The 72,089-nt window shown below is 41.0% G+C and overlaps 2 long non-coding RNA genes, 1 other non-coding gene and 1 pseudogene across 4 annotated transcripts; 2 read left to right on the top strand and 2 right to left on the bottom strand.

The window, feature by feature from the left end:
- Positions 1–1,370: 1,370 nt before the first annotated feature.
- LOC124905325 (uncharacterized) lies at positions 1,371–3,507 on the bottom strand. The gene is made up of 2 exons (XR_007068538.1): positions 2,979–3,507; positions 1,371–2,264 (listed from the first exon to the last, which is right to left on the bottom strand). It is a non-coding gene; the product is annotated as an uncharacterized LOC124905325 (long non-coding RNA).
- Positions 3,508–20,366: 16,859 nt separating this feature from the next.
- LOC102723461 (uncharacterized) lies at positions 20,367–47,825 on the top strand. Of its 2 annotated transcripts, none has more exons than XR_951316.4 (3): positions 20,367–20,622; positions 38,508–38,616; positions 45,596–47,825. It is a non-coding gene; the product is annotated as an uncharacterized LOC102723461 (long non-coding RNA). The 2 variants fall into 2 exon arrangements; XR_951317.2 differs by lacking the exon at positions 20,367–20,622 and adding an exon at positions 21,997–22,776 and having other exon boundaries at positions 45,596–45,635.
- On the bottom strand, positions 37,885–37,991 carry LOC124905326 (U6 spliceosomal RNA). Its single transcript, XR_007068541.1, has one exon. It is a non-coding gene; the product is annotated as a U6 spliceosomal RNA (small nuclear RNA).
- Positions 47,826–50,361: 2,536 nt separating the features above from the next.
- Positions 50,362–53,778, top strand: LOC102723432 (serine/threonine-protein kinase PAK 2-like; annotated as a pseudogene).
- The last annotated feature ends 18,311 nt before the right edge of the window (positions 53,779–72,089 follow it).

The following is a 72,089-nucleotide window of genomic DNA, read 5'->3' as shown; positions in this document are numbered from 1 at the left end:
AATACAGTAAAGTTTTAGAATACAAAATCAGCATAGAAAAATCAGATGCATTTCTATACCCAACAGCATACTATCTGAAAAAGGAATCCCCATTGAAAATAGCTATAAAAAAAATGCCTGGCAAAATAAAGACGTCTAAAATGAAAACTATAAAACATTGATAAAAATCAATTGAAAAGATACAAGTAAAGACAAGGTTATCCCATTTTTTGAATTAGAAGTGTTAATACTGTTAAAATGACCATCATACTCAAATCAATCTATAGGTCCAATACAATCTCTAACCAATTTCCAATGTAATTCTTCACGTTCTGCGGATGTTAAAAAGATTTTTAAAACCGTTTTTTTGGTTCTGCAGGCGAAGGCTGTGGCCGCGCTCCCGCCGGCCAGTTCCCAGCAGCAGCTCATCGCCCCTGCTCCGCGCCTTCGCTCCAGGCCCGCACGGTCGCAGCCCCGCGAGAATCAGCACTGAGCCGGTCCCGCCGCCGCCGCCCCAGTGTCGGGCTGCTGCTGCGGGAAGCCAATCGCCCACCGCCTGGAGGAGGGCGACGAGGCCTTCCGCGCGAGCAAGTACCAGAAAGCGCCGGGCTCTTCCGCTCCATGCTGGCCCTGCTGGCGCAGCCCGACCGCGGCCGGTGCCTGAGGCTGGGGGACGCGCTGGCCCGCGCCGGCCGCCTCCCGGTGGCCCTGGGCGCGTTCCATGTAGCCGGGAGGTTGGAGGCGCTGAGTCCGGAGGAGCTGGGGGAGCTGGCGGGCGGCCTGGTGTGTCCCGGCCTGCGCGAACGGCCACTGTTGGCGGGGAAGCCTGGCGGCGAGCTCAGGGCTAGGGAGGGCCGGCCCTGGCGCCCGGCGCGCCCCGCGACCTGCTTGGCTGCCCACGGCTGCTGCACAAGCCTGTGACGCTGCCCTGCGGGCTCACGGTCTGTGAGCGCTAAGTGGAGCTGGGGCCCGCGCGGCCACAGGCGCGGGCGCGTGAACGTGGTGCTGAGCCGCCTGCTGGAGAGGTGCTTCCCGGCCGAGTGCCTGCTGCGCAGGCTGGAGGGTCAGGCGCGGATCCTGCAGCGCCAGCAGCAGCCCGAGGCCGCGCTGCTCAGGTGCGACCAGGCCCTGGAGCTGTGACTTGGCTGTGGGGCTGGCCCGCCTCCCTGGCCCCTGTCAAGCCGAGCGGCTGGAGCTAACCCGCGGGCCTGGGCTTTTGAGCGCTTTGTCCAGGCGTAGGGGGTCACTTTGCTTACTAATGATGGGAAGGTGAAAGGTGGGGGAGGCCACTCCCTGCAGTCAGGGTGGCAGGTGTCAGAGGCCACATGCAACCCACTGGTTTTGTCTTTTCTAGGATGCTGATAAGTTTCCCGCGGCCCCCGGAGCAGCTCTGTAAGGCCCTGTAGTTGCCTTTCATTCCCTTCTGCTCTATTGAGGAGTGGGAGGATGACAAAGTGTTTTTGCTCAACCCGAAGGAAAATGCACATGGGAGGACACACCGGGTTACTATTTGAGTAGCCCAGGCAAGAGACCAGCGGCTGCTTCAGCCATGAGACCACCTCAGGCCAAAATAGCCTTGTGGTTGTTTTACTTCTTTTCACCAAATGGGTCTTTTTGGGGTTTGTGGCATGTCCCATGTAATGATGATCTCTTGGTTCCCCTTTCTCATTCACACCCGGGAGCTGAGGTGGGGTGGGGGAGTGGGGGGGGGAAGGGGAGTGGCCACCTGCGCCAGGTATGAGAGAAGCCACACCTGAGACCAGCCCCTCTGTCCTCCTGCCTCTGCATGCAGCGTCCCTGCAGGAGGCAGAAGGGGTGAAAAGTAGCCTCGATGTGAAAGTCCTTGTGTGTCCCTGAGGGGGGAAGTAAGTCACAGTCGGGACACTGGTTCCTGTCACTGGGTGCAGCACAAAGAAGGACCCCAGGACATGCGGTGCAGACGGGAGCACAGAGAGGGTGAGTGCTACTGGGGTGCACAGGCAGCTTGAGGAGGATGGAGATGGCAAACTTCCCTTTGTCACACCAGGTCCACGTTCAGGGCCGGAGGACCACCAGATCCCCAAAGCCTCCGGTGCTTCCGAGGCAGAGGAGAGGCAAAGCCGGTGGCCCCCGGCGTCCAGGGACCTGGCAGCCACCACTGAGGCCCACCTGCTTGTCCCTCAGCCGGGTGCCCACTGGCAGCCACACTCCAGGTCTCTGGGCTCTGCCCAGGACGTGTGTTTGGGCTTCTCTCCCCAGCAGAAGTCATCAGCGTACCCTCTGCATCCCACGGATTTGCTTTGTTTCTGAGGGAATAATTAAGGAATGTTAGTATGATATCAGAAAATAGCTAATTATGGTGAAGAGCTAACAGGGCAATCTGGGAAGCTGTGGAGCTCTAGTTAGTGATGACAGAAGAGGAACATATTTGACTGTTTTGTGCTACACCCAGGTTCTCAGGAGGTGGCCAGGGAGGAGACTTGGCACTGTGCCATGCTCAGAGCCCCTAGTCCCAGGGACTGTTTCCCTGTGGGAGTTTGGATGAGAGGCAGTTGGCTGGGAAGCTCAGGATGGAGTGAGGAAGGAGAACGACTTGAGGTGCTTGGGTTGGAAAGATCTAGTACCCCAGGAGGGACTGGCTGTGGCCTGCACACACCCCAAACTCACACACTCTGTCATGCTCACACAGACACGCACACACACTCATGGACCCAAGCTCACACACCACACTCACATGGCTTATTCACACACTTACACACATTAACACACATATGCACTCATATTTACACATCCGCACACAGTTATATTCCACATACACACTCATACTGCCAAGTTCAAACACCACTATCACACATTTCTTCACAAACATTCACACAACTCACATACACACTCTCACACACGTACACACTCACCTACCCACTCTCCATTACACACATTTACCTGTCCGTTCTCACACACATGCACAAACACAAAGCCAAATTAGAGCCATTTTCCTGGTCCCACACAAACAAAAATGATACCTCAGTTTCTTGATCTTGACCAGAATTGGGCACATGATTCCATCCAACCACAAGGTGGGGCGGGAATGAAATCCTATCACGTCCTCAGGCCGTGGAGAAAAAAAACTATGTCAGGCCTCTCTAATGCCTCCCACAAATGGGCAGGAGGGATTGAAACAGAAAAGGGGTTCCTCCTGACATGTGGCATTGATGGAGCCCGGTTCTGCCTCATGCCAAGCCCTGCCTTGCCCCTCGATGATGGAAAATGGTTGTGTGTCTTGTTTCCTGGCCTCCATCTCTGTCTTGGTACAGAGTAGAGACTTGAGTCTCAGTTCCAAAGACAGGAGTCCCGCTGAGCTGACCCGCCCACTGACAGATGAAGTCTTGCCATCTGCTGACCAAGTTCCCCAAGGCCCCTTGAGACTCAACTTCTGAAGAGGGTCTGCTCAGAATTCCCCGTCCCCATGATCTGCCCGGCTGTCGGGACACTGGTGAGCCTGCTCAGTGGGGAGTCCCTTTTCAGCTCAGTCAGCAAGTGGCTCTTCTCTATAAAGAGGCAGGGGATGAACCTCCTCTCTAGTTTTAGCAGAAGAGGCCATGAGACCCATGGCAGAGGCCAGAGCTGTGCAGGCTGTAGGAGGTACCACGTCAGGGATTTCAAATGGAGGAAGGTACTTTCCAGAGAGTACTGCAGGGAACCAAGCCATATCCACCGTAGCTGCAATAAAAACTCTGAGGCTCAGCTTAAACTCAATCCTAGAAATGATGTCCCAGCACAAACTTTGCAGGATAAGCAAAATCTAGAGAAGAGAAAATGCAGACCCAGGCAACGATAAACACAAGTCATCGGGACCACCACGGAGCAGATACAGTGCCTTCTCCACGTGCGGTGAATGAGGTTCTCACGTCTGTTAGTGTGTGGAATTGAACATCAATATCAGAATCATTCTGTGTTACCTACAACTGGTTTTATGTTGTTATGCCTGTCTCCTGATGACTGTGTATCTTTAGCCAACCTTTTCACCCCAAAGCTCCTGCCCCAACCCCTCCTCCTGGAAGTGCCCATCTCTGGTCTCGGCAGGAGGCTGTTCTTCCCAGCCTGTGGGGTGGCCACCTTGCAGGCTGTAACCCTCTACAAGAAATAAAGTCTTCTCTCCTTTTCTAAATTTCGATATTTGCTTAATCCTTAGCTTCTATTTTTTCAAGCTTTTAAACTGCTTTTAGGTCATGGCCTCTTCTCTGTAGGGTCTGGAGGCTGAGAGATGTCCAGCAGGAAAGAACTGCTAACTAATTCCAGTAGCACTGCTCTTCTGCCTAACGGAGGTGTTTAAATGTTGATTTTGGCAAAATCTATGAGCAGGTTGCTCCCCCTCTCCCGAGATCTCTCACAATACTTTGTAAAACCCAATTTAGCGCATTGTCTGGGAGGGCAGCTTTTACTGGTTCTGCAGCGATCTTCCTTACTCATAATCTATTGAAATATTGTAAAGCGATGCAGATTTGTGGCATGTGAGGAGAGCATGTAGACACACACTCCGCTGTGATTCAAAGTGCCCTAACACCTTCCTCTCCCCTACAGGCTGTGATAGGAGGGTGCTCTGGGTCACTGAGGAAGGGGAGTCATAAAGGAGCAGAGGCCCCCCGTCGTGAGTGCCATCTCTCCTTGAGTGTGGCCTCTTGTTCTAGCCCACAGGCCCACCATGCCCTGACTAAATGCTCGCACTGCTCATACATCCACTTTTAAAAATTGAGTTGAACATGAGAACATGATCATTCATATTTTATCCATTTGCATGTATTCAATACCATCCTTTCCTCATCTCTGCTTTACCGCCTTTTCCTTTAAAGAATGAATGTTTCCATGTTTTATATCCACAGAATTTCTGGTCTTTCCCTTTGGAGCCCAAGGAGCAAGGGCAGAATGAGGAACATGATGTTCCTTACAGACAGTTACTCATGAGGCCACAGCACAGAAACTGCAAGAAATGTCAGTCATGAAGTGTCCCAGTGCATTTTAAATTGATGGTTATTAAAATCCTTCTTTATCTATAGGGGATCTAAAAAAATTAAACAACTCATAATTTAAACACAGTTGCCAGGTAACCTGAGTCAAAAATCAGGAGAGGCTCCGTGGTCTGAAGTCTCCTAGTGCTCACCTTGGTGACGTTCTAGTTGCCTAACGGGTTGGTGTAATGACGTCATTCAACACAAGCAAAACACAACTCCCTTGGAGTTGTTCAAAAAATCAGGAAATAGAAAAAAAAATAAGGGAGAATAAAATATTGACAGGAGAGAAAAATGAAGAGTTACTTGGAGATTTGAAGGAGGTGAAATGGGCAAAAAGTAAATTTAGCAATTAGAATTTAAAGTCAGTGGATAATTAAGTCGAATAATTTATTCTTATGTCCATGTATTTTGGTTTTAAAGTTTTGATTAATACTCACTCAACACTAATTTCTAACAAATTAGAATATTCCCATATTGACTATTTTTACCAGTGAGCTTGTAATAAAGATCCACCAGTAATTTTAGTACACCATAACCTTTCAAAAGAAGCCCATAGAATAAACTAATTTTTAAAGAGCCACATTTTATTCAATGTCTATTTATACATGTTACTAGCAATAAACTCTTTTATCTTTAATTTTGAGAAGCTTTGCAAATACAGAAAAGTAGAATGACTAATAGAGCCGGTAGCCAGGACTCAGATCGGAAAAATAGGTCTAATCGGTTGTTACACTGTGTTTATGTCATACATTTCACTTATTTTTATCAAATAAAAATTAGAATTTATAAAATGTCGATTAAAAGGAAAACATTCTGACTAAAGTTTAGTCCTGTGTTTCTTCCTCCAAATCTCTTTGTTCTACACTAACAAGTCAGGATAAGTATGGATGGGGAGGCTGGAAAAGGGGCATCCTTCCCCATGAGGTCCCCAGAGCCACCTTCTCCAAGCAGAACTTGGGGAACATCCTTCTCCATCCAGGACCTAGGGGGCATCTTTTCTCCATCCAGGACCTGAGGGGTGTCCTTCTCCACCCAGGACTTGGGAGGTGTCTTATCCACCCAGGACTTGAAGGGGATCCTATTCCATTCAGGAGTGGGGGAAATTCTTCTTCATCTGGACTTTGGAGGCATCCTTCTCCATTTAGGACTTGGGGGGCATCCTTCTCTATCCAGGACTGGGGTTTGTCCTTCTCCATATAGGACTTGGGGGGCATCCTTCTCCATCCAGGACTGGGGTTTGTCCTTCTCCATATAGGACTTGGGGGGCATCCTTCTCTATCCAGGACTGGGGGGTTATCCTTCTCCATTCAGGACTGGGTTTGTCCTTCTCCATGTAGAACTAGGGGGCATCCTTCTCCATTCAGGAATTGGGGAGCATCCTTCTCCATCCAGGACTTGGGGGACATCTTTTTCCATCCAGTAACTAGGGGGCATCCTTCTCCATCCAGGACTGAGGGGGGCATCCTTCTCCATCCAGGACTTGGACGACCATCTTTCTCTATCGAGGACTTGGGGGACCATCCTTCTCCATCCAGGACTCAGGGGACATCATTCTCCATCTAGTAACTAGGGGGCATCCTTCTCCATCAAGGACTAGGGGGCATCCTTTTCCATCCAGGACTGGGGGGCATCCTTCTCCATCCCAGAATTGGAGGGCATCTTTCTCTATCCAGTATTGGGGGTCATCCTCCTCCATCCAGGACCTAAGGGGTGTCCTTTTCTGCGCTTCCATGGATGGCAGCCTTGCCTGTGCAGTCATTCAGAAAGTCAGGCTGACACATGTTGTCGTCTTGAACTCTGGCATCTCATCTCTATTCTAGGTGAATGCCTTCATGTTTATAGTGATTTACCATTAAATCACTGTGCTGTTTTTCCCTAAAATATATGGGGCGTGTTTTTTGTTCTGACTTCTTTTAGTCCTTTGGTCCCTATCTCCGGGTTTTTGTAATTTCTTTTGCAACCTAATATGGGTCCCATTTGGTAAGTATTACATATACTAGAAAGTGATGTACATTCAGCATTTGTTGTGATTTAAAACCTTTTATAAACACATAACATCTTTGTCTATTTCCCATTTAAATTCAGAAGTATGAGTTCCAGTGTCCCTCTCTAGACCTGCTCTATCCTGTTAGTTTCTTTGTATGTCCTGGAGGTGAGGCCAGCATTGGACTTGACGTTGGTTCACCTACCCGGTTCTATGGTCCCTCCATGTGCAGTGTCAATCTTGTTGTTTATTATTTCTTCCTTAAATTTTATTTAAACTAAAATTAATTTTGTGATAGCAGCTTGCTTTCTGTGAATATTTACTTAAAATTTTTATAAAATATTTAATTTTTAATTTCTTTAATTTGAAAGTGCTGCTTAGTTATTGATAATTTTGTATTTTAATATATGAGGTTAATCCCTCTATGTTTGGTAGGAAAAAGTGATATATTTGAACTTATTTCTATCATTTGATTTTTGGATTTTGTATTTGCAAAGCTTTATCCTCAATTCTCTTTTCCTTTTTTCAGATTTCTTTTCTTTTCTTCTTTTTTTTGGGGGACAGAGTTTCGCTCCTGTTGCCAAGGCTGGAGTGCAATGGGGAGATCTTGGCTCACGACAACCTCTGCCTCTCGGGTTCAAGCAATTCTTCTACGACAGCCTCCAAGTAGCTGGGGTTACAGGCATGCACCACCATACCCAGCTAATTTTGTATTTTTAGTACAGACAGAGTTTCTCCATGTTGGTCAGGCTGGTCTCGAACTCCCAACCTCAGGTGATCCACCCATCTTGGCCTCCCAAAGTGCTGGGATTACAGGCATGAGCCACTGCGCCCGGACTTCCAGATTTATTTTCAATCAATGTTTCATTTTCCACTTCCTTCCTATGCTGGCTTGTAGGTTTTCCAGGCTATTTACCTTTATTTGGTGTCAAAAATTCTTTTGGGAACTTTTGAGTTGTCAACCAATAGTTGTAAGCATATTGGATATTGCTGTTTTTCTCCCAGTGCTCTGGTTATAATCTCTCCTATTAATACCTTGTAGTCTTATTGTTGTAGTTTTTTTTCTATTAATTTCTGAGATATAAGAATTAGAATTGTCAAATTGTGGATTTATGCATTTATCATTTTAATTCAATAACTTTTGCTTCATGTATTTTGTTATTTTTCTTAGGTGTATGCATGCTTATGCTTATTAGGTTTTCTAAGCAAATGGACTTATTAGTATAAAACATCCTTCTTTATCCCTGGTGAAGCTTGTCTTTCTTGTAGTCTGTCTTATCTGCCATTAATACACTGGCTGCAGTTTTTGATAACAAAGATTTGCATAGTGTATATTTGTCCATCTTTTCAGTTCAAATCTATTTATATCTTTATCTCATAAGTGTATTTCGTTTTAAAAGTGGTTATTGAGGTTTCCTTTTTACTTATTTTGACAGTCTCTGTTCCGCCTTCCTCATCTTCTTCTGGATTATGGTAGTTTTGGTTTGTTTGTTTGTTTTATGGGGTTTTCTTTTTGTTTTTTTTTAGTATGGATTTTGTACCTTGTTTTTTTTTTAACTATGACTCTTTGTTTCATTTATTTATTTTTGGTGAGTTGTTCAGAAATTAAAATATAAATACTTAATGTATATTAAATATCATAACACTGTATATAAAATATAAAAACCTTACCTTACCATCCTCTCATCTTTTGTGCCATGTTGTCATAGATTTTTCTTTTGTACATGTTGTAATTCCTGGAGGATGTCATTAAAACAGTAATTTCCCCTCCACATATTTACTATTTTTGGCACACTTTCATCTTTTCTGTGAAGTAGAATTTCCAACTGTTATTTTTCTTCATCCTGAACAAGTTTATTTATTGGGGTTTGGGTGTGATGGCAACACGGTCTCTCAGACTTTCTTTAACTGAAAATACTGGGTATATACCCAAAGGACTATAAATCATGCTGCTATAAAGACACATGCACACGTATGTTTATTGCGGCACTATTCACGATAGCAAAGACTTGGAACCAACAATGTCCAACAATGATAGACTGAATTAAGAAAATGTGGCACATATACACCATGGAATGCTATGCAGCCATAAAAAATGATGAGTTCATGTCCTTTGTAGGGACATGGATGAAATTGGAAATCATCATTCTCAGCAAACTATCGCAAGAACAAAAAATCAAACACCGCATATTCTCACTCATAGGTGGGAATTGAACAATGAGAACACATGGACACAGGAAGGGGAACATCACACTCTGGGGACTGTTGTGGGGTGGGGGGAGGGTGGAGGGTTAGCATTGGGAGATATACCTAATGCTAGATGACGGGTTAGTGGGTGCAGCGCACCAGCATGGCACATGTATACATATGTAACTAACCTGCACATTGTGCACATGTACCCTAAAACTTAAAGTATAATAATAATAAAAAAAAAAAGAAAATGTACTTTTCTCAACTTCAGTTCTGAAGGCTGCTTCAGCAGGTTCAGAATTCTAGGGACACTTTCGACTTAGAATAGCATGAAGTCTCTGCTTAGCAATGATCTGGGCACCATCGAACATATTACTATATCCAGCTGTGTCAAATCTGTCATCGGCCATAGAACGCTTTGACAGGTGCTTCTTGTTGCTTAAGTTCTAAGTATTTCATAGTCTTCAGAGACATGGAGAAGTAGCAGTGCTAGTAACAGTACCAGTAAAACCAGGTTAAGCCCTAAAATAATTAAGAAGCCATTGCATGCACACACGTGAACGTTTGACTTCAGCTACAATGCTTTCAAATGTACTATTTTAACTTTATACAAGGTCATAACACAAATTAAAATTTTAAAAATACTTTCACTTTACATATGTGAAAACTGCAGCTCAAAGAATTTAAAAGACGTGACTGAAATCCCATAACTAGGTAAAGATGGTCTAATCTGGAGCCCGCATGTCTTGGTCCCCCCACGCCCTGTTACAGAGAGTGCGAGGCTTCACCAGGAAGCTCTTTTGGCTCAAGGATTAGCTCTGGGGAGGTGCAGCAGGCAGGCCTGCTTTGCATCCTCTTTACAGCAGAAATCCAATGTTTGTTCATGTTTCTAGTTCTTTTTGTTTTGTTTTGTTTCTTACCAGCATGGCTCTGGGAGTTATTTACACAATTCAATTTTAAAAGAGACAGTCCCCATCATTAGGATTCCTTGGAAACTTATGCAAAAAATAAATAAATAAATACTGATAGATGAGCAACTTCTGCAAAATTGTGATATGTGTAATATATCTAATTGTAATGAAAGAAACATGTGTATCACAGTAATAATTTAATTTATTACTGTCATTTTCTTGCCAGATTTGAGGGCAATTTTTTTAAGCTCTCCACATGTGGTTTACTGTGGACCAAACACTGGCAGCTTCAGGCTTACAATCTGCTGACAAACCCTTCTCAGTTCCTTCATTTGAAAAATGTGAGCATGCACTGCTCATGTGCCTGGCAAGCACGTAACTCACTCAGGAGAAGGACAGTGGCCACTCAGGTCATCAGGTGAACTTGTGACGAGGCCATCAAGAGGCTGCACGTGAGCTCCAGAAAATGAAATTCCCACTATCAACCTATTCCCCATTTCCACCCAATGCCCCCGCCCCTGCTCCAAAGCAAAGTCTCCACCTCTTAGGAATGCTTGATTTTCAGTATTGCTGAACAGGGGTCAAAGAAAACAAACTGAACAAAGACACAAATGAAGCCTTTAACACAGGGAGCAAAGACACAGCACCTCCCCACTCCACAACAGCTCCAGAGCTGCACAGCTGCTGCCAGAGCCTGAGCACAGGCTGAGCTCTGGCCCGTGGATCTCACCAATGCCTTTCTTCCCTCTGTGTCAAAAAAAGTATCCATAAATGGGATTCATTTACTCGGGACATAAAATAATGTATACCTACAGTTTCGTCCCAGAACTGTGTAAACCGGCATGCTGTCTGCCACAATACAGTCCTCACCCTGCATCAGGAGCTCAGATGGGGGAAGCTGGCAGGGCTGGAAGCCTGTGAGTCACAGGTGCTTGGAGGAGACAGAAAAGCACCACAGAGAGCCAGGCCCTGCCTACAAGTCACATGTTTAGGGGTCTGGTTGTCTGGGCAGGCTGGGAGATGCTCTCTAAAGGAAACGCAAGAAATATTGCCCCACATCTCCCACCACCAAACAGAAAGTGCAGGTGGTCAGCCCCAGGGCTCACCTGCTCTTTGCCAGGGTCACGAGTCAGACCCAGGCTGCGCCCTCCACACAATCCTCAAGGGGACTTCCTGCCAGGCTGGGACAACTGCACGGGGCCCTGATGCCCTGGGAAGGACAGGGTTGCATTTAACAGAAACAGCTAAACCTGAAGGGATGAGCTTGCCTTTCCCCGGGGCCATGGGATGGTTTATAGAAAGTTCTACCCATCAGGACAAGACCTCACATGACACCATCAGAGGAACTGATTTCACACCACAGAGGGAGGAAGAGGGCACATGCCATAGGTCTGCTGGTCACAGCACACACACACTCCTGGGAGCTTCAGACCCAGCAGTGGTGGCTCAGGTGCCAGGTCAGGATGTGGGAGGACACAGTGTCTGGGTGAATCTGTCACCTTTGCTAGCTGCCTTGTCCCACCAGGTAGAAGATGTGGCAATGGGAGCACAGCAGTAGGAAGCCCAGTGTCCCCCAACCTTCCACCTCACAGCCAGGACCTCTGAGGGGCATCTATATCCTGCATATCTAGGCTCTGAAAAGCAGGAGGCCCTGGTTTCCACAGTTGTGGGGCTTCTAGCCAGGGCTGGGCCAGGTTCTCTGAAAAAACAAGCTCCGGGTGCTGCTTTGTCCTCAGGCTACTCCTCCATGGGACCTGCAGGCAGAAAAATGGGTACCACCTGGACCGTGGTGTTAGCAGAAGCAGGGCTGTGCTGCCTGGGGAAGGAGGGGCTCCACGCAAGTACCTCCCGGTACACAGCATTTGATGGCATGTGGACAAGTGCGGGAGCCCTAGACCAAGGACTCTGTGGTGAGCAAGGCTCAGGACCCCTTAGGGGTGAGGGCCTGGGTTACACCACCAGGGGGTCACCAGGACCCTCAGCAGAAGGTGGAGGGGGTGGCAATCATTACCTGTGCGACCCTGAGATGGGTGGCAGCCACAGAACCTAGGGTTCATTGAACCCACCTTTTGTAACTAGTGCCCAGGAAAAGGCCTAGAATTTAATAAAGACGAGGCCCCTGTCAGTGGAGTGCTGGATGGGGCGCACCCCCTGGGGTACACCTGAACCTCCCCCAGGGCCTTGGCTGTGAGCTTTGATTGTAGACATACTTATGCCACGGCCCCTTCAGACTGCTCCCTTCACCTCTGAAAAATCAGACAGGATGCTTCTGTTCCTGGAAACATGAATGCCCTTCATGTGTTTTTTACTTTGACTAGAAACTCATCTGCAACTGAAATATATGCAGAGAACTCATGTGCTCCCAAGGTTTCCAGGCATCTCTGAGAGTTTGCTTCTCAGTTCCCAGGTGTGACAGCTCCAAAGCAGGTGCTGCTGGTTTCTCATCTCAGTGTATTTTAGTTCCCTGTGGACAGCATGTTTCTAACCCCTTGCACACGCTTGGCTCAGATTTTTGAAAAAGCCAAGGGTGGGAGGCAGAATGATGTGGAATGGGCAGAAACTATGAGTAAAGGCTGGCCTCACCCCAGGAGGAGACAGAAGGCATTAGCCCAGTGACAGTGCCAGGGAACCCATGCGGCAGCCTAGGGAAGGTCAGGGAATGGAGCTGGGGTTTCGGCTGTCGCCATCCCAGGGTTAGACTCAGCCAGGTAAACGGCTGATTCTCCTTCATAGAACCCTTGGGCTGGCACAAAACATGTGATTCACAGCGAGAGAAAGACCACTCATGTCCACCCCCTGTAGCCTCCACACACCTGAGCCGGTACCTGACATATCCCAGAACAAGACTCCACAGCTATGCATCTGTTCTCTCCAGGGCATTTCATGATGAGAGAGGGATTTACTTAACATGATGAAAATAGAAGAGGAAATGACCTTGATGAGAACATAGTTCCACACCCGCCATCCAGGGCCTAGGAATAGTGCTCAGCCAGGGCCCGGCCCTTCTAGGGCTCTTGGAAGCTGCAGTGGAGGTGGTGTTGGGACAAGCAAGAGTGACCATTTGCAGGCAGTGTGGGCACCAGGCCATCTGCAGGGGAAAAGCCCAGTGGGAGGATGAGAGGACAGCAGAAACCTGGCAGGGGCTATGCACCCCCTCCCCGTGGGAAGGGGATACACTCCCAGGTGGAGCCACTGTTTACATTGAAATCACTCAAGTCCATCACCAGGAAACACAAAGAGGATTGTCTCACCAGAGATTAGTGACATGGGACTTAAACAAAATGCCAGTCAGCAAATGAGAGGATTCTTACTTCCACAGACCTCATGTCTACAGTTGCAGTAAGCAAGACTGAACTCAGCCATGCTCACCTGCAGACACTGAGATGCTTGCTAGGAGGCTGTGGGGTGGAATACAAGACACGAGGGCTGACAAGGATGGGAAGAGCATCCCTTTCCTTGCTGTGGGGGGCCTTGGCCAGTTCAAAAATAGATAACATGGGTCTCAGAGCTCCTGAGGCAAGAGCTACGTTGGCATTCAGAGATACTTGGATGATGGCATTGTCTTCAGTAGAACCTCGAAAAAGCACCAAGGACTCCCAGGCAACTTAGCTTAAATCTCTCTCGAGTAGAGCTGGTCTTTGGGATCTCCATCAAGTGAGTGATGCCTTTACCACCATGACAGCACATTATAAAGATGGCCTTGCTACCAGCAGGGACAGGCCTGATGATACTGATCCTGAGGAGGAATCTTATAAACCCATATAATTTAATTTTGGGTAGGCTCAAGCTCATCACTGAGATCATCCTTTGTATGACGATCCATGAGGCCACCGTGAAGAGCATGGATGCACCCAGGCCACAGAGGGGCCCTCTTCATCCTGGATGAGGAGCCCACAGTGGCCATTGCCCCTCAGTCAGAATAAAATCAAGACAAAAGCAATCAGAAGACCCATACACTATGAGGCTGAGCCATTTTTCAAAGATGTCAAAATAGGAAAATAATAAAATGGAAGAAAACCCAGAATTTAATCCCCTGACTTGCTCCAGAGGCCTCCCCAACTCCAGGCCACCAGAAGCGGGGACCCTGCAGAGGAACTCTCCCTGGGTAGAAATTCACTGGTTTTTGCCTTCCACCAGATGTTGACAACTTCAATTTCATCTTTTTTGACATCATAGCTAATGTTAAAAGGACTCAGATCAAAAAAAAGTGATGTGGCTGCAGCCCTGACAATGCTCCCAGTGAGAATTTGTGCAAAACTCTTCCCTCGACTTGCAAAACCGGGTCCAGGCAGGGTCTTAGGGCCGTGACGACTGCATCTCTGCCTCCTCTTCTCTGCAGTGCGGCCTCTTCACAGGCAGAGCATTCATTCCTCTTTAGCTTCTCACCAGCCCAGGATGCAGGGAAGAAGTAGCTTATCAGCACAGTCTTGGAATATTTTTACTTTACCAGCTGGGCTCCTATGAACAATGTGTCCAGCTATAGGTAAACAATGTGTGCAAATAATGTGAGAGTGACAGCACCGTGTCAGGACCATGCGAGAAGCTGGCCAGAGGCACTAGCAGCAGATGGGATGCCGATGGGGGTGACCAAAATACAATATGGGGCAGTTGCATGCCATGATCAATCCGCAGGGGTAGGGGAAACAATAACCCTGGGCCTGGCTAACATTTGCATGTGAGAACATTGACCCAAGTCCCCAGGAGAACGTTGAAGAGAACCGCGGCTTATTGTCAAAGGGAAAAGTAACCGCAGAGTTTTCTTTCTGCTTCTAAGCAGATGGGAGGGGTGTAGCCTGCAGAACCAAGGGTGTGGGGGCCCTAGAATGTTGGTGGTGGTTGTTCAGCAAAGGGCTTCGCTTCTCAGCCTGCAGAACTTCCCGCCTGTGAGTGTGGGTTACGTCTATACATACACAGGAAATCATATACTCCCACTCAGCCACCCACATCTAAACATGGTAGTATTAGGAAAAATAGGAAAGCAACATCCTACTAGATTACATTGTTTACAGTGAAACCATTTAAACCCCTGAGCCTCTGTGTCACCAATTAACACTGCGTGTAAGGAGAATGCCTGCCCCGTGGGGGTTTGTAAAGACAAAATGTAAAAATAAAATGTAGGCTGGGCGCGGTGGCTCAAGCCTGTAATCCCAGCACTTTAGGAGGCCGAGGAGCGTGGATCACGAGGTCAGGAGATCGAGACCATCCTGGCTAACTCGGTGAAACCCTGTCTCTACTAAAAAAAATAAACAAATAAATAATAAAATAAAATGTAGAGTGCTTGGTAAACTAAAGTTCTAAATAAATATTAGTTGTTCTATTACTATGTCAGAAGTACAAGTCACAAGACCAGAATACTTCACTTGAATAAGAACTCAGTGCAAAGAAGTTGGATAAATCGGTGAGTTTGAAACTGCAACAGGACTAAAACGATGCCAATTAATTTATTAATGTATTCATATTCATTAACTTATTTATATTCAAATGAATTAAATATTTCGTGCATGCTTGGAGCTGGGAACACACAGCCATCAGGGCCGCACGAACTCCGTCCTCACTGCGGTTGTTTTCAGATGACCTCAGAGGAAAATAAGAGGGAAACACTGGCAATTTCCTCCCGTTGATACCTTAGCTGACTGCATAGCTCATGTTAGGTCGGTCTTAATGAGGAAATCAGAATATTCGGGGCTTCAGTATTAAAACTACAAATCTCTATGGCAAGCATTCAGAGCTCTTTGGATTAGACATCAGTGGCTGCAGTAACGTTACCTGAGAAACCCGCACGCTTTCTGAACACTGGCATGAGTTTCCTTTCCTTTCGGGCCACCATATGTGGAAAAACACTTTCACCCATGACCCTAAGTGTCCCAAACTGCAGAAGAGGCAGATAGTAGCCAGCTAGTCCCTGTCAAAGGCCCATTGCCCTCTTCTGGGTCAGCCTGGTCCACCCAGCCTGAGGTGCTCTCTGAGACAGCCTAGCCACCACGCCACATGCCCCTCAGCCTAATCAGAGCATCAGGATGCTGTGCACAGCCATTAGCTGGGGTGACTCAGAATTATCTGCTGTAGAACAGGGCTCCAAGTGAAGGATGTGGTCACTCAGACCACGTAGATGGTTCAAGCTCTTACTCCTCTGTCAGCTCAGTGCCTGCACAGTGGAAAGGAAGTGCATCTATTGATTTCTTGGCCAAAAGAACAAGTTAATACATTTTTTAAAACTTTGACATTTTGTCTTAAAGCAACAGTGGGCCTTGTTTAACTAAAATCTCATCTCTTCAGCCTAATTTTGCTGGAAAGGCCCCCAACCAAGGCAAGCCCCTGGAGGAGAGAGAGCAGCTAGGATGCTGGCACCAGATGGCTTTGTTCCCCAGCCTTCAATATACTCAGTTACAAAATAACCACATCAGAGGTTTGATAAGATTATCCCCCAGGCCATTTTTCAGGTCTAAATGTTACCATATTTTACGAGAATACAGTATTTGAATCAACTCTCAGGGGACCCAGACTTCAGGAGACACTGAAGGAATACAGCCATTTTTCTAGCCTCAAAAGCATGGTTTGCAAACTGGCTTGTTCTTTGCAGGAGAAAACCACACACGTGGCCATTGACGCCCTTGGTTGGCAGAGTTGACGGGATTTTCTCTGGCTCTCACCTTGAGGGCATCATCAGCATCCTGAAGTCACTAGCGGGCCTCTGTGCAGATGTCCTTTCGAGGGGCTTCAGGCTGTGGAAGTGACCAGTGAACACAGGACCTGCCCGGACTCCCAGCCTCACAGCACAGCACCACAGCCTGGACTGCCCCCTGCCTGATACTTGCTTGGTTTGGAACTTTACTCCATCAAAGCATCCAAATAAAAATATGTAGACTCCCCACCCTATCCCATCTGCTATAGGGTTCTAATCCCCCCACAGACATCCCATCACAGTGCTTTCCCCCATGACGGGGGACTCCTGAGCTGGACTCCATCCCTCCCCTACCAGAAAAGCACAGGTGCTGTGGCATGAGTTCAACCGCCTGAAATTCCCTGATCTTCAGAGTAATAATTCTAAAATAGGGCAACAATATCCCTGTCAGTGTTCTTGGAAGAACTTCTCATTACTTGAGGCCCCAGAAATGCAAACACTCCTCCGTTTTTCCAGCGTGCTGTCAACCCTGGCATCAGAGCTCTTCCTGCCGTGGGCACTGGTAATTGACTTACTGGAGAAAGTCAAGCTTTTAAGTCCCAGGAATAAAGGGTTCCTATTTCCTTAAGCTGTGTTTATTTTTACGCTATTGCTGGTAGAGTCAATGTGTACTGAGTGAAGATGAGGCAAGAGTGTCAAAGAGTGATTTCCAATAAGATGAAAAGTGATCTGCAGTTTCTACTTCCTTAACCAGCAGGAAACGTTTCTCCTGTAGCATCGGACAGTGGAGACAGTGGCGCTCAGTGTGGGGCCTCCTGGCTGAAGGAGGGGACAACACGGTGTCCCATCTCCCTAGATGCTGTATGCACCTCACCTGGCTGGTGATTTACTTGACAGAAACCCATGTGTGGAGTAGGGAGTGCTGCCTTTGGCATCTACCCAGGTTCTGCTCTGGACTCTGCCTCTTAGCAAGGGTGACTTGTGAGCCCAAATCACCTGGTGGCTGTGAGCCACTCCACTCCAGCCTGGGCAACAGAGTGAGACCTTGTGTGAAAATAAAATAAAATATAAAAATAAAAATAAGCCGGGAATGGCGGCTCACAGCTGTAATCCCAGCACTTTGGGAAGCCGAGACGGGCGGATCACATGTGGTCGGGAGTTCGAGACTAGCCTGATCAACATGGAGAAACGCTGTCTCTACTAAAAATACAAAAAATTAACCGGGTGTTGTGGCTCATGCCTGTAATCCCAGCTACTCAGGAGGCTGAGGCAGGAGAGTCACTTGAACCCAGGAGGCAGGCGTTGCAGTGAGCCAAGTTCCTGCCATTGCACTCCAGCCTGGGCAACAAGAGCGAAACTCTGTCTCAAAAATAAAATAAAAGTCTTTAAGTCATTCATCAATTTTATGTGTTTACTATTTCTTCTCCCATTCCATAAAGCCTACAGTCATATAACACAAAGGGAAAATCAGGACAGCCACATATAAATAAAGGTGCAAAGTCGAGGCAAGAGTGGACCTTAGGGGCCAAGCAGGGGTCATTGCTGAGCTTCACATTTAGCCCTGGGCTTTCTGGAAGCCAGAGTGAAAAGAGAGACACAACCAGCTGCATAAGAGTTATCAAAAAGCAGGAAGCGCACTGGTTTTTCTGGTAGTAAAGCAAGGGCTTTCCAAGAATTTACCTCTAAAGTAATTTCTTTCATTCTTTCTTTTTTCTCGCTCTGACACCCAGTTGGAGTGCAGTGGCACAATCAGGGCTCACTACAACGTCTGCCTCCCAGGCTCAAGCCATCCTCCCACCTCAGCCTCTCAAATAGCTGGGACTACAGGCACGCACCACCATGCCTGGCCAGTTTTTTGGTATTTTTTGTAAAGGTGGGATTTCACCATGTTGCCTAGGCTGGTCTGGAACTCCTGAGCTCAAGCAATCCACCTGCCTTGGCCTCCTAAAGTGCTGGGATTTCCGGCATGAGACACTGTGCCCGGCCTAAAGTAATTTCTTACTTGAGATTTTATTTCAGGCCACTGTGTCATGCACTGGGCAGTACAGCCTGGTGAGTGAGAGTACAGTGGTTTTTTGTGTGTTTGTTTGTTTGTTTGTTTGTTGTCTGCTGGGTTTGGGTTTGAATTTTGTTTTAATACATGCAATTTATTCTGTGCTTCACTTTCTTCATCTGTAACATGGAGATAACGGCGTCTACCTATTAAAGTTGTGAAGATTCAATTAGATGAGTTGTATGAATAAATGTTAGCCTTTTTTTTTTTTTTTTTTTTTTGAGATGGAGTCTCGCTCTGTCACCCAGGCTGGAGTGCAGTGACGCAATCTTGGCTCATGGCAACCTCTGCCTCCCAGGTTCAAGCTATTCTCCTGCCTCAGCCTCCCAATTAGCTGCGATTACAGGCACCCGCCACCATGCACGGCTAATTTTTGCATTTTTAGTAGATCCGCGTTTTCACCATGCTGGCCAGGCTGGTCTCGAACACCTGACCTCAGGTGTTCCACCCGCCTCAGCCTCTCAAAGTGCTGGGATTACAGCCGTGAGCCACCGCGCCCAGCCAGCTATCAAGAAATTATACTGCCTACTACTTAGCCTGCACAGTTCTAGGTGCTGGGGAAATAGTGATGAACAAGACAAACAAGATCCTTATCTTCAAGTAGCTTTTACATTCTAAGTGGAGTGAAAAAACAATAAACATTGAAAATAAATTTCAGAAAGTGCTGTGGAAAAACTTTACAACAGATGCAGGAATAGATTTCATTTGACTAGCTCTCCCAGACAGTTTCCAGAAAAGTCAAGGGTAGAATGTTAAAAGGCAACTCAGAGGAGGTGAATCTGTTAGGGCCTGCGGTAATGCAATCCTGGTTTGTGGAATTCTGCAGGCTAATGTGGGTAGGTTACAATTTGCGGGGGAGGGGTTTATTTTGTTTGAAAATTCACTTCTTCCCGCTAAGCTTTTGATTAGGAGCTGAAGTTGAATCAGCTTGAAATTGTATTCTGGACCGGGTGCGGCGGTCCATGCCTTTAATCCCAGCGCTTTGGGAGGCCGAGGTGGGTGGATTGCTTGAGCCCAGGAGTTCGAGACCAGCCTGGACAAAATGGCAGAAACTCCGTGTCTACAAAAAATACAAAAATTGGCGGGGCATGATGTTCTGCGCCTGTAGTCCCAGCTACTCAGGAGGCTGAGGTGGGAGGATCACTTGAGCCCGGGAGGCGGAGTTTGCAGTGAGCTGAGATGTCACTGCATTCCAGCCTGGGCGACAGAAAAAAAAAAAAGAAATGAAAAAAAGAAATTGTATCCTGAATACATCTTCTAAAACACTACATTTACTTGCACTATATTAAACTGCTTTTATCCTGACCACAATTGCAGGTGAAAGATAACCACTGTTGTTCTATTTTTCTGGTAAGTAGAGTGAGCCATGTCTTGCCCAGGGAAAGACGCCTCCTAAAAATTTGTAGGACCACCTTTGGTTTTCTTCCAGATTTATTTTTGTCATCGCTTTTCCTGCGCCCAATTCCCATCTGTCTAGCCCTTCTGCCTCCGCTGGGCTTTTTCGCGAGCCTCTCCCCAAACGCTGGTATTCGTCTGGGCTGCAGCCCCGCCTATCTCCTGGGGCGTGACCACCTGTCCAGGCCCCGCCCCCGTCCACCAGGCGGAGACCCGCCCCCTTTCCCGGAGACCCGCCCCCTTTCCCGGACACCCGGTTCAGCGCCCGAGCCTGCGCGCGCGTCTCCGCTCGTCGCCCGGCTCGGCGTCGGGAGTGCACTCTGTGTGGCCGCTGCTGCAGTGTTGTTGTGGTTGTGAGAAGGCGGCGGCGGCGGCGGAGTAGCAGCCGGACCAGACGCCCTAGTAGCTCAGTCGCTGCCCTGCGCCGGGCCTGGCAGGGAGCCTGGTGAGATGGTGGAGGAGGAGGCTGTGCCGTGGCGGGCCTTGCCATGTCCTGCTGCCTGGTAAGAACCCCATCCCCGTCCCCTGTCTCCTCCCGGGGTGAGGAGGAGCTGGAGGAGGGGCCGGCCTCTATGGCCCCGGCCAGGCGGCTGTCACCCTCTGAGGAGGCAGCGCCCGGGGAGGGGCGTCCCGGGCGGCCGCCGCCGCCAGGGGGAGGCGCTGGGAGTGGGAGTGGGAACGGGACCTCAGCGGTCGAGCTCGGCCGGGACCCTAGGTGCGGGGGAGGCGGGGTCCCGGGCTCCGGCTGCCTGCCCAGACCTGGCGGGGATGGGCCCGTGCGGCTCCGGGTGTGGGACGTACCCTGGGAGCGCCCGGGTTATTCCCACTGACTCCCGGGAGGTGGGTGTGCGCCCTTCGCCCCCTGCCTGGTCTGTGGGGATCCATCGTTGCTGGAGACTGGAGGTCGGGGGCCATGGGAGCCCCGGGGCGAACGGTGCGGGCCTGGGTCTTGTGGAAAGGAGGAGCGACCGCCTGAGCGTGCAGCAGGACATCCTCCTGACCTGGTAATAGGTGGGAAGGATGGTTGGGGGCGGTTGGCGTAACTCAGGGAACACTGGTCAGACTGCTCCCCAAACGATTACAGTGTTATTTCTCCGGTAGAAATTTTCCTTGATGTATGGTATTTCCGGACCCATAAGATGATGTCAGTCGTATTTTGGGCTGGAAAAGTTATGTCAAAATTATGGGGTAGATTTTATGGCCACATTAATAGACTCCCCTGGAGTTTGATAATCTCACTTGTGAGTTTTGGACATGAACTACTATTACATATTGATGTTCAAATGTCGTTTCCAGACCGAGGCCTAAATTCTTACTGTTCTAGTATCTTGATATCCACTTTGTTTTCTGACATCTGTTTTTCCACAACCCAAACAAACAAAACAACACCCCCAAACCATATACTTTTGCAGTTGAGGTTCAACTTTCTCTTATGTGAATGGTAATGCCATGAGAGGCCTGGGTTGAATTACAGGAGATGATTTTTTTAAAATGTTAGATGTTTATGATTTGTCCGTGGAGAGGTGGTGGGGGACCATCCCCCTTCAGATTCAGGGCTGTTCAGTAGGACAGGAGACATTGATGGCATGCAGAAAGTCTTCCCTTTATAGGGCCTATGACTTGGGCAGGCTAGAAGAGTTTACAGAATGACACTTTTTTTTTTTTTTTTGAGACGTTATCTCGCTCTGCCGCCCAGGCCGGAGTGCAGTAGTGTGATGTCTGCTCACTGCAACCTCCGCCTCTCGGATTCTAGCAATACTCCCACCTTAGCCTCCCAAGTAGTTGGGATTGCAAGTGTGCGCCACCACGGCTGGCTAATTTTTGTATTTTCAGTAGAGACAGGGATTTCTCCGTGTTGGCTAGGCTGGTCTGGAACTCCTGACCTCAAGTGATCCACCTGCCTCGGCCTTCCAAAGTGTTGGGATTACAGGCGTGAGCCACCACCCCCAGCCAGAATGACACTGTTTTGAGTAACCCAGTATAGTATGTGATATTAAACTAAATTTGGAGGATTCTAGAATTCTAGATTGGCTGCCTATGACGACAGACCTCTTTTGGCTGCAATTACTCCCTCAGTTTCAGGTGACTCAGAGAACTTCAAGTGACCAGCACAGTGGTACAGCCCCACTTGTCGTTAATGGCCTGCCATAAAAGAACCCAAGTTTCTCAGCTCATAGGCCAGGTTCTTCAGTGGTTGTCTAGTTTAAGGCTGGTCATTAGCAATATTATGGACTACCTAAGTTCCTCGAACTTATGCAGGACCTAATGAATTAAAATCTCTGAGGATAGGGCCTGGGAATCCATCCTTACAAAGCTCCCTGATTGATTGTGGTCAGCAAGGCATGTGAACTTTTGCTTTAGGTTGGGTATTCCAAAGAATTCCCATTAATTATGGCTTCCCAGGGTGCTTTTGTTTATAGCTTTTTAAGAATTTAAGAAGTGGAGAAGGGGAAGCATGAGAAACTTAAAGGATGCAAATTGAGCATCTCTTAAAATATAATGGATTTGTGTAGGTGAAACAGATTTGCTGCCAAAAGTTAATTTGTGCACAAGTTATCAGGAACACACTTGATAAAATTAGATGCTGATTAATTGGAGATACATTGTATCCAGAGATACACAAGAATCCAGAGGAAATAAACAGAGAAGGAGAGGAAGTAAGTCAGCTTCTGGCTCATAAAGGGGTCCACTGAAGATGCTCCCTAACATGGTTGCTCCTAAACCATCTGACTCAGATTTCTAGTGGAGGGTAGGATGGGTGTGTTAGCAGTCATTTGAGATCAGGGTTGTGAACCAGGAAGGGTTACTACAGATTGTGAAAAGTTCTTGAAATTTACCGCAGGCCATGAGGAGTGGTAAAGTCAGTTTAAAAATCTGCTGTAGTTCTAGTTAACACGTTCACACCTTCTTTAGTGAAGTAGAATGCTGAGTTACCAAAGGACGTATTCACGTTTTAGAGGGGGTGTGGTGAAGGTTATTATAAGTTTGGAAGAGGTGGAAGAAAATGTTGTTATAGTTGTGTAGAGTAGTGAAGGACTTTGGCAAATATCCTGTCAAATCATGAAGTAGTATTTTTAGAGAGTTGCACCCAGCTGTCCATTAGAAGAGCCAGAGGCCTCGTCTGTTTTGTTCCCTGGTGTCGCCAATACCCAGCACAGTTATCAGCATATTCTATACCCTCAGATTTTTTTTTTTAGTAAGTGAATAGTATTGATATGGAAAAAAGAACAGTTATGGTGGTTTATAGCCATGTTAGTTATTAAAAGCTACTTGATAATTTGCAATGGATTAAAGAGCCAGTTTTTGATCAAGTAGGGCTCTGGATAGGAAAGAAAATAAAAAAAATAAAGAGCCAGCTTTCAGTGCTTGTTGTTTGGAATTTTTGAGATTCCTTTAAGAAATTGTTTTCTAAAGACTGTCGTGAACATTGTTGTGTCCCCTGGTTTTTGAGTCTTAATGTGTCTTAAGTGTTTTAGATGTTAGTGACTTTTTTAAGAGCACATTAAATGCAGAGGTAATATAGAATAATGGGAAGTTCTGGATTGACAGATAGACATATATTCTGATTCCATCTGTGTCATTAATTGCTGTTGGGAATGTCACTTAACTTCTCTGGGCATCAATTTTCTCATCTATACAATTAAGGGCCTATAGTCTTTGACCTCAAGTAGTTTCTCTAGCCTGATTCTGTAAATTTTTAATAAGTTCTAATTATGTTATTTGGTATTCATCTCATATAGGTAGACTAACCTTTGCCATTTAAAAGAAACAAGATTCTGTGTTGGGTTCTGCTTTTAGCTTATGGATTTTAGACATTGTCCAAAAGTGCTTCGGAAATTGAATGTATGTTGCAAGTATTATGTAGTAAGAACATGCTTATGCTGTTGTAATTCGCTTAGTGTTGAAATCAAATCAGGTTTTACATTGGGAACTTCATAATTTAGTGTGAAGCCACAAGACTTGAGAATGATTTGGGGGAGTATGTGCAATTTATATAGCTAGTTGTTTCTTACCACCCAATTCTGTAATTTTCTATGGTGAATATATACATAAATTTATAATCATGTAACATTGATTGAAGATATAAGATGATATCAGATTCATATTGGATTGAACTAGGACTGCCAGTAACTTTAGAGGCCTCCAAAATTATTAACATGTCATTGCTATATTTAATCTTAATTTTTTGGTATCATCAATATTGATATCATGCTTTCACCTTTGCTTTTGTATCTAGAAACAATATACTTTTTAAGTTCATACTTGTATCAGATATTAAAAATGAAAATTGTAGCATAAAAGTGGATAGATGAGTAAATCTTGGGTTCAAGCCTGCGTTGTATTCTTCATTAGCCGTGTTGTTTCTGGCAAGCCACGTAACCCCTCTGAGCTCCAATTCCTTCATTAGTGAAAGGAAGAAGAGCAGCTTCTCTACTTTTCTAACAGACTGCCAGGGGGAGAATGCAACGGAATAATGTGTTTGAAAAGTATTCAAAAAATGTAAGGGTCTGGTATTAGAATCCTATTATACTGGAATCCTGTTTTATTTCTTGGAAGAATTGGCTTGTGGAGCAGTAGTAAACCTGGTCCACATTGTCAAGTGCAGAATTTAGCAATATCACTGATAAGGCAACAGAAAAGGTTTCTGCTTCTGTAGTCTGGCTGGAGAAACCTTTCAGCAAATGTATCCTGTCTGCCAGTTGGAATAATCACAATGTTGCAGGGACTTCAGAGGAACCTGGGGTGTCTCACATTTATGCCAAGGTCTGTACTTAGAATAGACTTGCTAGATTTTACCCATTTTCTTATGTTGGAGTCGTGGGAGAAGGTGGTAGGAGCAAGGAGTTTAGCACACTCTGCATAAAGTTTTAAGGCTACATTTTTAAGTAGCAGGTGGCAGTGTCATAGGGTAATGAAATCAATGTACTTATTTTAAAAAGCATTTTAAAAAAGAATATATCAGTACATTGTGTAAAGTAAAAGTAAATATTGATTTGGGAAACTTTTCTTTCTTTTTAAAAGATATGTTTATGTATGTATACTTGGTTGCCGTGTAAAATGTATTTTTTCTTTTTAAAAATTATTATTTTCATTTTTTGTAGAGACAGGGTTTTGCTACATTGCCCAGGCTGGTCTTGAACTCCTGGGCTTGAGTAGTCCTGCCTTGGTCTCCCAAAGTGCTGGGATTATAGACATGAGCCACTGCACCTGGCCTAGAAAGTTATTTTTTCTTTTGGGTCGTGATAAAACTTGGTCGTAGTTGTTTAGGGACATAGTACTTGTGCAATGCCGATAGAAAGACTGTCTATAAAATAATAAGGCATGAAACAAATGAAAACAAAGAGAAAATTGTGAAGATGGGTTACCTTAAAGCTATTCTGTTAGCGGTGAAATACCTCATAGCTTTGTTCTAAATTGTTGAATTAATGAACAAAGCACATAAACTTATGCTATAATAATCTTCTTAAGTACTCTTTTCCCTTAAGATGGAGTGTGGAGTACTTGTTAACCACACAGGTATTGTCTTGATCTGATAACTATAGATATTCAGAATGATTCTGTTATGACAGATGGTAGCAAGCTTTTCTGATTTCACTTATCTGGGGTCTAAATCTAATTTCTTTAGTAGTTAATACATATATATATATTTTTTGAGACAGAGTCTTGCTCTGTCACCCAGACTGGAGTGCAATGGCATGATCTCGCCTCACTGCAACCTCCGCCTCCCAGGTTCAAGTGATTCTCCCTGCCTCAGCCTCCCGAAGTAGTTAATACTTTTGTAACTTAGTTGCAGAAGAGAGATAGAAATTTCTGAATAATTTTCAGAATTATTCATAGATTTATAATCTGGCAGAATATAAGGAAGTTATAAGTATATTGATAAATCATGACATAACTGGCAAGAATTGGTATAAAGACAAGATGGTTAACTTGAAACAGGGTTGTTGTTTATTATATGCCTATCATTTTTCCATGAGATAAACCAAATATTAGATTAAGTATTTAGACTGATCCACAAATGACATGGGAAGACAGAGTGTTTACAAAGAGTTTTAGAAGTGATACAGGACAATAATTTGGAGTTTTAACTTAATCTCATTTTAAATTTCAAAGTGAAATTATTTCTGATTATGAAAGCTACAGAACTTTTTTTTAGATGGAGTCTCATTGTGTCACCCAGGCTGGAGTGCAGTGGCGTTTTCTCAGCTCACTGCAACCTCTGCCTCCTGGGTTCCAGCAATTCTGCTGCCTCAGCCTCCCGAGTAGCTGGGATTACAGGTACCCACCACCATACCTGGCTAATTTTTGTATTTTTAGTAGAGACAGGGTTTCACCATGTTGGCCAGGCTGGTTTCTAACTCCTGACCTCAGGTGATTCACCTGCCTTGGCCTCCTAAAGTGCTAGGATTACAGGCGTGAGCCAATGCATCTGGCCCAGAACAGTTTTAATGTTTTTCTTTTTTAAAAAAAGTAGAGATAACCTGTAATCCCATCTGGATGTGATGTTTGGTGTTTTCATTTTTTTTCTTATGCATACCTATTGAAATACCTTAAAAAAGAACAACTTTCCATGTAAAATTGATATTCCCTCAATGAGTAAATGAGTATTTAGTGTTCTATAATATGGATGCATCATAGTTTATAGCAGTTCTGTGTTGTTAATGGATATTGCCAATTTTTCTCTTAAAGTAGTACTGTGATGAACTTGTTTGGGCATTGAATTGTCCTATTATTTCCTTAGGATAATTTTTTTTTTTTTGAGACAGAGTCACTCTGTCACCCAGGCTGGAGTGCAGTGGTATGATCTTGGCTCACTGCAGCCTCTGCCTCCCAGGTTCAAGTGATTCTCCTGCCTCAGCCTCCTGAGTAGCTGGGAGTACAGCCGTGCACCGCCACGCCCAGCTAATTTTTTGCATTTTCAGTAGAGATGGGGTTTTACCATGTTGGCCAGGCTGGTCTCGATCTCCTGACCTCGTGATCCGGCCGTCTTGGCCTCCCAAAGTGCTAGAATTACAGGCCTGAGCCACCGCGCCTGGCCCAGGATAAATTCTTAAAAGCGGATTTATTAGCCAGGCATGGTGGCTCATGCCTGTAATCCCAGCACTTTGGGAGGCCAAGGCGGGTGGGTGGATCACCTGAGGTCAGCAGTTCAAGACCAGCCTGGCCAAAATGGTGAAACCCCATCTCTACTAAAATACAAAAATTAGTCTGGTGTGGTGGCGAGGGTCTATAATTCCAGCTACTTGGAAGGCTGATGCACAGAGAATCACTTGAACCCAGGAGGCGGAGGCTGCAGTGAGCCGAGATTAAGCTACTGCACTCCAGCCTGGGCGACAGAGTGAGACTCATTCTAAAAAAAAAAAAAAAAAAAAAAAAAAGGGCTTATTAGGTCAAAGGGTATGTGTGTTTTAAATGTGGATATACTCAAGATGCCCTTTAGATAGGATGTCTATTTGAAATTCCCGTCAACAGCATATTAGTATTCAATTCCATATATTCTTGCTAGTGATTTGTCATCTTTAGCTTGTTGGGAGTTCAAAATAGTTTGAAACAGTTTTTCTTCTGTTTCTTTTTCAGCATCAGGACTTACTTCCATAGCTTAACTCTTGGGAGGGAGCTGATAAAAATGAAAGTTCAGTGACAATGAGTCGTGTAGACCAGTGGTCTCCAAACTTTCGTTGCTTACCCCATCACCAAAAACTTTTGAGCATTAAGCAGGTGTGGTACGTGGTCCTGTGGTCCCAGCTACGTAGTTGGCTTAGGCAGGAGGATATTTGAGGTCAGGAGTTCAAGGCTAAAGTTCACTGTGATTGTGCTTATGAATACCGCCGCTGTACTCCAGCCTGGGCAACATAGTGAGACCCTGTCTCTTTAAAAAAAAAACAAAAAACTGATGGGATGGGAAGAATGAAGTCAGGAAAAAAAATTGATACAACTTCATGTTGTTGCTTTGAAAAAAGAGAAAAAGAAAAATATTGAGCATCAGTTCTTAATCCTTAGATATTTAATTTACAAGTAATAAACATATAGTAACTGATTATTGTGGACTTTAAAATACAAACAAAAAATTAACAAGGATGATAATTAAAAATAAAGTTCAAATATTTTCCTTTTTTACCCTGGGGCTTCTTGGGTACTCCTGGAGGTGTGTGTGTGTGCAGGCATGTGTATATGTGTGTGTGTGTATATGTATAATATATATGTATATATAATAATATATGATCTATATACATATTTTTGAGACAAGAGTCTTGCTCTGTTACCCAGACTGGTGTGCAGTGGTGTAATCTTGGCTCACTACAACCTCCGCCTCCTGGGTTCAAGTGATTCTTGTGCCTCAGCCACTTGAGCAGTTGGGATTACAGGTGTCTGCCACCATGCCTGGTTAATTTTTGTATTCTTTGGTAGAGATGGGTTTTCACCATGTTGGTCAGGCTGGTCTTGAACTCCTGGGCTCAAGTGATCCGCCAGCCTCAGCCTCCCAAAGTGCTGGGATTCCAGGTGTGAGCCACCATGCCCGATCTCCTGGAGGTATGTTATACTTGCTTTGGATACTACTGCTTTAGACCCTTGAGGTTTAATATTGGGCATTTATAGATGTTTGTTTTTGGGCATTTCACTAGTTTTGCAGGTGGTCCTGTTTAGTTGGATTATGAATGCCTTTAAAATGTCCCATGCTAGGCCGGGCATGGTGGCTCACGCCAGTAATCCCAGCACTTTGGGAGACCGAGGCGGGTGGATCATGAAGTCAGGAGATTGAGACCATCCTGGCTAACACGGTGAAACCCCATCTCTACAAAACTACAAAAAGCTAGCTGGGCGTGGTGGCACACGCCTGTAGTTCCAGCTACGCGGGAGGCTGAGGCAGGATAATCTCTTGAACCCAGGAGGTGGAGGTTGCAGTGAGCCGAGATTGCACCACGGCACTCCAACGTCTGTGACAGAGCGAGACTCCATCTCAAAAAAAAAAAAAAAAAGAAACTCCCCATGCTCTTTAGAGTCGTATCTGCAATAAGGGCAAAAATAAATTTAAAGCATCAGTTTGATACTTTTTTGCATCGTTGAGGTGGCTGAATTTGAAAAGGATAAATCGTAGGATAAAAAGCAATGTAAATAGTCTATTTCTTTTAGATACAAACAGTTGATACTGTGTAGAGCATATTTTTTAAAATTATGTTTTTTGGAAAGCAATTTGGCTATAATATATATCTCCCTGTTTTTTAAGAGGTTAGGTGTTAGAGACTGAGTGAAGGGAAGAATAATTGCTACTTGCTCTCCTTTGCTTTCAAAGTACCACAATTAACCTGTCACTAACTATTTGGATTAGCCTGAGCCTATAACAAACTTTCCATGGTGATTCTTAGATTAAAAGATAATTTTTTTCTTGAGTTTGAATAAGTTGCTTTTGATCTGTGGCTGCCTGCCCCCTAACCCCTATAAATTATGAAATCAGGAAATAAAGCTTTTTGTATTAGAAAAAAGTGAATCTTTTCTCCCCCATCATGGGAAAATTAATTTCAGTTACTTCATATGGGTCATTGGCAGAGAAAGATAATATCAAAATCTTAGAGACTGTCAAAAGAGATTATATTAAGCAACTTGAGTGATTATTTTTTGCCAGTTAAAAGAAATGAGGGGCCGGGCGCGGTGGCTCACACCTGCCATCCCAGCACTTTGGGAGGCCAAGGTGGGCGGATCACAAGGTCAGGAGATCGAGACCATCCTGGCTAACACAGTTGAAACCCCATCTCTACTAAAAATACAAAAAATTAGCCAGTCGTGGTGGTGGGTGCCTGTAGTCCCAGCTACTTAGGAGGCTGAGGCAGGAGAATGGCCTAAACCCCAGAGGCAGAGGTGGCAGTGAGCCGAGATCACGCCACTGCACTCCAGCCTGGGTGACAGAGCGAGTCTCCATCTCAAAAAATAAATAAATAAATAAAGATAATTTCTATTGAAGATGATTGCTATAAACAGTGCTTTGCACAAATGGCTACATATCTCTTTTTACTTTAGGTAACATGATTTATAAGCTACTTTCACATATATCTTCTTAGATCATCACAAGGATTTGAGATCATCATTTAATCAGGACTGTTGTGACTTGCTTGAGGCCACATGCCTAGTGTTTGACATCATACTTCAAGAGACAGATTGAAAGTTCTGCAGAAATAGGGACTGGTGGCTGTTCTCTCCCTTACTCCCTAGCAGTTAATACATTGCCTGGTACAGAGTAAGCTATCGATATTTGTGGACTAACTGTTTAAACTCCTGCATATTTATTTATACGTGTAAATAAGTTATAGCATTATAAAATCAACAGTTACGTTTTCCGTAGTTAGATTGTTCCTTCATCTTATGTGCACAGAAACTATTTTTGTGGAAGAGGTCATGAATTTTAGATCAACCTTTCACATATCCCTTTACTGTCTCTTAAGATACTTTCATGGTGACAAAAAACATACTCTTGTTCTAGATCCCTGAGGAATTACCACACTGACTTCCACAATGGTTGAACTAGTTTACAGTCCCACCACCAGTGTAAAAGTGTTCCTGTTTCTCCACATCCTCTCCAGCACCTGTTGTTTCCTGACTTTTTAATGATCGCCATTCTAACTGGTGTGAGATGGTATCTTATTGCGGTTTTGATTTGCATTTCTCTGATGGCCAGTGATGATGAGCATTTTCTCATGTGTCTTTTGGCTGCATAAATGTCTTCTTCTGAGAAGTGTCTGTCCATATCCTTCGCCCACTTTTTGATGGGGTTGTTTGTCTTTTTCTTGTAAATCTGTTTGAGTTCATTGTAGATTCTGGATATTAGCCCTTTGTCAGATGAGTAGATTGCAAAAATTTTCTCCCATTCTGTATGTTGCCTGTTCACTCTGATGGTAGTTTCTTTTGCTGTGCAGAAGCTCTTTAGTTTAATTAGATCCCATTTATTTGACCCAGCAATCCCATTACTGGGTATATACCCAAAGGATTATAAATCATGCTGCTATAAAGACACATGCACACGTATGTTTATTGCGGCACTATTCACAATAGCAAAGACTTGGAACCAATCCAAATGTCCAACAATGATAGACTGGATTAAGAAAATGTGGCACATATACACCATGGAATACTATGCAGCCATAAAAAATGATGAGTTCATGTCCTTTGTACGGACATGGATGAGGCCGGAAACCATCATTCTCAGCAAACTATCGCAAGGACAAAAACAAACACCGCATGTTCTCACTCATAGGTGGGAATTGAACAAAGAGAACACATGGACACAGGAAGGAGAACATCACACACACCAGGGCCTGTTGTGGGGTGGGGGGAGCGGGGAGGGATAGTATTAGGAGATATACCTAATGTTAAATGACGAGTTAATGGGTGCAGCACACCAACATGGCACATGTATACATATGTAACTAACCTGCACGTTGTGTACATGTACCCTAAAACTTAAAGTATAATAATTTTAAAAATACTCTTAATGTCATTCCTTTCACTGTGTGTGTAACTCCTGTGGCAAGACTGTATATTCGTATATATGTATGTATGTATTTGTTTATTTAGTAGGCTGCTATTTATAAAGGAAACATACTCATTAGTTGGTCTTTGCATACATAATGGTTCCCAAAACATGGACTCCATGGTTTGCTGTGAGTGAATGAAGAAAAAGCAGGCATGATTTCCCTCACCTTTGTCATTCTCTCCAGTTTCCTGTACATATGGTTGACTTACTCAGCAGTAAGTGTAACTTCTTTACACTGAAGAAAATTAGTCTTCCAAAGAATTAGTATGCTACTTCCCCCTTGTTCTGCAGTACTTAAAATCCTGTTTGGTAAATGAACTAATACACTTTGATATACAGAAGAGATCCTGGATTGCCATGAATGGAAATATTAGTAGTGATTAATTTCTGTCTCGGTGGGATAATGTGGCTTTTTTGCTTCTTATTCTTCTATAGTTTCCCATTTTTCTACAATGAGCATGTATTACTTTTATAAGTAGGAAAAATTGCTATTTTATTTTTATTTTTTAAGACAGAGTCTCACTCTGTCACCCAGGCTGGAGTGAAATGGTGCGATCTCAGCTCACTATAACCTCTGCCTCCCAAGTTCAAGCGATTCTCATGTCTCAACCTCCCAAGCAGATGAGACTACAGGCACAAGCTGGCCACAGCCAGCTAATTTTTGTATTTTTTAGTAGAGATGGGATTTCACCATGTTGGCCAGGCTGGTCTTGAACTCCTGACCTCAGGTGATCCGCCCATGGCCTTCCAAAGTGCTGGGATTACAGGTCTGAGCCACCACGCTCAGCCAAAAACTGCTATTTTAAAGTCTTTATTTTTCACTGGATGTCTTGTGAAGGTTTAGGTCACAGTCACCATTGAGAAAGTGGGTGGTTAACTGGCTCCAGTTCCTAAGACGAGTGGCAGCTGTAGGAAGTAGTATGGGAGGAATGGGGCAGGTAAGCTTATTTGAACTTTATCATTGTGAACTCTACTATGACTGAAGACATTGTGGGATTTGATCACAGTTAAACACAAGAGGACTGAGCCATCTAGTTTTTCTCTTTTTAATAAGCTGATTGAGAATTATGAAAGATACCTTAAGAAAAATTGGTTTCTATGAACTCTGTAAATGCAGAACTCAGCCTGAACTCCCAAGTTCTGTATCCGTGTATGTGTGTTTGTGTGCTTGTGTGTTGTGGTGTGTTTTAAATATCAAGTGGAGTTGTAGCAACTCAGGTAGGATATGGTTTATATTAATACATCTAATATGAATTGGAAGAGATTTAGGCAAATGATTTTTATTATGACAGTATAGGCTTATTGGAGATTTGGTGTTAATATACAGCTGGGAGTTAAGCCGTTCTACGTTTATATACCCATCTGGTGATATTTTAGGAAGAGCTGTGTCATATATTCTCTAGAGTTTAAGTGATTAGAGCTTGTTGGCTTTTGCTGTTTACTGCACACTTGTAGTGTTTTAAATGCTTCTGTGAATGGAGAACATCATTCAAAAAGGTGAGATTTCTGGGTTAAGACATTCGTTATTGTCTGCCCTTACTTTATTCTTTTAAAGAGTAAGATTAGGCTGAACGCCGTGGCTCATGTCTATAATCCCAGCACTTTGGGAGGCCAAGGTGGACAGATGAGATCAGGAGTTTGAGACCAGCGTGGCCAACATGGCAAAACCCCGTCTCTATTAAAAATACAAAAATTAGCCGGGCGTGGTGGTGGACGTCTGTAATCCCAGCTACTCAGGAGGCTGAGGCAGGAGAATCACTTGACCCCTGGAGGTGGAGGTTGCAGTGAGCCGAGATTTGTGCCACTGCCCTCCAGCCTGGGTGACAGAGGGATACTCTGTCTCAAAAAAAGAAAGTTGAAGAGCAGTTGAGGTAATAAATGTAGGTACTGTTAGGTTGGTACAAAATTAATGGTGGTTTTGGATTACGAATTTTAAATTATTATAACTAGGCCCAAACACATCTTTATCAAAATAGGAAACATTACAATCAACACATTTTTTGCCAATGAGAAATAAGTTTGTTTATTCCTGTAGCGTAAAAATCCATGCTTCGGGATTCGATGAACTCTTGGAAAGCATTTTCTGCATCCTGATGGTTGTGGAAGCATTTTCCCTGCAAAAAATTTTCTAGATGCTTGGAAAAGTGGTAGTCGGTTGGTGAGAGGTCAGTTCAATATGGTGGATGAGGCAAAACTTTGTAGCCCAATTCATTCAACTTTTGAAATGTTGGTTGTGCAACATGTTGTCGGGTGTTGTCGTGGAGAAGAACTGGACCCTTTCTGTGGACCAGTGCCAGCTGCAGGCCTCGCAGTTTTCGGTGCATCTCATCGATTTGCTGAGCATACTTCTCAGATGTATTGGTTTTACTATGATTCAGAAAGCTGTAGCGGATCAGACCAGGAGCAGACCACCAAACAGTGACCCTGACCTCTTTTTGATGAAAGTTTGGCTTCAGGAAGTGCTTTGGAGCATCTTCTCGGTCCAACCACTGAGCTGGTCATCACTGTTGTTGTATAAAATACACTTTTTGTCAAACGTCACAATCCAACTAAGAAATGGTTCGTCGTCGTTATGTAGAATAAGAGAAGACAACACTTCAAAACGACGATTTTTAAAATTTTTGGTCAGCTCATGAGGCACCCACTTATCAAGCTTTTTCACCTTTTGGCAGGGCGTGGTGGCTCACGCCTGTAATCCCAGTACTTTCGGAGGCTGAGGCGGGCAGATCACTTGAGGCCAGGAGTTCACGACCAGCCTGGCCAACATGGTGAAACCCCAGCTCTACTAAAAATACAAAAAGTAATCGGGTGTGGTGGTGGGTGCCTGTAATCCCAGCAACTAGGGAGGCTGAGGCACGAGAATCACTTTAACCCGGGAAGTAGAGGTTACAGTGAGCCCAGATGGTGCCACTGCATTCCAGCCTAGGTGATAGAGTGAGACTCCATCTCAAAAAAAAAAAAAAAAAAAAAAAAAAAAAGAAGCTTTTGCACCTTTCCAACTTGCTTAAATTGCCAAACAAGCGTAGAATGGTTGACATTGAGTTCTTCGGTAATTTCTCGTGTAGTTGTAAGAGGATCAGCTTCGATGATTGCTCTCAATTGGTCAGTGCCAACTTCTTCTGGCCGGCTACTACACTCCTCATCTTCAAGGCTCTCGTCTCCTTTGCAACACTTCTTGAACCACCATTGCACAGTTCCTGGGCCAAGTGTGTAGTTGATGTTGCGAGTTGTCTCCACTGCTTTGCGACCCATTTTGAACTCAAGAAAATCGCTTGAATTTGCTTTTTTTTATAATATAATTTCCACTGTCTAACAGAATAAAACAGCAAATAATATGTTATTAGCAAAAAAGGTGAGAAATGTGCATTAAAATGGTATATAAATAACCACATATATTTAAGAATGTATTCCAGTATCAAATAGCAAGTTTCAACAATACGAAAACTGCAACTACATTTGCACCAACCTAATATAATTTTTTTTTAGTTAGAAATTTTATAGTACAGAATAACAGGCTTATCACACACACACACACACATCCTGTACTGAATCTACAAAGCCTGTCTCTGAATTCCAAAATCTCGACTTTTTTAGAGCAAAGTTTAAATATTTCAAAAATTTAGAAAAATATGGAGAATAATTTAACAAACACCAGGTACTAATTCAGTAGATTTTTTTTCTTTTTTCCTTTCCTTTTTTTTTTTTTTTTTTGAGATGGAGTCTCGCTCTGTCGCTCAGGCTGGAGTGCACTGGTGCAATTTCAGCTCACTGCAACCTCTGCCTCCTGGGTTCAAGTGATTCTCCTGTCTCAGCCTCCTGAGTAGCTGGGATTACAGGCACACGCCACCACACCCAGCTAATTTTTGTATTTTTAGTAGAGACTGGGTTTCACCATGTTGGCCAGGATGGTCTCTTATCTCTTCACTTCGTGATCTGCCCACCTTGGCCTCCCAAAGTGTTGGTATTACAGGCGTGAGCCACCGCACCCAGCCCATTCAGTAGATTTCATAGATGCTGACATCTTATCAGATTTGCTTCAAAAGTGTATTTATATATGTTTTTATTTATTATTTTTGAGATGGGGTCTCACTCTGTTGCCCAGCCTGGTGTATAGTGGTAAAATCCCTGCTCACTGCAACCGCCACCTCCCAAGTTCAAGCAATTCTCGTGCCTTGGCCTTTTGAGTAGCTGGGATTATAGGAGCTTGTCACTACTCCCGGCTAATTTTTGTATTTTTAGTAGAGACGGGGTTTCACTATGTTGTCCAGGCTGGTCTCCAACCGACCTCAAGTGATCTGCCCGTCTTGGCCCCCTAAAATACTGGGATTACAGGGGTGAGCCACTGTGCCTGGCCTAAATTTGTTTTTAAAAATAAAATATGCATACGGTTGGAGTCCCTTTTGTCATCCTCTTAGATCCTATTTTCTTATGCAGAAGTTATTTATCTTTTTAGCTCATGCACTTATATTCTTCCTACAAATATCTACATATATTTAACATGTAGTACTATTGTGTTTCAAATTTATGTGATATTTTGGTACATACATTCTGTAATTGGAAAGTTACATTTATTTATGCTGATATATGTGTATTATTAGTAGTATTATTATTATGATTATTTTGAAACAGAGTCTTACTCTGTCACCCAGGTTGTAGAGCAGTGGCACAATCTTGGCTCACGGCAACCTCCATCTCCCAGTTTCAAGTGATTCTCGAGCCTCAGCCTCCCGAGTAGCTGGGATTACAAGTGTGAGCCACTGCACCTGCCTTACTTCATTAATTTTAATAGCTGTGTAGTATTCAGTCATATGAATGAATAGTATGCAATTTTAGTTCTTTATTGATAGTTGTTTTCAACAAATATACAAATGTAAAATTTTTCCTCAAATTGGGTCAAGCTATATATATTGTTCTAAATTAGCTCTGTTTCTCGCAATAATAATAGTGTGCAGGTTTGTTACATGGGTATATTGCATGAGGTTTGGGGTACAATTGATCCCATCACCCAGGTAGTAAGCATAGCACCCAGCACGTAGTTTTGTTTAAGTTTTTTGAGACAAGGTAGGTCTCTGTCCCCCAGGCTGGATTGCAATATTGCAATCACTGGTCACTGCAGTTTTGACCTCTTGGGCTCAGCCGATCCTCCCAGCTCAGCCTCCGGGGTAGCTGGGACTACAGTGGTGGGCCACCATACCCTGCTATTTTTTGTATTTTTTTGTAGAGACTGGGTTTCGCCCTGTTACCCAGGCTGGTCTCGAACTCCTGGACTCAAGCAATCCACCCACCTTGGCCTCCCAAAGTGCTGGGATTATAGGCGTGAGCTACTGTACCCAGCCGCCAGTAGGCAGTTTTGAGCTTTCGCCCCTTCCCATCCTCTCCTCTCTGTTAGTTCCCTGTATCTATTGTTCCCATGTTTATGTCCATGTTTACCCAATGTTTAGCTTAGGATGATGATCTCCAGCTGCATCATGTTGCTGCAAAGGATATGATTTTGTTCTTTTTTATGGCTGCAGTGAACCTTTGGGTAAAGAAAATTTACAAAAATATCTCACATCAGTGTTTTTTTAATCAAAGTAAGTAGTAGTAATCCATAGTTCAGATCTACTTTGTAAGTGAGACACAAATAAAGACAGTAGTTACATTACACATTTTATAACATTACCTTGATGTGGCAAATTTTTCTTGTTTTGTTTTTGTTTTACATGAGTTAATTTGGATGAAACTTTCTTGAATTACTTACTTTTATAGCATTTACCTCCAGTGGGGTTGAGATGAGGAGCCTTCAATCCAACAAAGTTGTATACATGCATTCATGGAGATGACACTTAGGTTATTTAATCAGGAAACACTCCTGCTTGTCCACATGTAGATGCTACACGTGGAGTTAGTCCTATTCTTTGGAAGTTTCACTATGTTGCCCACACTGGTCTTGAACTCCTGAGCTCCAGTGATCCTCCCACCTTGGCCTCCCAGAGTGCTGGGGTTATAGATGTGAGCCACTGTGCCCAGCCAGAAATGTGATTTTAATTCCATAATATATGTTACTGTGAATACAGTATATGTTTATTCCATAAGTAGCAAATTGACTCCTTTAACAGTTTTAGTAGTTTTCCAGTTGTTTTGTCTTTAGTTTCCCAGGCAAATAATGCTATTGTCTTCAATCACAGTATTAATTAGTTCATCCCATTCTTCATATTGATCATTTTTTTGGATATGAAATAATACAGACTACTGTAATAATAAAAAGATGGAAAGCCTCACCAATTTGCATGTCATCCTTGTGCAGGGACCACGCTAATGTTCTCTGTATTGTTCCAATTTTAGTATATTTGCTGCCGAAGCGAGCACTCCATTTCTGTAAAGCTTAAAAAACAGACAAAACTAACAGATGGGAATGGAATCAGAATAATGGTTATCTTTGGTGATGAGGACAAGGGAGATTGTAGGTGTGCTGGTAATGTTCTCTGTCTTGATCTGGGTCATGATTTCATGGATGTGTTCAGTTTATGAGAATCATTGAATAGTAGACTTAGGAAGTGTGCACTTCTTTGTACATGTATTATATACCTCAGTTAAAAACTTTTGCCTCTCACAAAATTTTAAAGAACATAATCTGCTTAGTTTGTCACCTTTTAGCTTTTAATGTAACTTTTCCACTACTTCTCTTCATATGTGAATACAAGTGTATGTATTCATATGTGAATACAAGTGAATACTAGTGTATTAGGTAATAAGCCACTTAACCTTTCTATTATGATATAAAACATACAGAAGAGTGCACAAATCAAATGTATAGCTTAATGAAATTTTTAAATTATTAAATTGGAGGTTTTTGGGGGTGCATTATACCCGTATCTTTGTTAGGAGGGAAGGAATTCATGGAGGGCTAAAAATTTTGGAGAGGACAAAGTTTTAAGGAGTCTCAATACCAAATCCTCATCTTGGCTCTGCCTTCAAGTTACTGTTTCTTTGGGTAAGTCATTTAACTTATTTATAGTTCACTTTTTTATATATAAGAGGTAAAATACTTAACCTTTCTTTTGCAAACTGAATTAGGTAGGTGCAATTCAGGTAAAATAATAGGAATATAGAGTAGTATTACTAGATAGGTCTTTATTTAGGCCATTGAATTTAGGCCACTTACCTTACAGGGCAGAATTGTGGTATGCAAAGACTACACAGCTGGTGATTATTGGTGTCATTCATTTATGTTAGGTTGGTATTGAGACTTAGTTAACTATGCCAGGCATTACCCTGTGATTTATTATAATACATGTATTAACTCATGTAATAGTCTAGGATTATTCCTAGAGGTAGGTAAAATTATCCCAATTTTACTGATGATACAATCGATGGAAAATTAGGTTAAATAACTTGCCTAGGTGGGTTGAGTTCTTGAGCCTGTGCTTTAAAAAAAAATTTTTTTTTGAGAAAGGGTCCCACTCTATCACCCAGAGTGGAGTGAGTGGCGTGATCTTGGCTCACTGCAGCCTCTGTCTCTAAGGCTCAAGCCATCCTCCTGCCTCATCCCCTGAAGTAGCTGGGACTACAGGTATGGGCCACGTTTTAATGTATTTTATAGAGACGGGGTTTTGCCACATTTCCCAGACTGGTCTCAAACTGCTGGACTCAAGCGATCTGCCTTGGCCTCCCAAAATGCTAGGATTACAGGTGTGAGCCACTGCATCCAGCCTAAGCCTGTGCTCTTTTTTTGTTATACTGCCTAGTTATGTGAAAATACTTAAAGACTTTTAGGCAAATGTTAAGATTTTATAATAATCTGTTAGAGAGTTTTTGAAGTAAAAATTTTGGTATTTTGAACCAAAATTAGGAGAAGAGTCTCATTGTTTTGACCATCATGATTCTGGAAAAGATGGATGTTAATATTTATTACTTGGGCTTTATTCCCTTCTTAACAAAGCTAATTTTCTCCTAAAATGACTTGGTTGCAAGCACTAGGTAGTTTTCTTTAAGAATATATGTATATTTTAATCTTAAAGGATTTTGTGACTAATTTACAAATATTGTTTAATTTTTAGGCAAAATGTTAATGGAAGGGAGTTTTCAAACTTGGAGGCAGATCAGACCAAGGTTTAGTGTTCTTGCCTCAGTGGTTTAAGCAGCATCTATTTGGTCTTAGTATAAGAGTAATAATTATGATTCTATCATATGTATGGTTGAAAATTATCTTTATTAAGGTGTATTTGAATATGGTTCTGTAAGACTGGGAAACACATCTAGTTGTGCAACCACCATGATGATCAAGATATAGAGTTAGTTTCTCAAAAAATTTCCTCATGCCCCTTTCCATAGTCAGCCCATTTCCTTACCTCTAGTCTCTGGCCACCACTGATCTGTTTTTTTCTCTGTCTTGTCTTTTTTTTTTTTTCTTTTCAGAATTCCGTGTAAACAAAATCACGCAGTATTTAGCCTTTTTGTTTTAATTTTTGTTTGTTTAATAGAAATGGGAGGCCTTGTTATATTGCCTATGCTGGCCTCAAGCTCCTGGTCTCAAGGGATCCCCCTGCTTGACTCAGTATGTGGCTTCTTGAGACGGACGTCTTTTATTTAACCTAATGTATTTTGAGATTCATCCATGTTTTTATGTATCAGTAATTACTTTCTGTTGCTTAGTAGCATTGCGTTGTATGGATATACAACAGGTTCTGTATTCATTCCCCAGTTCATTTGGGTTGTTTCCAGTTTTTGGTAATTACAAATAAAACTGCCATAAAAGCATTCATGCATACATACATACACACATGTGCCCTCGTATTTTCTTATGGTTTAAAAAGATATGGTGCCTAGAACTTTTATAACTTTACTACAGAACCTGAAAAAGCTGATGATTTTCACAGAACATTGTAAATTGCTTAGTAAACTTCATCCCCCAAAAAGCCCACTCTGGAATGAGAATAATCTGTTTGTATAAATAATCTTGTGGTATAAACTGTAAGTCATTAGAATTTTTTAAATTAAAGAAGTACATACACATATTTATTTAATGGGTAAATTTATATATAAAACTCCTTAGTGCATAGTTTTATATTTTATGTTTTTAGTAGCTTTTAAATCGTGAATTATTGACTTTTTTGTTCCTCTAAGTAGTAGAATGGTTATATAATTGGTTATGAAAGTTTTTGTTTTTTTTTTGACAGGGTCTGGCTATGTCGTCCAGGCTGGAGTGCAGTGGCGTGATCTCGGCTCACTGTAACCTCTGCCTTCTGGGCTTAAGCTATCCTCAACTTCAGCCTCCTGAGTAGGTGGGACTACAGGCATGTGCCACCACACCTGGCTAATTTTTGTAAACACGGGGTTTTATCTTGTTGCCCAGGCTGGTCTCAAACTCCTGAGCTCAAATGATCAGCCCACTTCAGTCTCCCAAAAGGCTGGGATTACAGGTGTGAGCCACCATGCCCACCCAAAAACTCTTATAAATTTGAGATGAAAAATACACGGAACATGATTAATAGCAGATTAAACATTGCCAAATACAAGACATAGCAATAAAAACTATCCAAAAGGAAATAGAGTAAAAGGATTTTAAGAAACTAAACTGTAGAACACCTTCAAGCAGCCAATAATACATGTAATTTGAGTCCTAGAAGGACTGAAAAGAGGAGGGACAGAAAAAATAATACAAAAAAATGGCCAAAATGTTTTCAAATTTGATATAAACTATAAATCTCTTATCCAAGAAACTCAGTAAAGCCCACCTATAAGAAATATGAAGAACTCCACAAAGGTTCATAGTAATCAAAGTATTGAACCCTAGTGATACAGACATAGAGGGATGGGACACACCATACATAAAGATTAACAAAGGATGCTGCCAGAGTTCTCATCACAGATACCAGAATCTGGGAGGATATAGAAAAAATATTTTAAATTCTAAAAGAGGACATACTGTTAACTCTGAATTCTGTAACCAGTGTAAATAACTTTCCAAAATGAAGGGGAAATAAAGATATATCCAGGCAGAAAAAAACTGTAAGAACGTATCACCAGCAGACCTGCTGCACAGGAAATAAAATAGGAACTCCTCAGGCAGAAGAAAGATGATATCAGATGGAAATATTGATCTGTAATAAAGGATGAAGAGCTCTGGAAAGTAACTGTATAGGAAGATGTATAAGACCCCTCCATTAAAAAATCTTGAAATAATAATTGAATTTTATACAGAAATAACAACAGTGTTTTGTGTAGTTTGTAATTTATGTGTAAGTGAAATGCAGGACAACAATAGCGAAAGGCCAGGAAAGGAAAAATGAAAGCATGTTACTGGAAGGTTCTTACACCACACATGAAGTAAGATAACATGTGAAAGTAGGCTGCAGTAACTTAGAGTTGTAAAGCAACCACTGAAATAACAAAACAAAAAGTTTTGTTATCATATAAGCCAACAAAGAAGATGAGATGGAATAACAACAACAACAACAAAATCCAAAACAGGGCACTAAACAGGAAAGGGGAGCAAAGAACAGATGGATTGAGTAAAAGATGAATAACAAGATCACAGGTGTAACATAACCATTTCAAAAATCTTGTTAAATGTTCTAAGCATCCCAATTAAAAGGAGAGATTGTCAGCTTTGATGAAAAAAATGAAGACCCAAGTACATGCTGCCTGTGAGAAAGACATTTTAAATGTAAAGATACAAACATATTAAAAGTAAAAGATTGAAAAAGAGTTACCATGAATCAAATGAAAGCTGGAGTGGCTATATTCATATCAGATAAAGTAGACATCAGATAAGAGAATATCAGGGATGAAGAATGTCGTTTTATAAGGAGAACAGGGTCCGCTTCTCAGGAGGACGTGATAATTCTAAGAATAACAAGCACTACGTATGTCATCACAGAGCTTCAACACAAACGAAACAAACACCAATAGAACTCAAAAGAGAAATAGTTGTCTATTTCTCCACAGTTATAGTTGGGGATTACAATACTCACTATCAATAATTAGTAGAACAAGTAGAAAAAAAATCAGTGAAGATACAGCAGACTTAAAAAAATAAAACTATCAAATAACTTGATTTTATTGATATTTATAAATCAGTCCACCTGACAGTCACATAATATAAACTCTTCTCAAGCAAACACAGAATATTTATCAAGATAGAATACATTCTGTGCCAGAAAGCAAGTCTCAGAATATTTGGAGTGATTTAAGTCCTATGAAGTATGTTCTTGGACCACATTGGAAATAAATTAGAAGTTAATAATAATAACTTTTCTGGAAAAACGTCAAGTATTAAGATGATAAATTACACATGTCTACATATTGCAAGGGCTAAAGAAGATTTCAAAAGAGAAACCAATGCATTTTCAGCTAAGTGAGAGTGAAAACAATATTTCAAAATGTGTGGAATGCTGATAAGGCAATATTTATGTGTAAAATTATGGGATTAAACACTATAGTAGAAAAGAGAATAGATTTTAGATTAATTAACTACCCCAGCTTCTGCCTTAATAATTGGAAAAACAAGAGCAAATTAAACACAAAAAACAATTTTGGAAATACTAGAGATCAGAGTGAACATCAATAAAACAAAAAAAAATAGAGAAAAATCTATGAAACCAAATATTTATAAACTTCCAGCAGGCTGATCATCAAAACAAAAAAGAGACAAATTCCTAATATCAGGTATGAAAGAAACTATATCAGCACAGATTTTGTAAAAATTAAAAATGGAGTAAGGGAATACTGTGTACAGCATTACCTAATAAATTTTGTAACTGAGATGAAATGAGAATTTTTTTGAAAGATACAAATTGCTATAGCTCACTCAAGAAGAATCAGATAATTGAATAACTCTATATTTATTGAAGTAATTGAATTTTAATTAAATGCTCATCCTACAAAGGAAACTCTAACCCCAGATTGCTTCTCTGAAGTTTTTTGTTCAAACCTCTAAGGAAGAAATATTACCAATTATACTTAAACTCTTTCAGAAAATTGAAGAGTAGGAACTAGTTACCAACTTATTTTATAAGGCTAGTATCACCTTGATACCAAAGCTAGACTAAGATATTACAAAAAAACTATAAACAAATATTCTTTTTGAATTTAGATATAAAAGTTCTTTACAAAATGTTAGCAAATCAGTTCCAACAATACATAAAAATTATATTGTACCGTGGACAAATATAATGTATCTCAGAAAGGTTGGTTGGTTGAACATCCTCAAATCAATCAATGTATTGCACCATATTAATAAATGATCATGTCAATAGATGCAGTAAATACATCTGATGAAGTCATATATTTACATTTGGAACATTTAGAAGGGAGCTTCCTCATCCTGATAAAAGGCATCTGTGAAAAATCCTACAGCTAACATCATTGTTAGTAACGAAACACTCAATGCTTTCTTGTTTGTCTTATCAGGAACAAGATGGGATGTTTGCTCTCACCACGCTTACATTTAACATTGTTGTGGAAATCCTAGCCAGACAAGAAGCTGAGATAGAATACGTCCAGGATAGAAAGAAAGAAGCAAAACTGCACACAGACAAAATGAACATCTATGTAGAAAATTCAATATAAAATACAAAAAAAGCTATTAGAACTAATAAATGCGTTTAGCAAGGTTGCAGGATACATGAACAATATACAAAAACCAATTGCATTTTATACTAGCAACAAATAACCAGAAATTGGAATTTTAAAAGCAATGCCATTTAAAGTAGCATCAAAATATATTAAACTCTTAGGAATAAATCTGACAAAAGATGTGCATGACCTGTACACTGAAAACTGTGGAATACTGAGAAACATTAAAGATAACCCAAATACATGGAGAGATACACTGTCTTCATGCCCTGGAAACCAATATTTAGAACATAAATGTTCCCCAAATTGATAGATAGTTTCAACACAATCCTAGTCAAAATTCTAGCAGGATTTTAATATTTTTTGGTAGATATTGACAAGCTGATTCTGAAATTCATAAGAAAATGCAAACGATCTAGAAGAGCCAAAATAACTGAAAAAAGAACAAATTTGATAAATTAACTTTACCTGATTTCAACAATAAAACTATAATATATATGATATGAAATTCAGAACTGTATATACAGATACAAAAATATTTTGTGTATATCCATCTCTATATCTATGTGTCTGTTTATACATTTGCTGATATATATTGCAGGATCCTCTATTCTGTTGCTTTAATATATACAGTATTTCCAACAAGCTGCAAAAGCTGTCAACAAATTGTGCTAGAACCTCAGATAACCATATGCAAAAAAATCAACTTTTATCTATATTTCTTAGCATATATGAGAGTTAATTCAAAATAGGTCATGTAACTAAATGTAAACCTAAAACTAGGAAGTGCCTAAAAGTAAACAATGAAGAAAATCTTTCTGATTTTGGATAAGGCAAACAATTCTTTGATACAACATCAAAGCACAATGTATAAAACTTTTAAAAATGTGATAAAAGTTTGGGGCCAGCCACGTTGATTCATGCCTGTAATCCCCACACTTTGGAAGGCAGAAGCAGGTGGATCACAAGGTCAAGAGATTGAGACCATCCTGACCAACATGGTGAAACCCCTTCTCTACTAAAAATACTAAAATTAGCTGGGCGTGCTGGCTATACGAGCTGGGACCTGTAGTCCCAGCTACTCGGGAGGCTGAGGCAGGAGAATCCCTCGAACCTGGGAGGCGGAGGTTGCAGTGAGCCGAGATCGCACCACTGCACTCCAGCCTGGCGACAGAGTGAGACTCTGTCTCAAAATAAAAATAAAAATAAAAAATTGATAAAATTAAAAATTTCTGTTATTTGAAATTTACTGCTAAGAGAAGTAAACAAGCCACAGATTTGGAGAAAATATTTGCAAATCAGATATGACAAAAAAACCTTGTATCCAGAATGTATGAAGAATTTTAAAAACTCAATAATAAGAAAATAAATAACCCAAATTTTATTTTTTTCAGATGGAGTCTTGCTCTGCTGCCTAGGCTGGTGTGGAATGGCACAATCTCGGCTCACTGTGACCTCAGCTTCCCAGATTCAAGCGATTCTCCCCCCTCAGCCTCCCAATCCCCCACCCCCACCCCTGCGAGTAGCTGGGATTACAGGCACCCGCCATCATGCCTGGCTAATTTTTGTATTTTTGTAGAGACGAGGTTTCACCATGTTGGCCAGGCTGGTCTTGAACTGACCTCAGGTGATCCACCCACCTTGGCCTCCCAAGTGGTGAAATAACAGGTGTGAGCCACCGCTCCCCAACTCAACCCAAATTTTTAAAATGGGCGGAGTATTTGAACAGGTTCCTCAACAAAGAAGATACATGTGGCAAATAAGCGCACAAATGAATGCTCCACACCACTAGTAATTAAGGGAATTCAATTACTACTTACTGGAGGCTAAGAGACCAGTTAGGGGGTTACGGGAGAAATTGTGAATTAAAATTATGTATGATAGTAGCGGTGGGGATGGAGAGGAGAGGATATGAGGAATATTGAGGAGATAAAATTGCAAAAGCTTCACACTTGGTTGGAAGTGGAAGCTGACATGTAAGAGAATCAGCAATGATTCTCAGGTTTCCAACTTGAGCAAAGGGGCGGAGGCCACTGATAGACTCTGAGGTCATAAAACACAAGGTGGAGCAGATCTAGGCGGGTATGGAGGAAGAGATGTGACCATTGAAGTATTTTCTTTGTTGTTGTGTTGTTGGAATATTTCAAGTCAAATCCCTGACATCATGTTGTTCCATCTCTACACATTTGAACATGTATCACTAAAAGTAGGGACACTTTCTCCCATAATCACATTGCTGTGATCGCTCCTGAAGATGTACTCAATGATTCTGATTATCATCCCATACATAGTCCACAGTCATACATACTTGATTATCACAAGTATTTCTCTTTTTGCAGTCTGTCTATTGGAATCAGAATCCTGACAAGGTCCACCCTGCACACCACTTTCTCACAAAGGTCCTCTCATCCTGAGCAGTCCTCCCTGCCACTGATTTGTTGTCCTTCATAATGTCCCACAATCTGCACCTGTCTTTGTTCTCCCTCATGATACTGCTTCACTTCTATGCCCTGAATTTCCTATAATGGGGAAGGAGCTCTAAAGCCTGGTTGTAGGAACACTTCATGAACAGTACTGTGCATGGCACACAATCTCTAGCCATCCCACTTGTCACGCTAAAATCGATGACTCGCTTCTGGTAGTGTCAGCCTGACTCTTTGGACATGCTGAGTAAGCAGAGCGAGAAAGGAAGAGGGCTTCGACCAGAGGAAGAGGAGCAGAGAAAACAGGGAAGGAGAATTCAGGGAAGTGGGGAAAATCGAGGGAGCAGCAGCGTGGGGACTGAAGAAAGAAGGGTCAGGTGTCGCTGGGCAGCCAAGAAGAGACAAACAGGTCAGATGGTTTTCACAACTGATGGCTGATAACTTGTATGAGAGCAGCTTTAATGGAGTGATTAAGGTGTAAGTCAGATTGCCCTGTGATGGAGGTGTGAATAGGGGTGGGAAGTGGAGGGCAAGGAATATCAATAACAATTTCAGGAATTTGGCTGTAAGACAAGGGAAAAAGATGGGAGACGTGAGCATAGGAAGAGGGATGTTGAAAAAAGAGGTTGTGTTTATTCTGTGGCTCTTTTGATGGGAGACACATTCATGCTGGGAGGTTGAATATTTAGGAACCATAAGGAACTATTACTAACAAAGAAAGTTCCAAAAACATTCCTGGTTGGAAGGTTTCACTGTTTTGTTCACTAATTTCATATATTTTTCTAACTCTCTACAATTGCTTTTTGTTGTGAGCTCAACTGGTCTAGGAGACACAGATTTTGAAACGTGATGAAATTATTCAATAAAGCTGGTGTTAGATGCAGGTGTTAGAATGCATTTTTGTCAGACTTGGACCATATGAATTGAAGTTACTCTATCATCTGACTGATGGGCATCACTTGTTTTTGTCTATTTATTTGAACTGTATATATTCCAAAAATTTTTTGATGTAGCTGCTATATGATAAGAATATTGTAATGGGATTCTCCTGGGTTTCTAATCCAAAGTTTGTTTTTTTTAGAAAAATAAATTTGGACTTAGCAGATAAAAATCATGAATACTATATAACGCCATTTGTTAGACATTTTTGAAATGATAAAATTTTAGAAATGGAGGTTACTGATTGCCAGGGGTTAGGAAAGCGGAAGGAGGTGTGAGGGAGGGGGAGTGATTATAAAAGGGCTCTTGAGGGACCCACTGTGGTGCTGGAGCCATTCAGTATATTGACTAGTGGTGGATACATGAATTCACACAGGTGGTAGAATTATACAGACATTAATACACACACAGTGAAAGTAAAACTAGGAAAATCTGCCTAAGGTAAGTAGATGGAGTTACTGTCAATGTCCTTGTTTTGCAAAACATCACCATTGTGAGATCCTATTGAGAATCTGAAACACAGCCTTGGTTATATGCTTTTTTCTTTTTTTACCCTGTAAAAATGTTCCTTTTACCCTGTAAAGTGTTCCTTTTTATACTGGTAAGTATAAAAGGAACAAATTATACTGGTAAGTAAAAATTACTGATAAAGTAACTTTAAACTGAATATGGGAAATAACTGCTGTGCTGTATGGTATAAATAAATAATATATTTATCTATAACAATACTACTTTATATAATGGAACTAGATGTCACAAATGGCTCTAGTACTAGTAATGCAATTAATCAATATAATGTTTTGTAGGGTTTTGTTTTTTATACTCTTTGTTAAGCCTCCAAACTAGCAAGTACCCATTACAGTAAATGTACAATGGATTATTTCTGTTTCCGCGTTTCAGTCATTAACTCATTAGTTGCATAATCTTAAGGTCAAATTACCTTGTTGAAGGGGACAGTCTGGATCCATTCCGTGGAGCTCACATCAAAAACGTCTGCTGCATTTTCACTGTGCACTGAGAGGCACGGGGCATTGTAACCTGGGAGGAGCAAAGACGGTAACAGCAAACATGGGCTCCGTGATACCTTTTTCAGTGAATTTTTGATGAGATAATTATAGATTCACATGTAGTTGTAAAAATAATACAGAGAGATCCCTTGTACACTCTGCCCAGATTCAATTCACAACAAAATAAAACTTCAGTGTCTGGATTACAAATAATTTAAAACATAGCTAAAAATGTAAAAGTAAAAACCTGCCGTTTTGCTAAGACCAGACCATCAAATATTTAAGAGCATTTAACTTCCAGGACTTGTGGAGTATGCATGACATGAGCCACCAAAAAGAAGTTTTTAAAGGAAGAGTTAAAATAAGTGAAATTTTTTTCTACCTTCATCAGTATAAGCAGTGGAAAACACTTTTGAAAGGGCTGTCCCACCACATAAAACGTTACATTTGTGCTTTTCCAGCATTCTTTTTTTTGTTTGGTTGTATGTTTTTATTTTTTATTATACTTTAAGTTTTAGGGTACATGTGCACAACGTGCAGGTTTGTTACATGTGTATACATGTGCCATGTTGGTGTGCTCCACCCATTAACTCATCATTTAACATTAGGCATATCTCCTAATGCTATCCCTCCCCCCTCCCCCCACCCCACAACAGGCCCCAGTGTGTGATGTTCCCCTTCCTGGGTCCATGTGTTCTCATTGTTCAGTTCCCACCTATGAGTGAGAACATGTGGTGTTTGGTTTTTTTGTCCTTTCGATAGTTTGCTGAGAATGATGGTTTCCAGCTTCATCCATGTCCCTGCAAGGGACATGAACTCATCATTTTTTATGGCTGCATAGTATTCCATGGTGTATATGTGCCACATTTTCTTAATCCAGTTTATCATTGTTGGACATTTGGGTTAGTTCCAAGTCTTTGCTACTGTGAATAGTGCCGCAATAAACATACGTGTGCATGTGTCTTTATAGCAGCATGATTTATAATCCTTTGGGTACATACCCAGCAATGGGATGGCTGGGTCAAATGGTATTTCTAGTTCTAGATCCCTGAGGAATCGCCACACTGACTTCCACAATGGTTGAACTAGTTTACAGTCCCACCAACAGTGTAAAAGTGTTCCTATTTCTCCACATCCTCTCTAGTACTTGTTGTTTCCTGACTTTTTAATGATCACCATTCTAACTGGTGTGAGATGGTATCTCATTGCGGTTTTGATTTGCATTTCTCTGATGGCCAGTGATGATGAGCATTTTTTCATGTGTCTTTTGGCTGCATAAATGTCTTCTTTTGAGAAGTGTCTGTTCATGTCCTTCACCCACTTTTTGATGGGGTTGTTTTTTTCTTGTAAATTTGTTTGAGTTCATTATAGATTCTGGGTATTAGCCCTTTGTCAGATGAGTAGATTGCAAAAATTTTTCTCATTCTGTATGTTGCCTGTTCACTCTGATGGTAGTTTCTTTTGCTGTGCAGAAGCTCTTTAGTTTAATTAGATCCCATTTGTCAATTTTGGCTTTTGTTGCCATTGCTTTTGGTGTTTTAGACATGCAGCCCTTGCCCATGCCTATGTCCTGAATGGTATTGCCTAGGTTTTCTTCTAGGGTTTTTATGGTTTTAGGTCTAACATGTAAGTCTTTAATCCATCTTGAATTAATTTTTGTATAAGGTGTAAGGAAGGGGTCCAGTTTCAGCTTTCTACATATGGCTAGCCAGTTTTCCCAGCACCATTTATTAAATCGGGAATCCTTTCCTCATTTCTTGTTTTTGTCAGGTTTGTCAAAGATCAGATGGTTATAGATGTGTGGTATTATTTCTGAGGGCTCTGTTCTGTTCCATTGGTCTATATCTCTGTTTTGGTACCAGGCGCCTCCGCAACCTCCCAGGAGCTCTGACCAAGGCGCCTCACTGGGGTGGGGAACTTGCCTCACCTGGGGCCATTTCATAATTCTGAATCATGTGTGATAACGGAGAACTGGAAGACAAGCCTCCAGCACCTCCCGTGCGAATGAGCGGGACCATCTTTAGCACTGGAGGCAAAGACCCTTTGTCAGCCAATCACAGTTTGAAACCTTTGCCTTCTGTTCCAGAGGAGAAAAAGCCCAGGCATAAAATCATCTCCATATTCTCAGGCACAGAGAAAGGAAGTAAAAAGAAAGAAAAGGAACGGCCAGAAATTTCTCCTCCATCTGATTTTGAACACACCATCCATGTTGGCTTTGATGCTGTTACTGGAGAATTCACTGGCATGCCAGAACACTGGGCTCGATTACTACAGACCTCAAATATCACCAAACTAGAGCAAAAGAAGAATCCTCAGGCTGTGCTGGATGTCTACGACTCCAACACAGTGAAGCAGAAGTATCTGAGTTTTACTCCTCCTGAGAAAGATGGCTTCCCTTCTGGAACACCAGCACTGAATGCCGAGGGAACAGAAGCACCTGCAGTAGTGACAGAGGAGGAGGACGATGATGAAGAGACTGCCCCTCCCGTTATTGCCCCACCACCGGATCATATGAAATCAATTTACACACGGTCTGTAATTGACCCTGTTCCTGCACCAGTTGGTGATTCAAATGTTGATGGTGGTGCCAAGTCTTTAGACAAACAGAAAAAGAAGACTAAGATGACAGATGAAGAGATTATGGAGAAACTAAGAACTATTGTGAGCATAGGTGACCCTAAGAAAAAAATATACAAGATATGAAAAAATTGGACAAGGGGCTTCTGGTACAGTTTTCACTGCTACTGACGTTGCACTGGGACAGAAGGTTGCTATCAAACAAATTAATTTACAGAAACAGCCAAAGAAGGACTTGATCATTAATGAGATTCTGGTAATGAAAGAATTAAAAAATCCCAACATAGTTAACTTCTTGGACAGTTACCTGGTAGGAGATGAATTGTTTGTGGTCGTGGAATACCTTGCTAGGGGGTCACTCACTGATGTGGTAACAGAAACCTGCATGGATGAAGCACAGATTGCCGCTGTATGCAGAGAGAGTTTACAGGCATTGGAGTTTTTACATGCTAATCAAGTGATCCACAGAGACATCAAAAGTGACAGTGTACTTTTGGGAATGGAAGGATCGGTTAAGCTCACTGACTTTGGTTTCTGTGCCCAGATCACCCCTGAGCAGAGCAAACGCAGTACCGTGGTCAGAACGCCATACTGGATGGCACCAGAAGTGGTTACACGGAAGGCTTATGGCCCTAAAGTCAATGTATGGTCTCTGGGTATCATGGCTACTGAGATGGTAGAAGGAGAGCCTCCATACCTCAATGAAAATCCCTTGAGGGCCTTGTGCCTAATAGCAACTAATGGAATCCCAGAACTTCAGAATCCAGAGACACTTTCCCCAATATTTCGGGATTTCTTAAATCGATGTTTGGAAACAGATGTGGAAAAAAGGGGTTCAGCCAAAGAATTATTACAGCATCTTTTCCTGAAACTAGCCAAACTGTTATCTAGCTTGACACCACTGATCATGGCAGCTAAAGAAGCAATGAAGAGTAACCGTTAACATCACTGCTGTGGCCTCATATTCTTTTTTCCATTTTCTACAAGAAGCCTTTTAGTATATGAAAATTATTACTCTTTTGGGGGTTTAAAGAAATGGTCTGCATAACCTGAATGAAAGAAGCAAATGACTATTCTCTGAAGACAACCAAGAGAAAATTGCAAAAAGAAAAGTATGACTTTTATATGAACCCCTTCTTTAGGGTCCAAAAGGAATTGTGGACTGAATCACTAGCCTTAGGTCTTTCAGCAAACCGCCTATCAGGGCCATTTATCATATGTGAGATTTGCATTTTACTTTGCTGACTTTGTTGTAATAGATCCCATTCATTGTCCCCTTTGGGGTATTTCCAATACTTGAATGGCAGATTGGAGTTTTTCAGAGTATTTGTTTCATCTGCTAGTCTTTCTCTCCTTCATAGCTTTCCTTTTCCTGGACTTGCTCCTTTTGAGTTGCTTTTGAGTTTCTCATGCCTAGGTAAGTGTAATAGAAATTATGTAGCTCCTTATGTTGGCAAAGGAGCTCTATATAGTTTCACTTTTTATAAAAGTTAGGACCAGCTGTTGTTACATGTAATATTTTAGTTCAGAACTTGACCTGAAGGAAGGGAAGAAAAGTATTTGATTTTTACCTTTTTTAATAAATGTGAAAAAGTCAGTTTTAGAAATTTTGTGGTAGTAAGTTTGGCATTTGTTACATGTATAGAGAGAAGACTAATAATCTCTATTTATAACTAAATCATTGAGATAGAAAAAGATTCCCATTGACCGTGTATTTCTTCCCATTTCGTCTTCCCTTCTGCCTGTTTCCCCTTCAGGCTTGGCTCTAGGAACCAAAGTGATTTGTTCTTGTTCCAACCTGGGCTTTGTGACTTTGGTTAGTGCCACTACCTTCTTCCCTCCTTTCCCCCTTCAATTTGGAAATAAATTTCTGTATATGTTGCAATTTTAGGTTTATTTTTGTTCTTTTTGTTTTTCATTAATCCTCTTTCACCTCACAGATACCCCCCTCCCATGGCAAATAATATAATAACCAGTGAATTTTCGGGAATTTAAAATTAGCTTTTTTCCACTTAAAGGAGAACAATATTTGGGACTAGCAGGCGCAGAGTGAGAGACGTGAACCTTGGTGATCTCTGATATAGTGAGAAGAGATTATACTCATGAAAGAGAATGTTAGTGTTACAGAGAAGCAGCCGATAGGAAATCAACTGTAGAGACTTGGAGGCGGCGGCATTGCTCCAGGTCATCATCAGTGTGGTATTATCTATGAGAACTTGAGCGACAGAGTATTTCTTGATGAATTTATAGATCATTTGAGATGTTGAGTTACTTTTGTTTTGTTTTCAAATAGGTAGAGACTATTAATGTAAAAACACAAGAAAGGAAAATGAAATGTGCGTGTTGAGAGCAATAATTTGTTTCTTTTAAAGATTCTGAAAGATCTGAGACCTGTAGCATTAATTATTTGAGTGCCCTCCCTTCTCCCCTCCCCTCCCTTTCTCTTCTCTTCTTTCATCTCCTCTCCTTCTCCTTTATTCATTGTTTTGCTTTGGAATAGGTTGTTCAAGTATTTGGTTTGGTTCTGGCATTTTGTTCCCACCATCCCCTTCCCCCATTAACTTCCCCCCTGCTTGCCATCCTGCAGTAGTATAAATCATGAATAAAAAATAATTTTGCTGTTGTAGTATACATTGGGGAAACTAGCAGGGTTTTATTTCCGTTATTTTATTCCCACTATATCTATGATAAGATACAATTATAAGGAGAGAAGTGACTGTTTTTTATTGATAAGGCAAGATTTTCAGAAAAATGAGTAAAATAATTAATGAAACATATTTAGAGCACTTAATGGTCTCTGTTTTCAATATAATTCTTGATTTCATTTTTCTCTGGAATATATTGGCCTTCTACAGCTATTACTGAATTACAGAAACTGGTTTATTTCTGTCAGAAAGCTGCAGTGCCACCTGAGTTCCAAATTTTAACATTCTTTGTAAATGGATGGATTATGATAAAGAAGATGCTACCAATGAAATAGAAAACCAACGAGATGAGAAGACTGTGATCCTCATGCACTCAGAGGCACTTCCCTTCTAAGTCAAAGACCATTCTCACTGACTATGTGCCAAGGCCTCACTTCAGGCTTGTGACTCAACAAAGGGCTTTTCCATTGATAGAAGCAGTTTGGGATTTGTAGCTACAACTTCTTCAATAGTTACCTGCATGTCCATTGCTGGCAGCTGACTTCAGTCATTAAAACCTGGCTCTTTGGTTAAGGGAGCTACACTGTGGTTTATTCTTAAGTTACATGGATAAACTAACCTCTAGCAGAAATATAGTTTGGTTAATTTTGAGATGTGTCATTTTTAAACAAAATCTTAAAAGCAATACAGAATTGTGATTTATTAATTTTAAATTAAAACATTGAGAACTTGTTGAAAGAAAAATTATATCTGAATCAAGATTCATGTTTTTTATTTTTTATTTTATTTTTTTTTTTTTTTGATACAGAGTCTCACTCTGTCACTTAGGCTGGAGCGCAGTGGCATGATCTCAGCTCACTGCAACCTCCGCTTCCTGGGTTCAAGCAATTCTCATGCCTCAGCCTCCTGAGTAGCTGAGACCACAGGTGCGTGCCACCACACCCAGCTAATTTTTTGTATTTTTAGTAGAGACAGAGTCTCACCATGTTGCCCAGGCTTGTCTCCAACTCCTGAGCTCAGGCAATCTGCCCACCTTGGCCTCCCAAAGTGCTACAATTACAGGCACGAGCCACTACACCTGGCCTCATGTTTTTTAAATAATTGCCTTTTATATTTACCCTTTTTGTCATCACTTTAGAATGAAAATTCCCATTTAAATCTAAAAGTTACTTTAATAGTCCTCTTGTGTTATTAGGACAGTGTTACTATAGTACTTATTTATTATATTTTAGACTTTTTCTTTTTTCTTCTGCTGCTTTTAGGGACAGTTAAAACTGGGAAACTATGAAACATGGAACATTTTATCCTACCTAGAATAGTAAATGAGTAATTGTGAAGCGTAAGACACCGAGGCTAATACAACTCTGTCTTCATGTGTCGAGTGCCTGGCACATAGTACTAATTCTCTTCCCTTTAACATATAAATGTTAAGCTGCTTAGAGTCTAGTAACCACCAACTGTAAATGAGCCTGTGCCTTTAACAAGAAATTTTAAACTACCTATGAGTATTTCTTTATAGGGCTCACTTAAATACGTTTGTATATACTGTATTCTAGCCAGAATAATTTTAGATCTGATCAGGTAGTAGCTAAAATTAGAAAAAAACAAAATAGATGCTTAAAGAATTTGCATCCATTTTTGAGTCTAAATCTTTTTAAATATACTGAGATCCACATCTAGTGAAATGTCAGTGTCAAAATATTATAGATTATAGCTAAAATCCAGATTAATACTCATTTGGGGTTTTTTATAGTGGAACTTCATAGTAATACAAGAAGCAGATTGTCTTCCTGTCTCTGCTGCTCCCACAGTAGGTATTGAAACTGGTGAAATCAGTTTTTTGATAGTGTGTGTATATAAGAAAAAATATATACACACATTCTTTTTTCTCAGTCAACACACTGATTGAACACTCTGGCAAAGATGCTGTGGTAGACGAGGTTGGAGTTAGAAAGAAGAAGCAAACACTGGCCTGGCCTTGAAAGAACGGAAGTCTTTCCCATTCACTTCTCTAGAATGCTGCCAAGACAGAGGCAGAAAGAAATGGATGATAATTCTGTCAAGCACACTTCTATTCTTTATTAAGAGAAACAATTATGTTTGGAATTCAGCATCTTTGGTTGGAACGCATTGGCTTTTTTTTCTTGTTGTGATAGAAATGGAATTAAGTAAAATTATAGTTTGTCTTTTCTGTTGTCTTCAAATTTTATAATGTCTTTTATTTTTAATTTAATCCCATTCAATTATTTAATTGTTATACATTGACATTAACTGCTGTATTTTATGACTTTGTTCAATAATTTTGTTCTTTCAGGGCTAGAAATAAACTTTTTTAAGAAATGTGCATTTTTCCCTTTCCTAAACTTTTATTCTTTCTTTTGATCAGAATAGCATAAAAGAATAGTTAAATGTCTTAATAGGTTTTCAAAGAACATTCTAGTATCTTTAGTGATAAATGTTTTAAACCTTTAAAAAAAATAGAATAGTATAGCACTGGCACATGAATAAGCAAATCTAGAGAATAGAGCACGGAATCTAGAATTACATCCAAGTACACATAAGAGCCTTATATATGACAAAATGAGCTTTTAATTCAGTACATCTCCATTAAAAACCCCATGTAAAAATACAAATTTAGACTATTTATATATTTTTTAAAGTTCAGGTGAATTAAATATTTTTGTTTTGTTTTGTTTTTTGAGACAGAGTCTCACTCTTGCCCAGGCTGGAGTGCAGTGGCACGATCTCGGCTCACTGCAACCTCCATCTCTGGGGTTCACGCCATTCTCCTGCCTCAGCCTCTCGAGAAGCTAGGACTACAGGCGCCCGCCACCACGCCTGGCTAATTTTTTGTATTTTTAGTAGAGATGGGTTTTCACCGTGTTAGCCAGGACGGTCTCAATCTCCTGACCTCGTGATTCGCCCGCCTCGGCCTCCCAAAGTGTTGGGATTACAGGCGTGAGCTACTGCGCCCGGCCAATATTTTTAAATAAACCTATAAAAATTCCAGAAGGAAGCCCTTGGTGAAGATCTTCTCACTTAAGAACGACAGAAAACAAACCACCTATTTTATAAAAAACAAGTATATCTCGCTATGTAAACCATAGCAGAAAGACAAACTAAAGACTGGAAAAAATATTTACAGTATATATAATATCTAAAAGTTGATCATATTAAAATGGACATATGCAAAGGCTACGAATTGCCAATTCATAGTAGACGGTATGCAGACCCATCATTTGAAGAGATGCAAGTAGAATTCTTTTTTCTTGTTCCAACAAAATCTAGATAATTCAAATTAAACTAAAATGGCATCATTTTTAGCCTTCAGGTGAGCAGCAATAGAAAACAAAATATTAACTCAGTGCTGGCAATTGGCACTGTTACCATTCTAAATCACCACAAATATTTTAGAAATAAATTAGCAATTATCTATTAAAATGAAAACTGCATATACCTTTGACCCAAAAATCCTATTTTCAAAAATGTATCTGACAGAAAAAAAACAAAAGCATCAGCATATAGTGATACTTCTACAATGGTGTTTACTGAAATATTATTTATAGTGACAAAAATAAAAACTGAAGACATTCAGATGTCTATTAGCAGGGAAACACATCTGAATAATGTATATTTTATTTTACTTTTTTCAGGCAAGAAAGCTTACATACATTTATTTTTGTTTATATATGTTTGTGTGTACCAAAAAGGATGATAGAAGGATGTTCTGTGCATATTAAATTGGTTACTCAGGAGGGTGAGGGGGTAAGGGGATACTACTAGTTTTTCCTATATTTATCCTGGTAATGTCTCACTTGTTAAAAGGAACATATACTGCAGAATCATGAAAATTCATGCCTAGAATAGACTTTAAAGATATCTTGTCCACTCATCTCTTTTGCAAACCAGTAAACTAAGCCCAATATTAAAATACCCAAGGTTATGCACCCATGGCTCAAAATTAAGAGTTTTTGACTCCCAGATCGGCATTCTTCCAATTCAAAATATAAAATCAAATTCTGAAAATAAGTAGCAGCTAACTCTATAGTAACCTCCTACTTGAGCCTAATAATTTATGTACTGAATGCTTCTCTTTCAGTCTGTGTGGTTTACATGCACGTATATACATATTCTTTCCCTAAGAGTTTTGTCTAGCATATGCTGTGTTTAAATTCAAATGAATTAATTTTTAAAATCAGTACCCCTTTAGGTAAATGAAGCTATCTCTGTTGTCAAAAGATCAAAGACAAGCTACATATTTAAACATTATATATTCAAATTATTTAACAACTGTTATGATACAGGCACCACACAGCTGTCAGACACTGGCGCAATCAAACCGGGCAACAGCCATTCTGGTGTAAACATCTGTGGGAAACAAAAATAGCCCAGGCCGGGCGCAGTGGCTCACGCCTGTCATCCCAGTACTTTGGAAGTCCAAGGCGGGCAGATCACCTGAGATTGGGAGTCTGAGACCAGCCTGACCAACATGGAGAAACCCCATCTCTACTAAAAATACAAAATTAGCCGGGCGTGGTGCCGCATGCCTGTAATCCCAGCTACTCGGGAGGCTGAGTCAGAAGAATTGCTTGATCCCGGGAGGCGGAGGTTGCGGAAAGCCGAGATCGTACCGTTGCCCTCCAGCCTGGGCAACGAGTGAAAATCTGTCTCAAAAAAAAAAAAAAAGTCTGCCTTGCCCAAAGCTTAAATATGCTGTCATATCTTCAAAAAGATAAGAATATCTTACCTGAAAATTTCATCTATACTAAACTCAATTTCCTACTAATGAACAGTTTGTCAAATACATTTTTGTTTTTACTATGGGTCTCGTTGTTAATGAATATGACATTATAATAATCTGACATAATACTGACATCATAGTTTAACTGTATGAATAAATGGTGTTTTCACATATAGAGCAAGAATATATACATTCACTCCACAAGTATTTACTGAATGCCTTCTACTTCAGGTATTTCCCTAAATGCTGGGAGTGCTTCAAAACAGATTTGATTCTTGCTTTCATGGAGTTCACGATCTATGAGTGAGACAGACATTAATCAAGTAAACAAGTGATAATACAATTATAAATTGTGAACAGAACAAGGTGCTGTAAAGTAGAATGACAGGGTGAGGGGTGTTCAGTCTATAAATTAGATGATCAGAAATGGCCTTTCTGGTGAACATGACATTTTCATTTGATCGGATTAAGAAGTCAACCTTGTGAAAGTAGGGAACAAGTTCTCCAGCCAGAGTGAGCTGTTTCTTACTAATGTGACTGGCTTGTTTTATCAAAATGAATCATAATGTTTAGTTGGTACTTCATCAGTACTCAATACATATTTACTTATTGAATCTAATGATTAGATTCTGCATGCTCTTCCATCTCTCTTATAAAAGGGCTTCGTGTTGGACTATGGTACAATTAGGCACTTTAAGAAACAACAAAATATTTTGAAGTAAGTTCTACGTATTTATTTGCCACTAACACACTGACTGTAAAAGATATGAAGCATATATACAGAAATTACCATAACCAAATATATATGCAATTAACCTTTTATATAGCTGTGTCTTTATGGTTTCCATCTTTTCTCCTCCCACCTCTGAAAATGTTTACAATTTGTAATCTCCCTCTCAGTACTGCCTGTAATGATATGGAATGATACCCATCCAGAGGAAGGGGTTGTAAGGGGTCACAGAGGTTTGCATTAGAAGAAGTAAAGTTTGAAAACCTTCCCCACACATTCAGTTATGCCCTCTTCTAGGGCATATCCTTCCGCTTTTCACTTAGGAACTATTCTGGTCTTTTTAGATGTCATACTTCCATAAATCTGCACAGTATATTCATTCATCTCCACTAGCGAAAAGTTCCACATTTTATATTAATTTTTTTTTTTTTTGGAGACAGGGTCTTGTTTTGTCACCCAGTCTGGAGTGCAGTGGTACAATCACAGCTCACTGTAACCTCAAACTCCTGGGGCCAAAAATGATCCTCCTATCTCAGCCTCCCAAGGAGTTGGGACTACAGGTGCACACTACCATGCCCGGCTAATTTTCTAACTTTTTATAGAGACAGGGTCTTCCTATGTTGCCCAGGCTGGTCTCAAACTTCTCGCCTCGAGGGGTCCTCCCATCTTGACCTCCCAAAGCACTGGGATTACAGGTGTGAGCCACCACACACAGCTTACGTTAATTTCTTCAAATAAAATATTTTTTCATAGGAAAAAAATTATCGTGGGGTTTTGTTGATATAGGAGTTAAGAAGAAATTAGTTAGGCAGATAGTGAGGGTACAGGAGTCCTTGGTAAGTTTTACCTTTTAATTAAAAGCAGCCCTCAAATCATTTGTTTTCCTAACAAAGAGCAGACTGTAAAATGAAGTTGCAGACATAGGCAAGCGAAGTGGAAGCCTGCACAGGCAAATGCGTGAAGTTGTGCCAATAGGAAAATACTACCTGGAATTACATGTTCAAAACGAGAGCTCTATCTTCCCTTCTCTTTGCCAGCCACGTGTACAGTAAAGAGTAGACGAGATGGCGCTGAGCAAGTGGAAAGCCCATTTGCATAAGATTAGGGTGGGGCAACCAGCCTTCCCAGCGCCCTGTAAACTTCACACCTGATCAAACCAATCTGTGGCCCCCACGTAAATCAGACACCAACTCCTCAAGCCTGCCTCCCTGCTGCTGCCAGCTGTTCCCTTTTGGTCTCTCTCTGTCTCTGACTCTGTCTCTGTGTCTCTCTCCCCTCCCCCCTCACCTTTCTCTTCTGTCTCTCTCTCCTCTCACTTCTCTCTCTCTCTTTCTCCTCTCTCTTACAAGAGAGAGATTGCATTATCATCCAATGTCGTTCAAGAAATAGAACGTTTATTGTGTACGTTTTACAAGTTCAGCACTGTGCTAGCCTCTGTGGGGATTCCCAAAGCAGAAAGTAGACGGGTGCCATAGGATGCGCAGAAGGAAGCGCTGGTGTAGGTGTGGTCCACCGATGATGGGAAAGGAAACGGAGCTTGCCTTGGTGTCATTACCAACAGGTTTGTGATATGTATACATTTCTGGATGCAGTATGGTTAAACAGGGGCATTTAAAAGAGCCCCCACCGCAGAGGGTGAAAATGTAGACCAAAAAAAAATTTTTCATTAAAAAGCAAATTTTCACTAGTGGCTCTGTAACTATGAATTTAAATTTTAAATTTCCTGATAACTTTTCAACCATGAAGACTGAGAGCCTGGCCGAATTATTTGGTTCTGTGCCCAAAGATTGGTAATAGAGTCACATAGAATAATTTTTTCTCCTCTTTAAAGATGAATCAGAGGATGCTGGGTTTCACTGAACATTTCTGAAGATTTTCCACACCACAAAGCCCTCCAGGCACAGCTCAGCATTTTGTAGACCAGCATTAAATCTTAAAAGAAGTAAAATGCTGCCTTCTCGTGGCCCATGTACAAAACTGATGAAAACAGTATTGTTCCTTCCTGTTATTGAAAAGCAGCCAAGTCCAAAGCAGAGAGCAGCAGTATTTAGATTTTAAATGAGTTTGCAAATAAAAAGACAAGAGTACCTTAATATGACATGAGCAAACCTTTCAGGAAATAAAATTTTGAATCAGATCAGATCAAAGTGTTCCAAAATGGGGCTTAATACTGTAATTACCACCATGACTCTGCATATATGCAGATTTTCCCCCAAGGAGCTCAAACTTTGACTCAAAATCCAGTAATCTTGAATCCTGGTCTAATCCTTACCATCTAAAGAAAGCACACTTATTTAGAGTAATTGTTCAATAGAAAATTTATCAGGTCCTTCCTCATCCTGCCCCCAGCCAGATGTGTTCTCTTCCTGCTCTGAATTCCAATAAGACATAATGCTACATGTATATGGGTCTCTTTTTCTGTCCACAAGTAATAGTTTTAGAACCTTTGTGGCCTCTAAGATGGGCATGACACATGGTGCATGCTTAAGAAGTGTTTGAATAAATTAATGAATAAATAAATGGGAATTAAATGATGAATAAATGTATAGCTGTGATAAATATTCCCTATTTCCCTTATTTAAGCCAAAAAAAAAAAATACTATTTGTTGTGCAAATACCAATGCCTGCAAGGCTTGTTGCACTGGCTCAGAGGCCATGCGACATATCTTTGAAAACAGTCAGGAAGGCAAGAGTGGCTCCAAATCAAGCCTGGGTGCATTACCGTACTTTGTGGACATCAGGAATGGGCACTCTGGCTCTGCCTACTCCTGGATAGGCCCTACAATGATTATACAGGTTCTGACACATAAAAGCAGGGGAGAAGAATACCTGAGAAACAGATTAAGGCAGGGTTCCTCACCCCACTGCCCACAGGAAATTCTCTTCAGTGGGCCACAGAGCTAAATGTACAAGCCAAATGCTTCCTGAAAGGTGGGTGCAGATGTAGTAAACAATAGCCTATGTAAGCACCACTGAACCACATCAGTCTAGAAGTTTCTGTTTCTGATTCAGGCACTGATCCCAGGTCAGGTGCTCTGTGAGTGCTAGCTGGGAGTGGTGGTGATGGTGGTGGTTGAGATATGACAACACATAACAATATTAGATGCCTATTAGGTTCAGGCTGTAAATGACTCCTGCTTGCCCTTGGACAAGCAAGCTGGGAATGTGTGAATGTCAGCAGTGGGTATTTATACTTGGCGCCAGACTTCTCCAGACAAGTTCTTACTTGTTCCCCTCCACCAGTGGTTGCTTGAGCCTTTCTGCTGTTTAGCCTCATTCCTTTAAGCTGTGAACCCAGACTCCTATTTTGAGTCCTTTTATAGATAACTTGATTCAGTCACAATGCAACAGACTCCAGGACAGCTTTTTTTGTCTCTGTCTCTGGCTCCCAGCACCACAGCGTAAATTTAAAAAAAAAAAAAAAGACTCCCTGCTGTGCGCTTCTTGGGCACTGTGACAGCTGAAGGACAAGCCTGCCTTTCAGCCAGGATTCCATTTCCCTAGAGAATATTAGGTATTGGATGAGATAGGAGATGAGAGGTAAAAATGAACACTGGCGTGCGCGCGCACACACACACACACACACACACACACACTTCTAATTGCCAAACTTCTCTAAAGGATGCTTGAGACCTGTCCCACTTTCTTTAGCATTTACTAATTCCTTGACTTCCTCTGACCACAATACCCAGGCCTCTCTCTTATGGAGTTCTAGTGGCCCCCTTGCTGAACATCATGGTCTTCTCTCAGTTCTTATTCTCTTTGACATCTTGCCAACATCTCACTTTTCTGACAACCTCAATTGCCTGTTCCTGGAACAGTCTTCTAATTTTCCTCCCAAGACTAATCACAAGTTAGTAAGAATCCAAGCAACTTTCATTTCTTTCATTCATTTATTTATTTTTTGAGGCAGAGTCTTGCTCTGTTGCTCAGGCTGCAGTGCAGTGGTGTGATCATGACTCACTGCAGCCTCAAATCCCTGAGCTCCAGCAATCCTCCCATCTCAGCCTCCCAAGTAGCTGGGACTATGGGTATGCGCCACCATACCCAACTTTTTTTTTTTTTTTGTAAAGGCAGGGTCTTAATATGTTGCCTAGGCTGGTCTCAAACTCCTGGGCTCAATCAGTCCTCCCACCTCATCCTCCCAAAGCACTGGGATTACAGGTGTGACCACTACACACAGCCCATTTCTTTTACAGTGTCCCAACATTTCAGTATGTTTTAAATATTTATTGCTTCTAAATTAAACGTTTAATACATATTCACAAAATATAGAGACATGATCTCATTTAGAGATCCAAATGTGAAGCCTGTGTGACTGTGAAGGCCCCCTGTGATGGGGCCGTTGTAATAGGTTTCTCTTACCTCTCTACCTGGCTTTCACATCTCCTTCAGTAACTCTCTTCCTCTTCTTGCTGCAAGACTGGGTCCTCAATCCCCATCTCTCTCCACTTACTTCCCCTTTGCCTACCAATCCTGCCTTCTAGCTCCAGTTGTCTTTTTTTTTTTTTTTTTTTTGAGATGGTGTTTCACTCTTTTGCCCAGGCTGAAGTGAAGTGGTGCGATCTCAGCTCACTGCAACCTCCACCCCCCGGGTTCAAGCAATTCTCCTGCCTCATTCCCCCGATTAGCTGGGATTACAGGCACCCACCACCAAGCCCAGCTAATTTTTTGTATTTTTAGTAGAGATGGGGTTTCATCATGTTGGCCAGGCTGGTCTCGAACTCCTGACCTCAGGTGATCCACCTGCCTTGGCCTCCCAAAGTGCTAGGATTACAAGCATGAGCCACCGCGCCCGGCCCAGTTGTAATTTTTATACTAATGACTACTCAATTGATGTACCAAGCCAAACCTCTCATCCAAGCCTGGATTCCAATACTTCTAGTTGTCTACAGAACATCTAAATCTTACCATTTGCAAACTGAACACATCATCCTCCCTCTGGTTGGCAAACTAGCTTTTCTCTTTCTCCTATCTCAAATCTTATCTCAGCAGAAGCCAAGGGTTCCATATAGGGCTATCTGTAGAGAAGAGGGTGCTCATCCTATTTCAGCTTTCAGAATTGTGATGGGTTATGGTGGTCTGAGACAGAGAAATCAATTTGAAGGAATTTGACAGAATATTATAGCTAGTTATAATGGGTTGGATAGTAAGCTGTTAGACCTTCCCAGAAAAGAAGTTCTCGAAGTAAAAGGCAGAGTTCTGACCTTTTATATAGAAACCGGTGCAATGGTTATGGGTGGAGGGGCAGCTGTTAAGGATGTCCAGTTTAGACATCTCTTAGCAAACTGGAAAGCTATCTCCTTCATGCCTATACCCAAGACCCATTTGTTAATTACATGCATGTTGTCTTAGTCCATTCGTGCTCCTATAACAAAATACCACAGACTATTTTATAAAGAAAAAAAAATTACTTTCTCACAGTTTCAGTGGCTGGAAAATACAAGGTCAAGGCTCTAGGCATTTGATCTAGTGAGGGCCTTCTTGCTGCATCCTCACATGGCATAAGGTGGAAGGGCAACTAGCCAAGCATTGCGGGACGCCTCTTTTGTAAGGGCTTTTTAACTCCATTAGCCAGGAAGAGACTGTAAGGCCTAATCACCTCTTAAAGACCATCTTAATACCTATCTTAATCACTTCTTAATACCATCATATTGGCAATGATTGAACTTTGGAGGGGACACATTCAAATCATAACATATGTTGTAATAAGCTGCAAAATGTAAGTTTTAATAGAATAAACTTTTGTTTACCTCTATCATTCATTCACTCTATGAGATTTTTGCAGTAAAGTTTTATCCCAATATTATAACGATCTCTCAGGAAATCTCTTTATGTTCTGAGATCATCTGACAGCACCATGTACAATCTGTCCTTCTCATAGGAGCAGATGAAATCAACCAGTGGTATTGATGGTTATCTTTTCTTAAGCCGGTTATTGCAGGCATCTGTCTGTCTCTTTGTGGAAGACTCCATGCACACTACCACAGGAAGGAGATCTTGTGATGTAGGCAACTTCCTGGTTAAAGCTCTTGTCAGTTTAAACATGATTACTTACTTTCTGACGTTTGCACTAAGTAGAAAAATATGCTCCTTAGAGTCCTAATGAGTATCTACTTTAACCTACCCCAAATGAGGTAAGATCATTGGATATCAGAATTGGAACACAATTTATGTCCTGAAAAAAATAATGAGAAAGATCAAATAAGAGTTATGTAATCTTACTGCAAAAACCTAGCTGTAGGAAATAGATACCTTCTATCATCTGTCCCAAAAGATGGAGTTGTCTGAGCCACTAATCCAATTCTAGGGATCCAGATGATTCAGGTAATTCATGAATCCCATCTTCAGACAGAAGGCAAGAGCAGTGCATGAGATATCTCAGTAGCATGACATTCCATTTTATAGGAGCTAAGGGGAAACTGAAACTCTGTGTAGAGTCTCTGTCTCTTAGTTTACTGAAATTTATCTTTCATTGTAATAAAAAAGATCTGACCCAAAGGAAAAAAAACATTGTCAAAAATTTTGGTATTTCTCAAGGCACCTGAACAAATATACCATAGCCATCTAGGGTTATATTGTCACCACCAGTTGTGTAATTAAAACAAAAAAAAACTTTAAAATTAAGTATCAGCAAGATATAATTAAGAAGAAGAATGTCCTTTTATGTGTGACAAATCATAAATAAATGTATGTAAATACTTAAAGACTAAAGCTAAGTTATTTGTAAACTATTCATTTTTAAATGATTTGTACAAACATTCCTCTAGGATATGACATTTAAAAATAAAATGTGATTCTATTTATAAAGTCTGTATTAAGCGGAATACTGTATTAAATAAATATATCTAATATGAATGGAATTAGAACTAAATTTTAGTTTGCACAATAGATATCTGTCCAAAAAACTTAAGATTACAGAAAAGGCTACAATGGCTGACTTCCTTTGGCAAATGGTGGCATACTGCAAGAAAATTTTATCAGAAAATTTTTGTTTTGTCCTTATTTTAACCTGAGAAAGCTTATAATTCAATTCCCCTTACAAATATATCATAATAAAGATTAGGTGAATTTACCTTGTAAGAGGAAAATTGGAAAAGAGGAAATATCATATAATTTGTAACAACATTTGCAAGGAAAATTCTATAATATGTGTCAAATATATTTAGTAAAACCAGAGTTTATTGTTTACCATGTAGCTAGAAGTCCTAATATATTTCTTTGCTCTTTTTTCCTATTTTTAATATTAATATAATCTGTTCCTAAAAACTGCCCAAGTCTTCACCAGCCAACTTAAGGTGATTTTGTGACACCCCATTAAGTTATCATTTATTCTCATTGATCTCATCACCTGCAAACTTTTCAAAGATACTGATACTCTACCTGTCCTTCCTAAATTACTACAGTTCCCTTCATCCCAGTTTCTACTACTACAAGTCGTTTGAAACCTGCTTATGAAGATTGTCACTAATAACCTAATCCCCAAATCAAACCACCTTTCTCTCTCCCTTTATCTCAGTCAAGTTTAATCAAATTTAGCCCTATTAATGTTCCTCTTTTTCCTTGAAATTTATTCTTTAGGTGTTTTATTCTAGCTTATCCCCCGCATTTCTTTTTGACAGCTCATTTTCAATCTCTACCTCTTCTGCACACTAAGGGCTTTTCTTTGGTTCTGACTTTTCCTCTTATTCACAATTGACGGTTCACATGACCTCGTTCTGTATTTCCTCTCTCTCATTTTCCCAGGCTTAAACACTTGGAGAGATTTTCTCTTAACACTCCTATAAAAATGTGAGTTTATCTAATGGAGATTTAATAAAGCAAATGCTCTCTCCACAAAGAGATATCGCTGGACCACTAAAAATTCAACAATGTTCTCAACTAAATTTTCTCCATTTGTATTATTAAGGGAGACTAACTAAACCCACAGTTCTCCACAATGACAACTGCCCTTACAGATTTGCTTAAAAAAAGTAGTCCATATATTCGCTAAAATCTAGAGGATATTTAATAATATGAGTGCAACTCTTTTCTCCTTTAGGGTATGGACAGGAACGTTCATTCGAAGTCAAGGCAGATGCCTAAAATATTGCAGTAAGACAATCTTCTCATTGTCTGTAGCAGATACAGACACTGGTTACTTCTCCCCCAAATTCACTCATACGATACTGAACTAACTAATGCTATGTTAAAGCAGAAATATGCAAGAATGTACCCTTAATAAATAAGGTCCCTGCTTAGTTGTGGTGGTAAAATGTGAAGGGAAACTCAGGCAGTAAACAAGATCAGAGAAAAAAAGGAGGCAAGACAATCATAGTTGACAATAGATCTGTTCTTAGTTTCAGTTTTGTCACCAATATCTCAGAAACCCAGAAGCAAAGGATGTATGGCTAATTCTACCTGAGAACTTCAGTGTGACTCCATTTTGATGCAATCAAAACTTGAACTCATCTTCCAAGATTGAAAGCAATGGCCCCCCTACATACTACATACCACTGTCATTGTCATTGTCATTTCTCCTTAAAATCATTTCATCCCCCATTGTATGTTCTATTTGTGAATATCTTCCTTGGTCCATGAATCTGCCTTCACTCTCCGTATTCTTCTTCAGACCTAGACAGTATGCTCTTAAGAACTGAGTAACTTCATTCAGGATATGGCCACTACTATGAAGATGACTTTTGGACAAAGGACTGGTTTTAGGAATCCTGAAAGTTTCTGGGAGACTTTACCAGTCTTATTTCTGCAAGTCATGATTACCACACATTTTGTAGCTAAACAATTGCTGTTCCTACACTGTAAGATCATCATCTTGGTAAGTGACATTTTCATCAGTATGGGTTATTCTTTCATTCCATAATATCCTATGACCCAGACTAGGCCTTTGGGTTCTAGTTCACCCTTAGATATTTATGTTTTATGTTCTCCTATGATGGTTAATTTATCTTAAGCATATCTCAGTCCCCAAAAAAATGCTTAATTTTTTTTATATTTTTAAATGACTGTCACAGCAGCATTATTCAGAATAGTTAAAAAGTAGAAGCAACCCAGGTATCCATCAGCGAATTCAGATTAAAAAATTCTGCAGGCAACCAAACTTTTAGTCAAGTGAGAGGAAATCAGAAAATGCAAGTATCCATTTACCATTCATGGGGGAAATAATTCTTTGATACTTGAGAAAATACCACAGCTGACTAAAAGAATAAATAAAACTGTTACATCTCAAGAGGTAATATGATATTAAAAATTGATTATGTGTACTGCATCCATTAAAATTCACATTAATAAATAATTACTAGTTTTTAACATCAATATGTTACATAATTCTTGTATCAAATATATTTCTTGGGAAAGAAAATAAAATAAAAAATAATATTTTTAATACCAGGAATTTGACCTAAAAAACTAATTAATTAATACATGTTGAGCAGGAGTAGAGAAGAGGAAAGTAAAAGTGTGATAAGTCTCTTATATAGGAGAACCAGTAATAGTCTTCCATTCTTATAATTGGTTGAAAATTACATATATATGCTAATCTCTGTGTATATGTATATTTTTATATACATATAATGTGCATATGTGAATATATATATAACTGTAGAACAAAAATGTGCATTCTACAAATGGGAATATAGAATAAAATTTGTAGAAAAAATAATAGGAAGAAAGAGGAGCTACAATGACATATAATGTATAGGGAAGAAGAAAACAGTAAGTATAAACCACAAAGAATAAAATAAAATGGCAAAATAAGACTATACCTGACTTGGCATAGTGAATATAAATGGCTTAAAAGATAACAAAAAAAGGCAAATAAAATCAGCTTATATCAAAAGGTAAAAATCTAAATTTACTAATTATAAGAAGCACATGTATAAACGAATTGACAAAGAAATGTTGAAAATAAAGGGATTCAAAAGTTTCCCTGGTCAAAAGGAACATAGAAAATTTAGAGGAATAGACAGGTAGAAATATTAGAATCAGACACAGCATCATGTATCATGGCAAAAAATATGAAATGGATAAAATGATTATTATACACCTGTAAAAGTTACAATGCACAGTGCAAACATAAGCATCACAAACAATCCATACACTGAGGAAATACATAAAATAAAAACTGTTAGGAAGGAAAGGAAACTTTACATAAAACTTTAACATAACTGTAACATACATCTAGGAGATAAAACAGAATTTCCGGAATGACAAAATATCTTTAATAGGCATGACTAAGCTTTACACTATACAGAGAATATGCCTTTTTCTGTAACATCCACAGAACAAACAGTAAAATTCACTATAATGGTTTTAATAAAGTGTGAGTATTTTGACTCATCCACCCCAAAAGGGCGTATTCTTTCTACACTAATTGTATAGCTCAGGATGTTAGGAATTAACCAATATTCTTTAGTCCTTGAAAGATCTTAACCTTGAAAACACTCAGAGACAACATACAAATAAAACCCACACCAGCTTTTCTGTGTGCTTTATCTGACTGTAGTAGGCTGAATAAAGGCCTCCAAAGATGTCCCCATTCTAAGCCCTGGAACCTGTGAATGTTACTTTACATAGCAAAAGGGACTATGCAGATGTGACTAAGAATCTTGAGACAGGGAGATTTTCCTGGGGATTATCCAGGTGGGCCCTAAATGCAATTTCAAGTCTCTTTATAAGAGGGATTGAGAAGGAAACTTCATCAAAGAACAGGAAAAAATCAGTGTGACCATAGAAGCAGAGATTGAAGCGATGTGGTCACAAGGCAAGGAATGCTGGCAGCCACCAGACACCCGGAAGAGGTCAGGAACAGATTCTCCCCCGGAACCTCCAGAGGGGAGACAGCCCTGCTGTCACCTTGATTTTAAGCCAGTGATGTTGATTTCAGACTCTGGCCTCTGGAACTGTGAGTAAATAAATGTGTGTTGTTTTATCCACTAAATGTCTGTTTTAAGCCACCTACCACAGGAAAGTAATACTCTAACCTCCAGCTAGTTTCTCTCTCTGGGACTCTCCCTGTATCAGCAATGGTACTATCACTTTCCTTGTCACCCAATCACCATGAACTTCTCCTCTCTCGCACCCATACCCAAAGTAAGGGGTAGTGGGAATGGGTGGATTTTCATCCCACCTCTTTTTTTAATGAATAAATTAAATAAAAGAGTATCTCCACAAGTTTGCCTACCTATCATTTTAAAGTAAAACCACCGTAAGTTTGATTGTTGACCTCTCTGGTGAAATTGCTAGAAATAAAGAAAGTATCTTACCAACCTAAAGGAAATGGAGATAAAAGAGTTGGAGAAGAAGCAGGATGCCTAAGCCTCGTCTTTAAAAAAGAGGTTTTTTACATATCTTTCTCTTACCAAACTTTAGGTTGCTAATACATTTATCACTATAATTTTATTTTTAATTAACATTCCTGGTGAAAAATGGACACATTTGATAGATTCAGAGGCTGTAATAAAGTCATCTGTCCTAAGAACCAGGAAGCACACAGAGTGATGTAGTTCACTAAAGGTTTCCCCCACCTCGATTTACATGGGCCTTAACTTTCAAGAGATTCAACATGGCAGCTTTAATAATAATAATAATAATAATAATAATAATAATAATAATAATAAAAGAGAATCTTGTGTGTCCTTCAATAGTTGACTGAAAGTGTGGCAGGCCAGGTCTCACTAACAGCTGAATAAGCAGGCCTCCATGACAACTGTTTCAGCACTGACTGAGTGGTTAAGATAAATATTAAAAACTGATGGGGCCAATGTCCTCATACAAAGGCTGGAATGTAACAAAACCCACCAAGAGTTTTGCCTAGGTCTTCCCTGGGCCTTGAAGTATGACAAGATAACAAAGGAATTCCTAACAGGACCCATTTAGGATTAAACAAGTTTTATTGGGGGTCTAAAGGAACTCCCTAGACCTCCACAAACAAGCTTTACTGGGGACTAAAGGAACCTCCATGATTTAGCAGGAGACAAGATAAGGGTAATCACCCTGGCACCTGGACCCATTTAGATTAAGAAAATTTACTAAGGCTCCAGAGGAAGGTCTTCAGTACTCAGATTTTAGTTATAGGTTAGAAGTTGATTACTTGGCCGGATGGGGTGGCTCACACCTATAATCCCAACACTTTGGAAGGCCGAGGCAGGTGGATCACCTGAGGTCGGGAGTTTGAGACCAGCCTGACCAACATGGAGAAACCCCATCTCTACTAAAAATACAAAATTAGCCTGGCATGGTGGTGCACACCTGTAATCCCAGCTACTTGGAAGGCTGAGGCAAGAGAATCACTTGAACCCAGGAGGCAGAGGTTGCAGTGAGCCGAGATCGCACCATTGCACTCCAGCCTGGGCAACAAGAGCAAAACTCCGTCTCAAGAAAAAAAAAAAAAAAGTTTATTACTTATGTCTTTAGATGAATGCACACTTACATACTTACACATAGACATATAGCTTAGAAGGTGTATAAGCTCTGGAAAACTTTATAATTTTGAGTTGGTCTGGCAATATTTCCCAGCCTTCTCTCTGTACCTAGTTATATAAATAAACTCCCTTCTATCCAGTTCATCTGCATCTCATTATTGGGCCATGAGAATAAGCATAAAACAAACCTTCCTTTGATGCTGGTATCTAAGTACCAAAAAATAGATACCAGCATCAAAAGAAGGTTTGGATACAACCTTCTTTCATTTTGTTTGGATACAAGGAGCTAGTTTGGGTCTGCTCCTTTAATGTATCTATGCTCATATTTTCCTTCCTCAATTATAAAATAAAGTAGAGGTGAACACTGTGGTTAGCCATAGATTAACCAAGAAAGCAGAAATCATCTC

Source organism: Homo sapiens (assembly GCF_000001405.40).
Source record: "Homo sapiens chromosome 15 unlocalized genomic scaffold, GRCh38.p14 Primary Assembly HSCHR15_RANDOM_CTG1".
NCBI classification, from domain to species: Eukaryota; Metazoa; Chordata; class Mammalia; order Primates; family Hominidae; genus Homo; species Homo sapiens.
Note: the sequence above shows the minus strand (reverse complement) of the source record. Positions and strands in the feature narration are given on the sequence as shown.